This window comes from Haliotis cracherodii, unplaced genomic scaffold, assembly GCF_022045235.1.
Source record: "Haliotis cracherodii isolate W230 unplaced genomic scaffold, xgHalCrac1.p SCAF_14, whole genome shotgun sequence".
NCBI lineage: Eukaryota > Metazoa > Mollusca > Gastropoda > Lepetellida > Haliotidae > Haliotis > Haliotis cracherodii.
Genome location: NW_027266269.1, coordinates 35,324,114 through 35,385,061, shown reverse-complemented (window position 1 = coordinate 35,385,061; position 60,948 = coordinate 35,324,114). Strand labels below are relative to the sequence as shown.

Sequence of the window (60,948 nt, the reverse complement as noted above, 5' to 3'; positions counted from 1 at the left end):
GCTCCAGCATCTACAGAGTGAGTGAGCCAGTGAAAGAACCTTGTTTAACTGCATCAGCAATTTCACAGTTATTCGCGGGAATATTACACGGCTGGCGGCCACATAGTTGGAATATTTCTGAGTTAAAACAAACTGTATAAATAGTGTAATTACGACATGCTAGATAGATATAAATCTTCATATTTGAGTAAGCATCAGAGTTTGAAAAAAACTAGAAAACTAGTCAACACAAACTTGTTGATTCGAGTTTCGAAAACTGAACAAAAGAAACTAATGGAATGTTCCCATGTTAAAGTTGCATGATTAGAAAACACATTCCCACTGTTACTGTCCTGATCTGGTAAGTTGTTGTTGGTTTGCTGTTTAACGCTGCACTCAGCTATATGACAGCGGTCTGTAAAAGAATCGAGTCTGGACCAGACAATCCAGTGATTGACATCATGAGCATCGATCCACGCATGTATCAACCAAGTCAGCGAGCCTGACCACCCGATCCCGTCAGTCGCCTTTTACGACAAGCATAGTCGCCTTTTACGGCAAGTATGGGTTGCTGAAGACCTATTCTAACCCGGATCTTCACGGGTATGGTCTGGTAAGCAACGCTCTGACTGGGACAGCGGAAATGGTCTTCACAAATTGTATCGCTATTGGGAAACGAACCCAGGCCTTTGTCTGATGAAGATCCAGTGTAGAATAGGGCTTCAGCAACCCATGCTTGCCGTAAAAGGCGACTATGTTTGTCGTGATGGGCGACTAACGGGATCGGGTGGTCAGGTTGCCGACTTGGTTGATGCACATCTTCAATCACAATTGCGTGGATCGATGTTCATGATGTCAATCATTTGACTGGTCCAGACACGATTATCTACAGACCACAGTCATGCTGCAGGAATATTGCTAAGAGAATTAAACAACAACAACAAAAAGCTTTGATGAGTGTCCGCTTTAACCACTAGGCTATCCGCTGTCCCAGCCACTCACTACAAGCAGGGAACCCATGGCCTTTACCTAAAGCATATGGTATAGGCTGCCCGAAAGTCACTTTGAGGATGCAGTAATGTAGATAACAAATAAAACACAAAACAAGGACCTGTATCACAATTCTACTTTTATTGCCATACATGAAAATCCACTGGCAGTTTGACAACACCCTCCCGTCATATACATGTTTCCATACAACTAAATACAATGATTCTATCAGTCAAATGACAGTCACGCGGACATCGGCATCCACCCATATACACAAGCAAGGTTTTATCAGGAATATGCAGAGCAAATATGTAATGATTGGGTGCAGTACAGAAACCATTCATACAACCTAGGAAAATACTTTCTTCATGATTTCATGTGACTTCATATATCTTATAATGGCGGACTGTGAGGATGGTTCTCCAACACTTTCAGGAACATTAAATCAGAGTACGAAATTGAGCTCTGACGTTCAGCATAAAGCGACAATTTTTATCATGAAGGCTACACCACAGACTCATTTCAATTGCGACCCATTTTACATGATCAGATGTGAGAAATAACTTCATCGAATGAACTGATTCGTAACATATAGCATCAACATTTATTCTCTACTTTATTCCTTATAGCAGTAAATGGATATAAAATACAGACAATATCCAAGTGAACCTTTTTATCGCTACTGGCTTCTGAAAAATATAATTATTAATTTTAAGTCAGTCATAAATCCTTTACTAATCAACAACAAAATCTGGATAGTAATCGTCTCAATTATTTCTCAAAAAAGTAAAACATCGGTTTAAAACTAAAAAAGTAAGTCATACAAACATATACAGTTGTACACCAAATACCATCTTTCAACAAAGAAACAATCTCATCCACAACATAACAAGTATGTAACCATGGTAACACGGTATACACTGTAACACAGGATAGGATTTCATTGCATGTGACTAAGGGCAGTGCCATATAATTTGACTGGTTTAGAAAGTGATACATTTGATTTCAACATGCATCCTGTTTCTAGTGGGATTCACTGTTTTCTACCAAGTTATCTCCCCTAGAGAACTCTCCGCAGTATTACCAGTCCAAACACACCATAGGTTATTGGAAGTTTATGTGAACAGTTGAAAGAGTCTAGTATGAAGATATTAAGTAGTATTCTCAAGTGTTAAAATCTGCTTGTCTACCTTTCAGTCTTACACAGCCAAACCTGAGATTTTCAAGCTATTTTTTTTTTTCAGTTTGTGGATCAGTTATTTCAGTTTCCAAACCTGGGATATTATCAACCAGTGACTAAACTCATATTGTCATCCAACATAGTTGATAATTCAGGTTATTCAGATAATTCATCAGCAGTACATTTTATCAAAAAAGGTCATCTTTTCATTTTTTCGTTAACTGGAATTTGTTTTTAAAAAAAAAAGAATGCCCCTTTGAATATAAGATAGTGGGCCCTTGAACATGCTGAAATTACAGCTTGACCCTTAACTCAGACTGAGAGAAAGTGGACTACCCAAACAAAGTTCGATAAAAAACATACTACTCCACTTCTGATAGAGACATTTTGCATCTGTCCATTATACACAAACTGATCCTCATAATGTAAAATTTACAGTTAAATAGCATGACATATCTGATTATCCCTATCAAAAGTAGAGCAGTAGACTTCAAAAACAGAAGATTCCGGTCACACATTTGGCCAGTACATTTGGTAATCGGAGTCCATCCATTTATACATGTGTGAGAATATTCAGCAAGCCTACAATGCCTAAGTTGCTATGGGCTGTGCAGTGTTTAAGAGTAATACATTGAGATGGGAATCTGGTTCTCGCCACGAGGACCGATGTTGGTGACATCCGACTGCGACCTCGTCTACAGCATGCGCCGGATCATGTAGTTAAGGATACCGCCGTTGCGGAAGTACATCAACTCCACTTCGGTGTCGAAGCGAGCCTTTGCTTGGAATGATCGACTGTCACCAAGCTGTAGAAGATTGAAAATATGTCATCTACAAATATCACGTGACACAAATAGAAAGACAAGTACCGTATTTGACGTAATAAGCATGATAAGCGCCCACGGCGATGTTTGCTGATATATTGGCTAGTGAACACTCCCAGTTAGCACCCCTTCCAATTGATCAATGTTCACAAGACTTATTTATTCATGTATAATACACACTCGTGTATTATATGCCCCCTTAATTATGAGCAATTAATTTCTGGAAAATATATCCGTCGTGTATGATATGCACATACTTTTGTTTTGTATCATTTCAGGCTGTCAGCATAAACTATCTTTCAACTGGTTTTTTTTCCTCACCAAAATTATTTTCTAATAAGAGCCCCCTTTTTCCTAATTTTGAGAGCGCCCCAGGCACTTATTACATTGAATACAGTTATCATAAAACCAGTTGTAGCAATGGTTCAGTGTTGATCAAGTATTCATTTGCTGTGAACAGTCAAGGCCCATTCCATAAAGCAATCATAGCACTAATACAAGTGTAACCCATACATTGTAACACTGACTATGGCTGACAAGGCAGTTGTTTTGAAACTTGGATTTGAGCGAGTGAGTGAGTGAGTGAGTTGACTGGGTTTAAGGCAGCTTTTAACAGTATTCCAGTTATATCACTGCGTGTCAGCTTAATGTGGGAGGAAAGCCCCAAGTGATGCAGGTCTCCGACGTTTACCTCTTCAGTGAAACCCACAAGCATGGGTATGGTGCTGACAAACCTAGAAACAAAATCGGGGCAAACCAGGATTCGAACCCACAATCATAGGTTTCTGGAGTGCCCAAGGAACGCAACTCTGCACAGTGAATCGCGGTGCCTTAGACGACTGGGCCATCCGCACCCCCCTGGATTTAAGTGAGTGAATTTTACAACAACCCAGCAATATCATGGCGGGGGACATCAGAGATGGGCTTCACACATTGTACCCATGTGGGGAATCGAACCCAGGCCTTCGGCGTGGCGAGCAAACGCTTTAACCACTAGGCTATCCCACTGCCCCAAATTGGATTTGAACTTCTGTGGAATGTTCCAGAAATTTCATGGCGGGGGACATCAGAAAGTGGTTTCACACACTGTAGCCATGTGGGGAATCGAACCCGGGCCTTCGGCATGGCGAGCAAACGCTTTAACATCTAGGCAATCCCACCGCCCCAAATTGGATTTGAACTTCTGTTGAATGTTCAGCAATATCATGGCAGGGGACATCAGAAATGGGCTTCACACACTGTACCCATGTGGGGAATCAAACCCGGGCCTTCGGCGTGGCAAGCAAACGTTTTAACCACCGCCCCAAATTGGATTTGAACTTTTTTTCTGTTTTCTGTGTATTTAGTCATTGAAGACAGTTGCGTAACGGGTCTCCACATGGTTGATAAAGGTACTAGCACCTGTTTCCAAACGTCACGTTGAGTGAGTGAGTGAGTTTGGTTTAAATGCTGCTTTTAGCAATATCACAGCAGGGGACACCAGAAATGGTATTCACACATTGCACTCATGTGGGCAATCAAACTCAGGGCTCGGCGTGACGAGCAAACACTTTAACAACTAGGTTACCTGACCGCCCCCTTAAAATTGGAAGAAAAATGACAACTGACCTTGACCTCGATGACCTGGCCAGGTTGAATGTCATCAGGGAGGGTTATGCTGAAGGTCTCCTTCCCGCTGAGCTTGAGAGTGTTGGCGTTCTGTCCGTCCAGGTACTGTAGGGGGATCAGACCCATCCCCACCAGGTTGCTGCGGTGAATACGCTCGTAACTTTCCGCTATCACAGCTCGTACACCCTGAGGAAAGGAATAACAGAGTCAGTAGGGCCGGTTAATACATTGACATATAGCTCATGGAAGTCAAATGTTGTTTAATGCCGCACTCAGCAATATTCCAGCTATGTGAAGGCGGTCTGTAAATAATCGAGTCTGGACCAGACAATCCAGTGATTGACATCATGAGCATCGATCCATGCAATTGGGATACGATAACATGCATCAACCAAGTCAGCAAGCCTGACCGACCGATCCTGTTACAACAAGCATAGTCGCCCTGTACAGGGAGCATGGGTCGGAAGTCAAAAGAGCCCTACTCTGTGCATGAACTTTATATCAACCCTACTGTTGCCTCATATTGACTAGATGGCTGATAGACCATGGCACTTGTTTTACGAGAAATGATACTGTCGATGAAATATAATCTGTATATTCACAAGTGATGGGGGGATCCAGGTGGTGGATGTTCACCATATTGGGGAAATTGTTAGTTTGGCTAAGCTCAGCATTAGAAATTGGCACTAGTCCTGTAGTCCTTGCCAAACTGTAGTTAAGGTATCATAAGGACCAGAAGACATTTGCCATTTTTAAGGGTTTTGCTATATGTTATCATTACAATGCCCAGTGGCCTAAAAATGTCAGTTTCTACCATTTCTACTTTGAACAGTATTGCAGTCATATCACAGTCTGTCAGCTTGATGTGGGAGGAAAGCCTGCAGAGATGCAGGTCTAAATTGATTTTTCACTTTGGTGGAACCCGTAAGTACTGGTATGGTGCTGACAAGCCCAGAAACATAAGGGGGGTCCGAACCCATGATCACAGGTTTCTGGCACTCCTAAGGGAGGCTACTCTGCTCAGTGACCTTCAGTGCCTTAGACGGCCGAGCCATGGCGCTCCCAGCAGGTATCAACTAAATCTTGTTCAGGATTTATCTAGGATTCCAAACTGAGGGTCCATGGCTGGCAAATTTTGAAGAAAATTTCTGAATATTTTCATCGTTATTATTTTCCAAATTTCAGAGGTATGTTCAACATTGTATTCAATGAAGTAATCTAAAACTAAGTATTTAAGACTTCCTTGTTACTGGTACAGTTATCAATGAACACACGTCTCCGCAACATAACCATAACATTAGTTATGACTATAATAACATGAATTAGGAATTCTTTAATAAGTGAGTGAGTGAGTATTGTTTTACTCAGCTTTTAGCCATATTCCAGCAATATCACGGCGGGGGACACCAGACATGGGCTTCACATATTGTACCCATGTCGGGAATCGAACCAGGGTCTTCGGCGTGACAATTTTTGAATAAAGTGTGTAAACTAATGATGGACTCACAAGCATGAATGGACCCTTTGCTGCCCAGTCTCGTGAGGACCCGGACCCATAATCCTTGCCGGCCAGAATAACCAGAGTCTTGTTGTCCTTGCGGTATCTCTCTGCTGCATCAAACACATCCATCTACAACAAAATACCGTAGCAATCACAGCCAGTTGCACCAGTTAGTACGTATTTCCTGCTAAATTACCCCCTCACTGCATCACCCCTGTATATATTACCCCCTCACTGCATCACCCCTGTATATATTACCCCCTCACTGTATCACCCCTGTGTATATTACCCCCACACTGTATCACTGCATCACCCCTGTATATATTACCCCCTCACTGCATCACTCCTGTATATATTACCCCCTCACTGCATCACCCCTGTATATATTACCCCCTCACTGTATCACCCCTGTGTATATTACCCCCACACTGTATCACTGCATCACCCCTGTATATATTACCCCCTCACTGCATCACCCCTGTATATATTACACCCTCACTGCATCACTCCTGTATATATTACCCCCTCTCCCCTGTATATATTACCCCCTCACTGCATCACTGTATCACCATTGTATATATAACACCCTCACTGTATCACCCCGTATATATTACCCCCTCACTGCATCACCCCTGTATATATTACCCCCTCACTGCATCACCCCTGTATATATTACCCCCTCACTGCATCACTGTATCACCCCGGTATATATTATCCCCTCACTGCATCACCCCTGTATATATTACCCCCTCACTGTATCACTGCATCACCCCTGTATATATTACCCCCTCACTGTATCACCCCTGTATATATTACCCCCTCACTTTATCACCCCTGTATATATTACCCCCTCACTGCATCACTGTATCACCCCGGTATATATTATCCCCTCACTGCATCACCATTGTATATATAACACCCTCACTGTATCACCCCGTATATATTACCCCCTCACTGCATCACCCCTGTATATATTACCCCCTCACTGCATCACTGTATCACCCCGGTATATATTATCCCCTCACTGCATCACCATTGTATATATAACACCCTCACTGTATCACCCCGTATATATTACCCCCTCACTGCATCACCCCAGTATATATTATCCCCTCACTGCATCACCATTGTATATATAACACCCTCACTGTATCACCCCGTATATATTACCCCCTCACTGCATCACCCCAGTATATATTATCCCCTCACTGCATCACTGTATCACCATTGTATATATAACACCCTCACTGTATCACCCCGTATATATTACCCCCTCACTGCATCACCCCAGTATATATTACCCCCTCACTGCATCACCCCAGTATATATTACTCCCTCACTGCATCACCCCAGTATATATTACTCCCTCACTGCATCACCCCTGTATATATTACCCCCTCACTGTATCACTGTATCACCCTTGTATATATAACACCCTCACTGTATCACCCCTGTTTATATTACTCCCTCACTGCATCACCCCTGTATATATTACCCCCTCACTGTATCAATGTATCACCCTTGTATATATAACAGCCTCACTGTATCACCCCCGTATATATTACTCCCTCACTGTATCACCCCCGTATATATTACTCCCTCACTACATCACCCCAGTATATATTACTCCCTCACTGCATCACCCCTGTATATATCACCTTCCACTGCATGACCCCTGTGTATAATACAACCTCACTTCATCACTCCTGTATACATTACCTCCCTGTATATATTACCCCCTCACTGTATCACCCCTGTATATATTACCTCCTCACTGCATCACCCCTGTATATATTACCCCCTCACTGTATCACTGCATCACCCCTGTATATATTACCTCCTCACTATATCACCCCTGTATATATTACCCCCTCACTGTATCACTGCATCACCCCCAGCATATATTACCTCCTCACTGTATCACCCCTGTATATATTACCCCCTCACTGTATCACCTCTGTATATATTACCCCCTCACTGTATCACCTCTGTATATATTACCCCCTCACTGTATCACTGCATCACCCCTGTATATATTACCCCCTCACTGTATCACCTCTGTATATATTACCCCCTCACTGTATCACCCCTGTATATATTACCCCCTCACTGTATCACTGCATCACCCCTGTATATATTACCCCCTCACTGTATCACTGCATCACCTCTGTATATATTACCCCCTCACTGTATCACTTCTGTATATATTACCCCCTCACTGTATCACCCCTGTATATATTACCCCCTCACTGTATCACCCCTGTATATATTACCCCCTCACTGTATCACTGCATCACCCCTGTATATATTACCCCTCACTGCATCACCCCTGTATATATTACCCCCTCACTGCATCACCCCTGTATATATTACCCCCTCACTGCATCACCCCTGTATATATTACCCCCTCACTGCATCACCCCTGTATATATTACCTCCTCACTGCATCACTCCTGTATATATTACCCCCTCACTGTATCACCCCTGTATATATTACCCCCTCACTGTATCACCCCTGTATATATTACCTCCTCACTGTATCACCCCTGTATATATTACCCCCTCACTGTATCACCCCTGTATATATTACCCCCTCACTGTATCACCCCTGTATATATTACCTCCTCACTGCATCACCCCTGTATATATTACCCCTCACTGCATCACCCCTGTATATATTACCCCCTCATTGCATCACCCCTGTATATATTACCCCCTCACTGCATCACCCCTGTATATATTACCCCCTCACTGCATCACCCCTGTATATATTACCTCCTCTCCACTAGGTATATGGACAGTCCTGGGACCTGGCTTGCTAACAAACTTGTTGACCAATCGGATGTTGGCAAATGTTCCACGTGCCATAACTGAGTCATGCCCTCGTCGAGAGCCATAGGAGTTGAACTGACGTGGCACCAGGCTGGAACCAAACACACATACATAGTTTAAACTGGGATTAACATTGAATTTTTGCAGCATATTTATTCAATTTGCTTGCAGGTTTTCAATGCTGCAAGTAACACTATTCAAGCAAGGCAGCCTGTACATAATGTAGTCTGGACCAGACAAACCAGTGACTGACATTACAGTTCATTACTTTTTAATGGTAATGCTTTGTTTAAAAGTGGCATTGTTTTGTGTAAATCAAGGGCTAAAAGATTAATAACTGCATCAACAATAATTTCAAGAGTGTGAGTGAGTGAGTTGGGATTAACAGTATTCCAGTTATATCACAGTGTGTCAGCTTAAACTGGGAAGAAAGCCCAAGGTGATGCAGGTTTCAGACGTTTACCACTTCGGTGAAACCCATGAGCACGGGTATAGCGCTGACAAACCTAGAAACATAATCAGAGCAAACCGGGATTCGAACCCACAATCATAGGTTTCTGGCGTGCCCAAGAGACACAACTCTGCACAGTGAACCAAAGCACCTTTGACAACTGGAGCACCCGTGCCCCTTATTTTAAAAGTGAGTGTTGGTTGGTTGTTGGTTTGTTTCACCTATATGATGGCGGTCTGTAAATAATCGAGTCTGGACCAGACTATCCAGTGATTGACATCATGAGCATCGATCCACACAATTGGGATACGATGACATGCATCAACCAAGTCAGCGAGCCTGACCACCCGATCCCTTAAGTCGTCTCTTACGACAAGCATAGTCGCATTTTACCGCAAGCATGGGTTGCTGAAGACCTATTCTACCCCAGATCTTCATGGGTCTAAAATTGAGTGAGTGAGTTGGGTTGGGTTCAACAGAGCATTCAATGTTATTTTTCGTGAGTCAAGATGCCAAGTACATCATACATATTACACGCTAGAAGCACAGACATGGTGCTGACTAATCCAGAATCATCATCACCGGGACATGTCATTGATGACCAGGCCACTAGGAACTGTCCCCGAAGACTGGGCCACAAGGCAGTGTCACCTACGACTGGGCCACAAGGCAGTGTCATTGACGACTGGGCCACAAGGCAGTGTCACCGACAACTGGGCCACAAGGCAGTGTTACTGACGACTGGGCCACAAGGCAGCGTCACCGACAACTGGGCTACAAGGCAGTGTCATCGAGGACTGGGCCACAAGGCAGTGTCATCGACGACTGGGCCACAAGGCAGTGTCACCGACAACTGGGCCACAAGGCAATGTCATCGACGACTGGGCCACAAGGCAGTGTCACCGACAACTGGGCCACAAGGCAGTGTCATCGACAACTGGGCCACAAGGCAGTGTCATCGACAACTGGGCCACAAGGCAGTGTCACAGACGACTGGGCCACAAGGCAGTGTCACCGACAACTGGGCCACAAGGCAGTGTCACCAACAACTGGGCCACAAAAACTTCACAGACGACTGGGCTACAATGCAGTGTCACCGACAACTCGGCCACATGGCAGTGTCATCGACGAATGGGCCACAAGGCAGTGTCACCGACAACTGGGCTACAAGGCAGTGTCACCGACAACTGGGCTACAAGGCAGTGTCACCGACAACTGTGCCACAAGGCAGTGTCACCGACAACTGTGCCACAAGGCAGTGTCACCGACAACTGGGCCACAAAAACTTCACCGACGACTGGGCTACAATGCAGTGTCACAGACGACTGGGCCATGAGGCAGTGCTTACCCTCTGCTGGAGAGGTATCTGGCAGCACTGCTGTTCCTGGCGATGCTCCCAGCAGGGGAGATGTGATCTGTCGTCACCGAGTCCCCCAGGTTCAGCAGCACATGGGCGTCAGTAACTTCGGGCAGGGTGGTTGGCAGCTCCCTCGTCTGTAACAAAATACCACCTCAACAAACAGCAAACAGTGACATTTCATATAACAGTGAGTGAGTGAGTAAGTTTGGTTTTACGCCGCTTTTAGCAATATTCCAGCAATATCACGGCGGGGAACACCAATGGGCTTCACACATTGTACCCATGTCGGGATTCGATCCTGGGTCTTCGACGTGACGAGCAAACGCTTTAACCACTAGGCTACCAGACCGCCCCTCATAAAACAGAGCTTACCATGGATCAAAACTTGACTAGAGGACGGAAATATAGCATGACAAGGGGCAATGCCATGGATGTTGTGAGTGGGCTGGGGTTTATCATGCTTTGTCAGCTTGGTCAGGTATTATATGGACCAACTTACACATGATACAGATTTAACACTGCACTCAGCAATATTTCAGCCAATTGATGGCCACCTGTAAACAAACGACACCCCGCCAGTGTACAATGACGCACAATCAACAAAGTCTCAAACCCTGAGTGTGAGTATGGTCTTACGCCGCTTTTAGCAATATTCCAGCAATATCACAGCTGGGTACGCCAGAAATGGGCTTCACACATTGTACCCATGTTGGGAGTCGAACCCGGGTCTTTGGCGTGACGAGCAAATGCTTTAACCACTAGGCTACCCGACCGCCCTCTCAAACCCTGACCACCTGATTCATTTGGTCACAGCCTCTTATGACCAGCATAGTTTGTTGGCATCATGGAAAGGCAGTGAAGTAGATCTCCCTCGGCACAGTCGAGTGTGTCTCAGCTCGGTACAACTCACCATGCCGTCAAAGAATGGCGGTGACTTGATGTAGGTGGAACTGTCTTCCCATGGGAAGAGCATGGTCTCCGGAGCCTCCAGCGAGTTCCACCTTGTGTTTCCCTTCTACAATAGAACATTAGTGAGTGAGTGAGTATGGTTTTACGCCGCTTTTAGCAATATTCCAGCAATATCACGGCGGGGGACACCAGAAATGGGCTTCACACATTGTACCCATGTCGGGAATCGAACCCGGGTCTTCGGCGTGACGAGCGAACGCTTTAACCACTAGGCTGCCCGACCGCCCCAATAGAATATTAAGGGCAGGTGAAATGGGGTTTAACCTTGCATTCAACATTACTGCGCTTATATTCACGTGAGTGAATGAATATGGTTTAATGCTGACAAGCAAAAGTTTTGTGTGTATGTGTGTGCTTGTCTGTGTGAGTGCGTGTGTCTGTGTGCATGTAAGAGTGTGTGTGCATGTCTGTGAGAGAAAATACACAAGGTAACCTTAATCCCTGGATGTAAAACAATGCCTAGCAGAACAAAAAATACAATTTAAACGGTAAATAAACATGTCTGGAGATTTTTTATCTCAAATTTCGAATTTGTACTGACCAAGTTTCTCATCACTCATTCGTTTACCAGAATTCACTGAAGTGGTAGATCTATGGTGTATTTTTTTTCTGCTCTTGACATTAAAATTTTTATTTCCAAAATACTGAATCCGCTAGAGGGGGGTGTACATTATACATGGGTGCGCACTATTCTCTCTGGCTGCTTGTACTAGTCCGGACGTATACCAGTTTAATAATGCTAGCTCACTGTGACACCGTGCCGCAGTTTAACATGGATACCCCACTCAGACACAGTATACTGACTCTGAGTCTACCAGTCCTTGTTAAATTCCCTTACTGCCGAGCATCAGGCTGGGTAACAATAAATACCATCATACATATGAAACGGCCAGGGATCGAACCACCAACCTTCCACTCTCCAGGCAAACACTGTATCCGCTAGACTAGTGAGTGAGTACGGTTTGACACCCCTTTTAGCAATATTCCAGCAATATCACAGCGGGGACACCAAAGTTGGTCTTGACACACTGTACCCATGTCGGGAATCAAACCCTTGTCCTCAGCATGACGAGCACACACTTTAACCACAAGGCTACCCAACCACCCTAGTGAGTCAGTGATAGGTCTGCGGTGAAATGCTTTGTAGTGATGCGATACGACAGCACGTGTCACGTCACCTACTCTAGCCGTGTAGCCCAACAGGAGTGACTGAGTGAGTGAGTGAGTTGGATTTAACGCCGCTTTTAACATTATTCCATTTATTTCACGTCGTGTCAGCTCAATGTGGGAGGAAAGCCCGAAGTGATGCAGGTCTCAGACGTTTACCACTTCGGAGAAACCCACGAGCACGGGTATGGTGCTGACAGACCTAGAAACATAATCGGGGCGAACCGGGATTTAAACCAACAATCATAGGTTTCTGGCGTGCCCAAGGGACACAACTCTGCACAGCGAATCGTGGCACCTCAGGCGACTGGGCCACGTAGCCCAACAGGAAGGGCAATGGGGAAACACATGCTCCATGACCTTAAGTACCGTATTCGACGTAATAAGCGCCGAGGGCGCTCTCAAAATTAGAAATAGGGGGCTCTTATTAGAATGCTATTTTGGTGGAAAGAGAGAGTTGAAAGATTAATTTCATGGTTTATGCTGACACACTGAAATGTTTATATGCGACAGATAAATTTTTCCAGAATTTATTTGCCCATAATTAAGAATGCATATAACACACGAGTGCGTATTATACGCGAATAAATAAGTCTTGTGTACATTGATCAATCGGAAGGAGTGCTTATTGGGATTGTTCACTGGCCAATATATCAGCAAATATCGCCATGGGCGCTTATTACGTCGAATACGGTTAGTACTTACAGATATTCTAGAGTATACATCTTGGAACATGGCTGGTACCACGTTTTCTTTTTCAATTTCCTGTGGATAGAAAATGTTATTTCTTCAAGGACTGGTTGAAGATGGCAAACACTTTAACAACATGCAGGACAAGGAACAAAATTTACATGAAACATCTTCAGGTTGACCTTAGAAATACAAGACATAATGTTCTGATAACTGCATGGTTGTTTGTTTGTTTGTTTGTTTAAAGCCACACTCAGCAATATTCCAACTAGATTCCAGCAGTCTGTAACTAATCAAGTCTGGACAAGATAACAGTGATCAATATCATGAGCAGCCTCCCATGATGTTGGGGTACGATAACACAATCTATCAAGTCAACAAGGTTGATCACCCACGTCATGCATGGGTAGCAGGGATAAATGTAATAGAAATGAATATAGTATTTATTTCTTCTTTCAACACAAATGACAAATACTGAAACATATAACTTGAATATAACGAACAGCCACTGAGTTCCACACCAACCGCCCACCCACCCACACAATATTTTCAAAAGTCATTGCCTGAGAACCAATTCTTTTCTTTTGAAGCCTATGTGCTCCTAGTTCACCTGGATTTCTTGTCTGGTGGGCCAGATGTCACGCAGGTAGACCTCCTTGCCTTCTGGGGTTGTGCCTGGAACAAACATCACAACATGTCTCAACATCAAAATACAGAAGACTTCCTAATAGCATATCTGATATATTGTACTCTGTGGCACCCTCTCTCTCTCTTTTCCTCTCCCACTACCCCCCCCCCCCCCCTCCCTCTCCAACTCTGTCCCCTTTCTCTCTCTCTCCCTCTTCTCCCTCCTCTTTCCCACTCTCTCTCCACCTTTCTCCCTCCCGCTCTCTCTCTCCCTCCTCTCTCTCTCTCTCTCTCTCCTTCCCACTCTCTCTCCACCTTTCTCCCCCCCCTGTCTCTCTCCCTCCTCTTTCCCACTCTCTCCACCTTTCTCCCTCCCCCATCTCTCCCTCTCCCTCCCTGTTGTGTTTGTGTGTTAATAACAATTATTATTAACACAAATTCGGCCATTTTAAATTATAATTTTACAATTTATATAATTTGTTGTTGAACCAGGAATCAGTAAATAAATAATACATACAAACATGCGACAGAAGCATAGAAGAATAGAGTCCTACCGAGTGGCTGTGTCTCGAAGTCTATACACACAGTTCCCGCCAGGGCGTAGGCAATCACCAGTGGGGGAGAAGCCAGGTAGTTGGCTCTGGTGAGTGGATGTATACGCCCTTCGAAGTTCCGGTTGCCAGACAGAACCCCGCAGGTCACCAGTTCACCCTGAGGGAAGGTCATCACAGACTTACAGTCCACAGTTCCAATAAACAAGTACATTAAATGGCATAACCCTGTACTCAAATGATTAAAAAATAAACAAATAAAACCCAAAATATATAGCATGTCTTTGTTTGTTATTTATCACCGAACGCGGAAGTATTCCAGCAATGTGACAGCCGTCTGTAAATAATCGAGTAGGGACCATTCATTCTAGTGATTACATCACGAGCATCGATCTATTGGGATACAAATGCTGTGACAGAAAGCAGTCGAAAAAAAATTAAATATTTCATATTCTGAATATTGCTTTTAGCCTTTTTATTCCCATTCTGTAAATCAAAAATCAAACAGTTGTGTCGTTACCTTCTCTATCCCCTCTGCTACAGAGTCAGGGAGCGGCCCACTGTTCCCGATACACGTCATACAGCCATACCCTACAATACTGAACCTGTGAAAAATAACCGAAAAAAGCACAAATAAAAAAAGAAAGAATCCACACCCAAAGCGTCCTTCCCATTCAAAAATCATAACAGATCTGATACCATGAAGTGAAAATTGCTCTTTTCATGTCAATATTTGAGATCATAATTAATATTTTTAACTCAAAATGCTCAACTCATTAACAAGATTTAAATGTCATGACCTGGGCCCTGTTCCACAAAGCGATCGTAGCGCTAAGATGATCGTAACTCCCGTACTTTAACATAGACTTACGGCAGTCTTAGCACTAAGATCGCTTTGTGGAACAGGGCCCTGATCGGTATCACACAGGTTGATAAAAGATCTCTTTGATCTCACCTATGAATCCATACGGCCACAGTGCAGTGTATCAATGATGTTTGTTTATTTGTACAGCAGATGGCTGTAAGTTTGTTTGCTGTTTAACGCCACACTCAGCAATAAAAGATCTCTATCACCTGTGAATCCATACGGCCACAGTGCAGTGTATCAATGATGTTTGTTTATTTGTACAGCAGATGGCTGTAAGTTTGTTTGCTGTTTAACGCCACACTCAGCAATATTACAACTCTTTGACAACAGCCTGTAAATAATCGAATCTGGACCAGACAATCCAATGATTCACATTGTGAGCAACGATCCACTCTGTTGGGGAATGATCAACATTGACCTGAGTACTTCCTGGGTACCCTCCCTCTACCTTTACTTGATTAAGTGGTTAAAAATACCACTGCAATGCACAAGTTTGTTGTTTCCATGTTGTTGAACGCAAAATTCCACCTAGATGACAGCGGTCTGTAAATAATCAAGTCTGGACCAGACATTCCAGTGATATCAAAAGCATTGATCTACGCAATCGGGATCAATGACATGCATGAACCAAGTCAGTGAGCCTGACCACCTAATCCCGTTAGTCGCCTCTTACGACAAGCACAGTCGCGATTCGAACCCACAATCACAGGTTCCTGGCGTGCCCAAGGGACGCAACTCTGCACAGCGAATCGTGGTGCCTTAGACGACTGGGCCACCCGTGTCCCTGCACGTCCATGTTCTTCAGACAACTAGGCCAACCATGCCCAAGAAGGCCATGAAAACCATGGTCCAGAAGGCCATGAAAACCATGCCCAAGAAGGCCATGAAAACACTGCCCATGAAAACCATGACTGATAAAACACATTTTTCCACCCTTCATGACTGGCCTTACCCTAGTTTCTCCAGATAGGGCGTGACTCCACTCTCGCGGAGATAGTAAGTGACGACTCCGCTCCCTGGGGAGAGACTAGTCTTGATGTAGGGCTTCACTGATAGACCTGCTTCCACGGCCTTCTTGGCCAGGAGACCTGCAACAGCCGAAGCATGTGTAAAGTACAGTTTTTAACAAGAAATTAAGCCACATAATTTTCAGGGTTGTAAGATGGAGTGTAAGAACTTTCAGATATTCAGGACTTTACCTCGCCATTTTCGAGTCCAAAACTCCAAAGATTGACATGAATTTGTGGGTCCACTGCATTGATTTCCAGGAATTTCACTGATGTCAGATAATTAGGTTTATTTAATTCAAACAGCCAAACTTTTTTGTATCCTGCTGGACTTGCAATGTAAATATCCGGAACCATTTACAATTTTTATGCATGCAGAATGGCTTATTTAGTGACAGAATAAAGCCTGGATATTTCCAAAAGTGGATTTCTGCGATTCTAAAAGACAATTTGTGATTTGTGAGCGAGTGAGTATGGTCTTACGCCGCTTTTAGCAATATTTGAGCAATATCACGGCGGGGGAAATGGGCTTCAAAACATTATACCCATCGTAGACGGGTCTTCCGCGTGACGACTAGACTACCCCACCGCCCCCAAATGGTGACAAGAGGCAATAAAATGCCACTTTACTTCACTGTTCAGAACAGTTTATGATGTCATAATCATTCATCACCAAGTGGTCACAATAGGTCATCTGAGCAATAACTTTACATCACATCATTAAAGTTTCTGAGTAAGTGCTCACGATAATGGCTTTGCGATTGAGTTTTGTTTGTTGTTTAACGCCACACTCAGCAATATTCCAGCTATATGATGGCGGTCTGTAAATAATCGAGTCTGGACCAGACAATCCAGTGATTAATATCATGAGCATCGATCCAGGCAAATGGGATCGATGACATGCATCAACCAAGTCAACGAGTCTGACCAGCCGATCCCGTTAGTCGCCTTTTATGACAAGCATAGTCACCTTTTACGGCAACATGGGTTGCTGAAGACCTATTCTAACCGGAATCTTCACAGGTCGGCTTTGTGATTGAGAAAAAAACCATATAAACTCATTGTATGGGTGCCCACGTGTACCCAAGGGCATCATGGTGCCTCGTGTAGCCCGGGCATCCTCGTGCTGCGCGTACCCTGGGGTCATCATCAGGCCGCGTGTACCCCAGGGCATCATTGTGGCCACATGTTCCCTGGGTCATCATCATGCTGCATGTACCCCAGGGCATCATTGTGCCCACATGTTCCCTGGGTCATCATCATGCTGCGGTACCCCAGGGCATCATTGTGCCCACATGTTCCCTGGGTCATCATCAGGCCGCGTGTTCGCCAGGGCATCATTGTGGCCACATGTTCCCTGGGTCATCATCAGGCTGCGTGTACCCCAGGGCATCATTGTGGCCACATGTTCCCTGGGTCATCATCAGGCCGCGTGTTCGCCAGGGCATCATTGTGGCCACATGTTCCCTGGGTCATCATCAGGCCGCGTGTACCCCAGGGCATCACTGTGGCCACATGTTCCCTGGGTCATCATCAGGCTGCGTGTACCCCAGGGCATCATTGTGGCCACATGTTCCCTGGGTCATCATCAGGCTGAGTGTACCCCAGGGCATCATTGTGGCCACATGTTCCCTGGGTCATCATCAGGCCGCGTGTACCCCAGGGCATCATTGTGGCCACATGTTCCCTGGGTCATCATCAGGCCGCGTGTTCGCCAGGGCATCATTGTGGCCACATGTTCCCTGGGTCATCATCAGGCCGCGTGTACCCCAGGGCATCATTGTGGCCACATGTTCCCTGGGTCATCATCAGGCTGCGTGTACCCCAGGGCATCATTGTGGCCACATGTTCCCTGGGTCATCATCAGGCTGCGTGTACCCCAGGGCATCATTGTGGCCACATGTTCCCTGGGTCATCATCAGGCTGCGTGTACCCCAGGGCATCATTGTAGCCACAAGTTCCCTGGGTCATCATCATGCTGCATGTACCCCAGGGCATCATTGTAGCCACATGTTCCCTGGGTCATCATCATGCTGCATGTACCCCAGGGCATCATTGTAGCCACATGTTCCCAGGGTCATCATCAGGCCTCGTGTACCCCAGGGCATCATCGTGGCCACATGTTCCCTGGGTCATCATCATGCTGCATGTACCCCAGGGCATCATTGTGGCCACATGTTCCCTGGGTCATCATCAGGCCACGTGTACCCCAGGGCATCATTGTGGCCACATGTTCCCTGGGTCATCATCAGGCCGTGTGTACCCCAGGGCATCATTGTGGCCACATGTTCCCTGGGTCATCATCAGGCCACGTGTACCCCAGGGCATCATTGTGGCCACATGTTCCCTGGGTCATCATCAGGCCGCGTGTACCCCAGGGCATCATTGTGGCCACATGTTCCCTGGGTCATCATCAGGCCACGTGTACCCCAGGGCATCATTGTGGCCACATGTTCCCTGGGTCATCATCATGCCGTTGTACCCACCTGCTCCTAGCATGACGGAGGGGTTGCTGGTGTTGGTGCAGCTGGTGATGGCAGCGATGACGACAGAGCCATGGCTTATGGTGTACTCCTGGTTGTCGTAAACGACAGGCACTGTTGTTGACAGCTTGTCCTCGGGGAGGCCGAAACCCTACAATGACATAACACAGAGTGAGTGAGCGAGTGAGTTTGGTTTTACACCACTTTTAGCAATAGGCCAGCAATATCACGGCAGTGGACACCAGAAATGGGCTTCACACATTGTACTCATGTTGGGAATCGAACCCGAACGCTTTAACCACTAGGCTACCCGACCGTCCACATAACACAGAGACCTCGATAACAGAGATTTATAGAGGCCTTCTCAGAGACCAATCTGCAATATACAAACCGGTCAGTCAATTATTACACCCCTACGCCATCAGGTCATGGACAATTGCAATATACAATTAGGTCTGTCAATTATTGCACCCCAACGCCATCAGGTCATGGACAGTTGCAATATTCCAATAGGTCAGTCAATTATTGCACCCCTACCCCATCAGGTCATGGACAATTGCAATATACCAATAGGTCAGTCAATCATTACACCCCAACGCCATCAGGTCATGGACAATTGCAATATACCAATAGGTCTGTCAATTAGTGCACCCCTACCCCATCAGGTCATGGACAATTGCAATATACCAATAGGTCAGTCAATAAGTGCACCCCAACGCCATCAGGTCATGGACAATTGCAATATACCAATAGGTCAGTCAATAAGTGCACCCCAACGCCATCAGGTCATGGACATCTGCAATATACCGATAGGTCAGTCAATTATTGCACCCTACGCCATCAGGTCATGGACTATTGCAATATACCAATAGGTCAGTCAATTATTACACCCCTACAAGGGCAACACTTTTGGCCCAAGGTTACTGACCTTGAAGCCGACCTTGGTGGACAGACAGCTGAAGAAGTCGGACTTCATGTCGGAGACAGACACACGGTCATGCGGACGTTTAGGCCCTGAGCAGCATGGCACTACACTGGCAAGATCAAGTTCAACAATCTGAAAAAATACACTAGACTTCAGATTCTGTAGTTCTGGCACAGAATTCTAGAGTAAATCAATGGAGATTGGGAGCAGGCCTCATCCTGCAATATGTGTATGGAGGACTTGAATCATGAAACCTGAGATGGGGCCTTGAATCATGGAGAGTGGGATGGGGCCTTGAATCATGGAGAGTGGGACAGGGCCTTGAATCATGGAGAGTGGGACGTGGCCTTGAATCATGGAGAGTGGGACGGGGCCTTGAATCATGGAGAGAGATGGGGCCTTGAATCATCGAGAGTGAGATGGGGCCTTGAATCATGGAGAGTGAGATGGGGCCTTGAATCATGGAGAGAGAGAGATGGGGCCTTGAATCATGGAGAGTGAGATGGGGCCTTGAATCATGGAGAGTGAGATGGGGCCTTGAATCATGGAGAGTAGGATGGGGCCTTGAATCATGGAGAGAGGGACGGGACCTTGAATCATGGAGAGTGAGATGGGGCCTTGAATCATGGAGAGTGAGATGGGGCCTTGAATCAAGGAGAGTGAGATGGGGCCTTGAATCATGGAGAGAGAGACAGGGCCTTAAATCATGGAGAGTGAGATTGGGCCTTGAATCATGGAGAGTGGGATGGGGCCTTGAATCATGGAGAGAGAGAGATGGGGCCTTGAATCATGGAGAGTGGGATGGGGCTCTGAATCATGGAAAGTGGGAAGGGGCCTTGAATCATGGAGAGAGGGATGGGGCCTTGAATCATGGAGAGTGGGCCGAGGCCTTGAATCATGGAGAGTGAAACGGGGCCTTGAATCATGGACAGTGGGACAGGGCCTTGACTCATGGACAGTGAGATATGGACTTGAATCATGGAGAGTGGGATGGGGCCTTGTATCATGGACAGTGGGACAGGGCCTTGAATCATGGTCAGTGAGATATGGACTTGAATCATGGAGAGTGGGACGGGGCCTTGAATCATGGAGAGTGAGATGGGGCCTTGAATCATGGAGAGTGAGATGGGGCCTTGTATCATGGAGAGTGAGATGGGGCCTTAAATCATGGAGAGTGAGATGGGGCCTTGTATCATGGACAGTGGGACAGGGCCTTGAATCATGGAGAGTGGGACGGGGCCTTGAATCATGGAGAGTGGGACAGGGCCTTGAATCATGGAGAGTGAGATGGGGCCTTGAATCATGGAGAGTGGGATGGGGCCTTGAATCATGGAGAGTGAGACAGGGCCTTGAATCATGGAGAGTGAGATGGGGCCTTGAATCATGGAGAGTGGGACAGGGCCTTGAATCATGGAGAGTGGGACGGGGCCTTGAATCATGGAGAGTGAGAAGGGGCCTTGAATCACGGGACAGCAAGATAAGCGTGTACGATCTACCTGTGAGAAGACTGGGTCCTGAGAGGCATCGCTGAAGTCACGGAACATCTTGTTCACCTTCATATATTTCTCAATGAAATTCAGCTTCTCTTCTGCTCTCCCTGAAAAATAAACACGACAATATGTAACTGTTGGCTGGTTGGTTGGTTGGATTGTTGTTTAACGCCACACTCAGCAATATTCCAGCTTTATGACGGCGGTCTGTAAATAATCGAGTCTTGACCGACAATCCAGTGATTGACATCATGAGCATCGATCCACGCAATTGGGATACGATGACATGGATCAACCAAGTCCACAAGCCTGACCACCCGATCCAGTTAGTCGCCACTTACGACAAGCTTGGTCACCCTTTACGGCAAGCATGGGTTGCTGAAGACCTATTCTACCCCTGAATCATCACGGGTCCAATATGTAACTGTGTCCCTGAAGCAAGTGCACCAACACAGCATTACGCTGCGATCACTACACCATATTTGTCATAAATCCAGGTTTGTGTTCAAGTTTCAAAAAAACTTTATTCAGATTTGTAATATTCCTGTCAACTCATCTTTATCCGGCAGATAATACATGTAGTAACCATGGTAACAGTAATGACATGTTAAATATCAATCGAACAGAAATACATTAAGTCTCTGAAAACCAAGTCTATAATTTTCAAATGTGATCACCTTTCTATGTTAAACTTACTCAACAGACACAGACTGCGATTTAGTAAGCAAATTTAGTAAATTCTGATATGTTTTGTATGTTTGTTTGATGTTTAACGCCGCACTCAGCAATATTACAGCTATATAATACAGCGGTCTGTAAATAATCGAGCCTGGACCAGACAATCCAGTGACTGACATCATGAGCATCGAGGATACGATGACATGCATCAACCAAGTCAGATCCCGTTAGTCGCCTCTTACGACAAGCATTGTTGCCTCTTACGGCAACCATAAGCTGCTGAAGATCAATTCTAACCCGGATCAACATAGTCAATGTGATAACACTAAAATATGCTGAAAATGATGATAAAAGCCAAAATTATTTGGCACAGGCTGCAGTTGTGATAACATCTAGTACAAACCCGACCTTAGTCTCTCTTACAGACCCTGATACAAATATATCAAATACAGCCCATGCAAGGCAATAATGTTCATTGATGTTTGGCAAGTCTACATTACTTCTGAAAATGAAGAGAGTCTCTGGGCTCCTTTCCAGTATATTTTTATTAAGATAATTCAACAACTTTTTTCCGTAATGATATGTTCATTTATCATCCAAAACTGGCTCCCACAGGAGATATCGCTTGGATCTGATCAAGCGATATCTACACTGTAGATATCGCTGCAAAGAAATTACATCACAATGCTTTGCAGACCATTGTGACATCACTGGTTACCATGACGTCACAATCAAATGACATCACTAATGGCTCTGCTACTGAGGCTGTTAGCAGTACTTTTTACACTGAAGACACTGCTAATTACTGTCTACAAATTGAAAAAGTTGGAAGAATGATGTTGGATGATAAATAAAATCTCACCCGAGTTTCTTTTGATATCAAATATATCAACACTTGTTGATAAAAGTGGCAAAAATCCTCGGCAAGCCTCGGAATCTTTCCACTTTTATCAACTCGTGTTGATATATTTGATATCAAAAGACACTCGGGTGAGATTCTCTAATTCAGAGCTTGGTGTAAGTCTAACCCCACCTGTCTGTCGGAGATACACAATGCTCATCTCATCCACTGGGAAGTAGCCCACAGTGGCTCCGTACTCGGGGCACATGTTGGAGATGGTTGCTCGGTCAGCGATGGACAGATCAGTCACTCCCGGGCCAAAGAATTCCACAAACTTTCCTACAACCCCTATTTGACGTAAATGCTGAAAAGTAGGAAACATGAAATGAGAACAAGACTATGACATTTTCTTTTCCTTAAAAACATTTTCCGATTGCTTGGCATGTTAAGTGTCCGTAGAGAATACTGAAGGGTTGAGGGAGTGGTCTACACAGAGTTACTTACCTTGGTGATGGTGAGAACAACATCGGTAGAGGTGACTAGAGGGTTGAGGGAGTGGTCTACACAGAGTTACTTACCTTGGTGATGGTGAGAACAACATCGGTAGAGGTGACTAGAGGGTTGAGGGAGTGGTCTACACAGAGTTACCTACCTTGGTGATGGTGAGAACGACATCGGTAGAGGTGACTAGAGGGTTAAGGGGGTGGTCTACACAGAGTTACCTACCTTGGTGATGGTGAGAAAGACATCGGTAGAGGTGACTGGAGGGTTGAGGGAGTGGTCTACACAGAGTTACCTACCTTGGTGATGGTGAGAACGACATCGGTAGAGGTGACTAGAGGGTTGAGGGAGTGGTCTACACAGAGTTACCTACCTTGGTGATGGTGAGAACGACATCGGTAGAGGTGACTAGAGGGTTGAGGGAGTGGTCTACACAGAGTTACCTACCTTGGTGATGGTGAGAACAACATCGGTAGAGGTGACTAGAGGGTTGAGGGAGTGGTCTACACAGAGTTACCTACCTTGGTGATGGTGAGAACGACATCGGTAGAGGTGACTAGAGGGTTGAGGGAGTGGTCTACACAGAGTTACCTACCTTGGTGATGGTGAGAACGACATCGGTAGAGGTGACTAGAGGGTTGAGGGAGTGGTCTACACAGAGTTACCTACCTTGGTGATGGTGAGAACGACATCGGTAGAGGTGAGGGAGTGGTCTACACAGAGTTACCTACCTTGGTGATGGTGAGAACGACATTGGTAGAGGTGACTAGAGGGTTGAGGGAGTGGTCTACACAGAGTTACTTACCTTGGTGATGGTGAGAACGACATCGGTAGAGGTGAGGGAGTGGTCTACACAGAGTTACCTACCTTGGTGATGGTGAGAACGACATCGGTAGAGGTGACTAGAGGGTTGAGGGAGTGGTCTACACAGAGTTACTTACCTTGGTGATGGTGAGAACGACATCGGTAGAGGTGAGGGAGTGGTCTACACAGAGTTACTTACCTTGGTGATGGTGAGAACGACATCGGTAGAGGTGACTAAAGGGTTGAGGGAGTGGTCTACACAGAGTTACCTACCTTGGTGATGGTGAGAACGACATCGGTAGAGGTGACTAGAGGGTTGAGGGAGTGGTCTACACAGAGTTACCTACCTTGGTGATGGTGAGAACGACATCGGTAGAGGTGACTAGAGGGTTGAGGGAGTGGTCTACACAGAGTTACCTACCTTGGTGATGGTGAGAACGACATCCGTAGAGGTGACTAGAGGGTTGAGAGAGCCAGTAAGTTTGTATCCCACAACTTGTGGCAGCACCATGCTGATCGACTGGCCCAGCATCACAGCTTCAGCCTCAATACCGCCGACACCTACACAGACAACACTGGATCTATAAACACCAAGTTAAGTTTGGGATTTGTTAAATTATTGATGTTGCCATGTTTCAAAACATCTTAAATAAATGACATAATTCTATGTCCAGAATTTATCTAGGAATCCAAATCAAGCAGCCTTGGCAGACAAAGTTGGGAAAACGCATAATTGTGTTTCTTAAAGTCTTTAGTTTCTTATATTCAGGGGTATTTTTATATTTCAATCAAAGATAAATTTTAAAACTAAAAGGTCCTTATTTTCTAACATACAGGGGTATTTTAATCCTTATTTTCTAACATACAGGGGTATTTTGATATTTCATTCAATGCAAATATTTAAAACAAACTTGAAACCTCTTCTTGTTTATTGGTGCTGTTTTTAGTTGAATGCAAGTCACTTTTGCAAAGGGTGGTGGGGGCACCAGAAGTGGGCTTAACACATTGTTCCCATGTCGGGAATCGAACCCGGGTCTTCGGCGTGACGAGGGAACACTTTAACCACGAAGCTACCCGACCGTACCTGGTAACTTCAGACTTGGGGCTGAATATCAGCCTCTAAGTAGGTGTAAATAAATCCCTGCGTGTTAAAAAGCTGGGTAATGATCAACAACTATGATGGGTTTGTCTGTTGTTTAATGCCGCACACAGCAATATTCCAGCTATATGACGGCAGTCTGTAAGTAATTGAATCTTGACCAGACAATCCAGTGATTGATATCACGACCATCGATCCACGCAAATGGGATACGATGACAAGTCAGCGGGCCTGACCACCCAATCCCATTAGTCGCCTCTTATAAAAGACTCCCTCGCCCCTTACGACAAGCACACTCGCCCCCTACGACAAGCATGGGTTGCCGAAGACCTATTCTAACCCGCATCTTCATGGGTAAAACAACTATAATTAATTCTGCAGTATCTCCTCAATAATGGACAGGTGCACGTCCTGAGCCTTGGCAAAAGGATGCAGCATTCAATCAAGGTCAGATGATCTCTAATTTGACTTTGGAGCGGTCGGGTAGCCTAGTGGTTAAAGCGTTGGCTCGTCACGCCGAAGACCCGGGTTCGATTCCCGAAATGGGTACAATGTGTGAAGCCCATTTCTGGGTGTCCCCCGCCGTGATATTGCTGGAATATTGCTAAAAGCGGCGTAAAACCATACTCACTAATTTGACTTTCTGTATTTTACTCATTGCAACTTTTACACGGTTTAACTCAATCTTCCAGCAATATCAGGGCAGGGTACACCAGAAATGGGCTTCACACATTATACCCATGTTGGGAATCGAACCCAGGTCTTCGGGGTGACGAGCGAACGCTTTAACCACAAGGCTACCCGACCGCCCCTAAACTTTAAGAAAAAGGTGTCTCACCCCATCCAACTACTCCCAGGCCATTGATCATGGTCGTGTGCGAGTCTGTGCCAACAACACTATCCGGGTAGAGAACTCCGTCTGGATTGAACACCACTCGTGCCAAGTACTCCAGGTTGACCTGATGCACGATGCCCGAGCCGGGGGGCACAATCAACATGTTCTTCAGCGCCTTGGCACCCCACTGCAGTCAGGGAGAAAGTGAGTGAGTGAGTGAATAGCGAGAGAGTTCGAGATGGGTGGGTGTGGTGGGTGAGTGAGTGAGTGAGTGAGTGAGTAGCGAGATAGCGAATGAGTGCGAGATGGGTGGATGTGGTGAGTGAGTGAGTGAGTGAGTGAGTAGCGAGATAGCGAATGAGTGCGAGATGGGTGGATGTGGTGAGTGAGTGAGTGAGTGAGTAGCGAGATAGCGAATGAGTGCGAGATGGGTGGATGTGGTGAGTGAGTGAGTGAGTGAGTAGCGAGATTGCGAATAAGTGCGAGATGGGTGGATGTGGTGAGTGAGTGAGTGAGTGAGTGAGTGAGTAGCGAGATAGCGAATGAGTGCGAGATGGGTGGATGTGGTGGGTGAGTGAGTGAGTGAGTGAGTAGCGAGATAGCGAATGAGTGCGTGATGGGTGGATGTGGTGAGTGAGTGAGTGAGTGAGTAGCGAGATAGCGAATGAGTGCGAGATGGGTGGATGTGGTGAGTGAGTGAGTGAGTGAGTAGCGAGATGATAGCGAATGAGTGCGAGATGGGTGGATGTGGTGGGTGAGTGAGTGAGTGAGTGAGTGAGTGAATAGCGAGAGAGTTCGAGATGGGTGGGTGTGGTGGGTGAGTGAGTGAGTGAGTGAGTAGCGAGATAGCGAATGAGTGCGAGATGGGTGGATGTGGTGAGTGAGTGAGTGAGTAGCGAGATAGCGAATGAGTGCGAGATGGGTGGATGTGGTGAGTGAGTGAGTGAGTGTGTGAGTGAGTGAGTGACAGCGAGGAGACAATGTGAGAGCAAATGAGTGTAGTGTTAGTCAGTTGTGAGTGAGTGAGTGACAGCGAGGAGACAATGTGAGAGCAAGTGAGTGTAGCGTTAGTCAGTTGTGAGTGAGTGAGTGACAGCGAGGAGACAATGTGAGAGCAAATGAGTGTAGCGTTAGTCAGTTGTGAGTGAGTGAGTGACAGCGAGGAGACAATGTGAGAGCAAATGAGTGTAGCGTTAGTCAGTTGTGAGTGAGTGAGTGAGTGAGTGAGTGAGTGAGTGTGTGAGTGAGTGAGTGAGTGACAGTGAGGAGACAATGTGAGAGAAAGTGAGTGTAGCGTTAGTCAGTTGTGAGTGAGTGAGTGAGTGAGTAACAGCGAGGAGACAATGTGAGAGCAAGTGAGTGTAGTGTTAGTCAGTTGTGAGTGAGTGAGTAACAACGAGGAGACAATGTGAGAGCAAGTGAGTGTAGTGTTAGTCAGTTGTGAGTGAGTGAGTGAGTGAGTGACAGCGAGGAGACAATGTGAGAGCAAGTGAGTGTGGTGTTAGTCAGTTGTGAGTGAGTGAGTGACAGCGAGGAGACAATGTGAGAGCAAGTGAGTGTAGTGTTAGTCAGTTGTGAGTGAGTGAGTAACAGCGAGGAGACAATGTGAGAGCAAGTGAGTGTAGTGTTAGTCAGTTGTGAGTGAGTGAGTGAGTGAGTGAGTGAGAGTGACAGCGAGGAGACAATGTGAGAGCAAGTGAGTGTAGTGTTAGTCAGTTGTGAGTGAGTGAGTGACAGCGAGGAGACAATGTGAGAGCAAGTGGGTGTAGTGTTAGTTAGTTGTGAGTGAGTGAGTGACAGCGAGGAGACAATGTGAGAGCAAGTGGGTGTAGTGTTAGTCAGTTGTGAGTGAGTGAGTGACAGCGAGGAGACAATGTGAGAGCAAGTGGGTGTAGTGTTAGTCAGTTGTGAGTGAGTGAGTGACAGCGAGGAGACAATGTGAGAGCAAGTGGGTGTAGTGTTAGTCAGTTGTGAGTGAGTGAGTGACAGCGAGGAGACAATGTGAGAGCAAGTGGGTGTAGTGTTAGTCAGTTGTGAGTGAGTGAGTGAGTGAGTGACAGCGAGGAGACAATGTGAGAGCAAGTGAGTGTAGTGTTAGTCAGTTGTGAGTGAGTGAGTGACAGCGAGGAGACAATGTGAGAGCAAGTGGGTGTAGTGTTAGTCAGTTGTGAGTGAGTGAGTGACAGCCAGGAGACAATGTGAGAGCAAGTGGGTGTAGTGTTAGTTAGTTGTGAGTGAGTGAGTGACAGCGAGGAGACAATGTGAGAGCAAGTGGGTGTAGTGTTAGTCAGTTGTGAGTGAGTGAGTGACAGCGAGGAGACAATGTGAGAGCAAGTGGGTGTAGTGTTAGTCAGTTGTGAGTGAGTGAGTGACAGCGAGGAGACAATGTGAGAGCAAGTGGGTGTAGTGTTAGTCAGTTGTGAGTGAGTGAGTGACAGCCAGGAGACAATGTGAGAGCAAGTGGGTGTAGTGTTAGTCAGTTGTGAGTGAGTGAGTGAGTGAGTGACAGCGAGGAGACAACGTGAGAGCAAGTGGGTGTAGTGTTAGTCAGTTGTGAGTGAGTGAGTGAGTGACAGCGAGGAGACAATGTGAGAGCAAGTGGGTGTAGTGTTAGTCAGTTGTGAGTGAGTGAGTGACAGCGAGGAGACAATGTGAGAGCAAGTGGGTGTAGTGTTAGTCAGTTGTGAGTGAGTGAGTGACAGCGAGGAGACAATGTGAGAGCAAGTGGGTGTAGTGTTAGTCAGTTGTGAGTGAGTGAGTGACAGCGAGGAGACAATGTGAGAGCAAGTGGGTGTAGTGTTAGTCAGTTGTGAGTGAGTGAGTGAGTGACAGCGAGGAGACAATGTGAGAGCAAGTGGGTGTAGTGTTAGTCAGTTGTGAGTGAGTGAGTGCATGAGTGAGTGAGTATGGTTTTACACCGCTTTTAGCAATATTCCAGCAATATCACGGCGGGGGACACCAGAAATGGGCTTCACACATTGTACCCATGTCGGGAATCGAACCCGGGTCTTCGGCGTGACAAGCGAACGCTTTAACCACTAGGCTACCCGACCGCCCCGTGAGAGTGCGTGACAGCGAGGAGACAACATGAGAGCAAGTGAGTGTAGTGTTAGTCAGTTGTGAGTGAGTGAGTGAGTGAGTGAGTGAGTGAGTGACAGCGAGGAGACAATGTGAGAGCAAGTGAGTGTGGTGTTAGTCAGTTGTGAGTGAGTGAGTGAGTGAGGAGAAAGTGCGAGAGTTAGAGAAAGTTAGTGAGTGAGATAGCAAATGAGTTAGATGGTAAGTATTATAGTGATAGGTGAGGTGAAATGGGGTTTAATGTCGCATCCAAGATGATGCACTTATATAGCAACATTAAGATAGTGAGATAGCGAATGAGACAGCAAGTGAGTGAGTGAGTCAGTCAGTCAGTCAGTCAGTCAGTCAGTCAGTCAGTCAGTCAGTCAGTCAGTCAGTCAGTCAGTCAGTCAGTCAGTCAGGTAGATGGATAAGTCCCACGCTGCTTTCAGCAATATTCCAGCCATATCACTTCAGGGGGACACCAAAGATATGCTTTATATGTTGCCCTTATGTGGGGAATTGAACCAGGTCATTTTTCATAATCTGATCTACTGTCATGATACGCTGCACATCTATTACGCCAAGTACCGTCATTCTCTCTGTCAAAGTTTCTGTCATCAGTTCAGAAGTGCTTACCTTCAGGAAGAGAAATCTTTCTTTATTTCTCTCAAATTCAAGTTTTTCATTTTCCTCCAGAGCATCAGCACTGAAACAATATTTGGTTGTCTTGACAACATATCACTACTCTCGTAGCAATCACAACGAGCTAAGGTCAACCTCTTACAACACTGTAACCATGGTAACAAATACAATTTACATAAAATGTGGGCCCACAAAAATCACACAAACATGTCAAACAGGCCTTCCACGTGTTATCAAAAAACACCAAGAAACACTCAACACAAACTGAAGGAAGGTCCCAGAAGCCATTTGTGGAGAAATTTAGTTTGAGAAGGTTTATCACTGTCGACAATTGCTGAGGAATCTTTGAGGGAAGTGACTGTACATCATGTCATACAGTTATGCAATCAACATAATCAATCAATTTTGAAGAGGACATTGCCAGACATGAGAACAGCAAAAGTGATCTTTGGACGAACATCGCCAATGTAGGTTGTATTTTTTTTTAAATTTCAAAAACAAGGATTAAAATAAGTACATTTTACATCATTCTGAAAGTGAAAATCCCGGAATTCCGGGAATCTGAGGAAATTCTCATATCTTCATTGATTAATAAAAAATGAATTTGTCCAAATGCTGCCATGAACAGCTGTAAAAATGCTGCATTTAGCACTTTTTCAAATTATTTAATACAAATTGGATGTCAAAAAACTGTTTCATAATTTATATCTTATAATATATGTGTATTACAACAAACAAATAAAAAAAAACAGATGGCACTACAGTGTTTTCAGGTTAGTAGATGTGGGAAAATATGTATAAGAAAAAAAGCAAATTATAAGAGTGCAACATAATGCAACAAAACTTGAATAAAAGAAGCAAATTTTGGAAAACTGTGTGTGTGAGGGGGGGGGGGGGGGGGTTGGTGGTGTGTGTTTAACTTTTAAAAGTATTTTAGTTATGTTACAGATAACAAGTAAAATTAAGAAGTCCCAATTAAGGTGAAATGGTGTTTAATGTTAAACAAGATTATATAGCGATTTGTGTGTTTGGCTGCTTGTACACATAGCTGGAAGCCAATAGGGTCATGAAGCCAGTAAACAGGATGAGTGGTTATTGTTTGATGAGTCTATACTAGGCGGGTGGGATGAAATAGCCTTGATCTCTGTTGATTGATGGCTTGTGGCGGCGAATGTGCCATCAATCAACAGAGATCAAGGCTATTTCATCCCACCCGTCTACTATGAACTCATCAAACAATAACCACTCATCCTGTTTATTGGCTTCATGACCTTATTGGCTTCCAGCTATGTGTTTTTCTTCCATCGTGTTGTGACAGCACCATCCCTTTGTTGTCACACCTACCTATGTTATCAGACTCATGTATACTATTGTTGTCACTGTTAATCCTCTACTGTTAATCCTCCACCTACTATATATATTCTGCACTATGTCCCCCATTCAGCTCCCTTAGTTCTCCTCCCCAACCCCATTGGCATCTATTTCCAAATCTCATAATTCCAAAATTCTATATAAGCAACCCCTAAAGCCCCCTCTTGGATTGCACACACCACTTTCGCCCCTTTCGGAAACACATTAAATGGCCTGGCCGGGCCCGTGTGCGAAATACGCATCAGTCGGAAAGCGAATGTTAAATCTCCAAAGTAAGTAAGTAAGTAAGTAAGTACCCCCATTCAGTCTTGCTTGACAATGGTATAAGGATCTATACCGAAACGTCGCTTTTCACAGTATTAAAGAAGTTGTTATCCATAAAAATTGTGTCTATCTTGTCTTCTGTCAACTTCTAAGTAATGCCTATCAAACAATGCTTGTACTAGGTCGGACTTATGCCGATTTTATAGTGCTTGCCCTCTGAGATACGATGCCACAGTTTAACATGAATACCCCACTCAGACACAGTATACTGACTCCAAGCCGACCAGTCCTTGTTTTAGCCCCTGAATGCCAGGCAGGGTAACAAAAGTACTATCTTTTAACGTCTTTTGGTATGATGCCGACCTTCTACTCTCTGGGCAGACGCTCTACCACTAGGCCATGGAGGCGGTCCCCAATTCAGAGTCAGAACTTGAAACAAGCCCAGACACCCCAGGAAATCTTACAGTCTTGTAATAAAGGAATTCCAAGGATGAGAAATATCAGGATGTTGCCAATCGTCTTGTAAATAAGTAAAAGTAAATTTCTACCACTGCAAGAGTGACAGAGTCTTAACCAATCTCATTAAAATCAGATCTAAGTTCTTGCTACCGCCGAACAAAGATCTGCAGACATCAGCATTACTGTTCATGTCAGAACGATCTTTCTTCCGACCAATCAAAACATCGCTTACCAGATTTGGAAGTGTCAGTTGGAATCTGTTTTCTAATCGTTCAACCTAGTAAATGGTTACACAGGGTATTCAGAAATCATTGTCTCTCACTTTAATGGGATAACATTTCAAAAGGAAGAGATTTTCCATAGCCTGTAAGAAGTACAGGCATACAATCTGTCATCTACTAGACATTCCAGAATTTGTTTTGTTCTGTTTTCAAATTTTGAATCACGAACTTTGTCCAAATAAGTCTTCAAAGCTCAGTCTGGAATGGAAGTCAAAAGTTTGAAACTAGTGAGTGAGTGAGTGAGTTGGGTTTAACGCCGCTTTTAACAGTATTCTAGTTATATCACGGCGTGTCAGCTTAATGTGGGAGGAAAGCCTAAAGTGATGCAGGTCTCAGACGTTTACCACCGGTGAAATCCACAAGCACGAGTATGGTGCTGACAAAGCTAGAAACACAATCGGGGCGAACCGGGATTCAAACCCACAATCATAGGTTTCTGGTGTGTTGACTTTTTTTTAGTCATTTCTTTCAGAGGTCGGTCAAAGTTTGTGAAAGGTTGATCTGACGCGACCTAAAATGGGATGTCCTTAGATCTATGGGTAGCGTTAACAAGCATGAAGATTTGATTCTAATGAGATTGAGTTTTAACCAACAAAAAAACAGCACTCAGCAATATTTCAAACATACGACGACACCTGTAAATAATCAAGCTAGGAATATGAGAATCCAGTGAATGATACAATGACCACCACTGTGAAGTACAGACGTCGGGGAAACCTACAAGGATGATATGCGGACACACAAAGGATCCTTGAGGAAGGTTGGTGGGATGGATCTTGGATTGAAACATGCGACAAAAAAAAGCAAAAAAAAGCAGATAATAGTCTTTGTGATTTGAAGCAAACGTTACTGAGAAACACACCAAATTTTCCCTCATTTGAACAATCAGATACTTTCTTCGTTTTCTAGAGGCTGAGAAAAACTTACTTTTCTCCAAAGACTTTTACCTGTCCTCACAATTCTCCCATATATAGCGCTATATAAATTCATTATTTTTTATTATTACACTCACAAAACTATAAAGTTAAGAGTGCATGAAAAATAGGATTAGAATATACTGTGCAGAAATTCATGCAGTAATAAAATCTACAGCTACAATTAACCAAAAACCTACATAGCCAAAGAAATACAATAACAATAGGAGAGTGGGGGAAAATACAAAAAAATTATGCAAATTAGCTCAAAAATGTATAATTAAACCAACCCGCCGGTTTTGTGGCCGTGAAATGGACATAGAGAATCTAAAACAGGGATCCCTGAAGAGGAGCATACTCTGCAAGAGGTTGACCTTGACCCTGGGTTTGAACTTTGAACTGGTGTGACCCCGCCTCCGGGGTTAGGTGAATATTGCAGACCACTGAAAATAAACGCTACTGCTCAAGAAAATTAAAACTATTACTTTTCATAAATTCTTTAAACTGTTTCCAGATAAATGAAATTGGTGAGTGAATGTGTAGTGAATGAGTGATAGAATTTCATTTAACACCGTTTTGAACAGTATTCCAGTTATATCACGGCATGTCAGCTTAATGTTGGGGAGGAAAGCATGAAGTGATGCAGGTCTAAGACATTTATCACTTTGAAAAATTCCACAAGAACGGGTATGTTGCTGATAAACCGAGAAACATCACTGGGGCGAACCAGGAATCGGTCCACGGCCATAGGTTTCTGTGGCGCCTTAGATGACGTGCCTGGTGAATGTTTTAAGATGGAGTAATATTCGGGCCATATCGACTATATCGTAATATCATAATATCCTGACTGTCTGGCAGATAATTTTAAGACAACTCACATATTCCGGTTTATCATAACTACTTGTAGATTCTCAAGTAACTGTTAGCATTATTTTACCTAATCAATTTTCTGATGTTTCACTGATTTTTCAATATCAATATTGTCTGAAGATTGGCAGGTAACATTTATGGCTCACCTGCCCGACTGCCTTGTTGGGTTTTAAAATTATTTCGTACACTGGTCTGGGCCCCATAACACAAAGCGGCATAGCGCTAAGACGATTTTAACTCCCATATATTAACACAGACTTACGACAGTGGTAGCGCTAAGATGGCTTTGAGGAATGGGCCCCAAGACTATACAAACCAGTGGCTGATAGAATGAGCAATTTTTCAAACATTGTCACGCACTGTGACCATCAGACGGGTCACAAATTGTGAACACCCAATCAGCATTTTAACTTTCGTATCTCCCACACCTAAAAAAAAGATTAACGATTTTGTCGTAATTCCCTCACCTAAACACAAGTTTACAATAGTCATAATTCCCACACCGCAATATAGCTTTACGATAGTCGTAACTCCCACACCTCAATATAGCTTTACAATAGTCGTAACTCCCACAGCTCAATATGGCTTTACGATAGTCGTAACTCCCACACCTCAATATGGCTTTACGATAGTCGTAACTCCCACACCTCAATATGGCTTTACGATAGTCGTAACTCCCACACCTCAATATGGCTTTACCATAGTCGTAACTCCCACACCTCAACATGGCTTTATAACAGCGTTAGAAATTGGCACTAGTCCTGTAGTCCTTACCAAACTGTCCAATAGTAAAGGTATCCTAAGGACTAGTGGAAATTGGCCCATTTTAAGGGTTTTGCTTTATGTTATCCTTAAGAGGACTAGTGGACAAAAACTGTTAGTTTCTAACCCTGTTTATGATAGTCGTAACTCCAACACCTCAATGTAGCTTTACGATAGTCGTAACTCCCACACCTCAATGTAGCTTTACGATAGTCGTAACTCCCACACCTCAATATAGCTTTATGATAGTCGTAACTCCCACTCCTCAATATGGCTTTACGATAGTCGTTACTCCCACACCTCAATATGGCTTTACGATAGTCGTAACTCCCACACCTCAATATGGCGTTACGATAGTCGTAACTCCCACACCTCAATAAGGCTTTACCATAGTCGTAACTCCCACACCTCAACATGGCTTTATGACAGCGTTAGAAATTGGCACTAGTCCTGTAGTCCTTACCAAACTGTCCAATAGTAATTATTTATTTGATAGTTATTATTGATTTAAAATATAAGAATATTTATTTAAAATAAGAATTGGTTCTCAGGCAATGTTTTTTGAAAATATAGTGTGGGGGGACGGTCTCAAAAACTAGTATTTGCTTGTTCAAACTAGTATGCAACCAAATAAACAGTTGCGAAACCAATAACTTCTTTGAGAAGCATTTAGAAGCTGGAGTACTAAGTAAGGATAAGATATATGGATGAACGTCTTTATTACAATTAGGAGTGACGTTTCGGTGTACACATGGTGTAGGTTCTAACACCGTTAACAAGCAAGTGATAGATTTGCTTGATATCGGTGTTAGAATCTATACCGAAACGTCACTCCTAATTGTAATATAGAAGTTGTTCATGCATATATCTTATCCTTACTTAGTTGTGTAACCAAATAAACAATTGTGACAGGCCCTCCTGAATTCCATGATGACTAAAATACTGAAAAACAGCATTTGACTTCCGTTGGTCTTGGAATATGTAAGGATTATTTTTGTTTTGATTTTAAAATGGAAATAAAAACCAATCATGCGTCGAACTTCATGATTATGTAGGCGGTGCCTGAGAACCAGGACTATTATTTTTTTTAGCCTAACAAAGACTCATAGCATCTAAAGCAAAACCAAAAATCACATAACGTTTCATTGAATCTGAATCTTGTTTGGGTTTATCACTTCTCATCAATTTACAGACAGAATATTCCTGTTCAACTTTTGAATAGTGAAATATGACTACAATACTGTCATAATCTCTCAAAATATTTCACACAAAAAGAGTTATCACCGTCTGATTAAAAAATACAGTCAACCTTTGGGGCTATGTCAATGAAACTATGACATCTTCCTGAGGCAAGGGAGTTAACTGACTGTTCGTAAACATCCGTTTCGTAAACAACATGGATTTCAATGTGAAAATTTTGGTCAACTGAGCGTTGACAGATATTTTGCAAATCTTTTCCTGTTTTTAATCAAGATTGTCTTGACTGGGCGTCGCGATTTGGTTTGAAGCAAATGCAAGTGATAAGGAGAGATTGATTCTGATTGGTCAATAGGAGGGGCATAGAGGGGACATAACTCATAATAGCCACTGGTGGTGCTACTTTGTGAGCCCAGAAGTTCCAGCCCAGTTCGGCAAGGGTGGAAACTGGACTTTTGAGAGTCATTTTACTCCCTTGCCTCAGGAAGATGAAACTAAGATCACAAAGGTGTAGATGCTAAATACAAGACAGCGACATCAGCAACTACATCCACCTCACCTCCTGGCCACATCCACTTGCACAGAGTGATCTATCACAAGGTCGGCTGGGCAGACTGGGTTGATTTTCTCTGGATCTCCGTCAAGACGTTTCATGGCGTCTCTCATGGTGGCAAAGTCTACAACTGCAGGAACACCCCTAGAACACACAGAGAGACACCGAAATGTCAAAGAAATACCCGGAAACTCCCTGAAAAAATAGCGAAAAATCACAGAAACTCATGGAAACATGGCAGGACACGGGTGTCCCAGTCGTCGAAAGTGCCGCAATTCACTGTGCAGAGTTGCGTCCCTTGGGCACACCGGAAACCTATGATTGTGGGTTTGAATGCCGATTCACCCCATTATGTTTCTATATTTGTCAGCACCATACCGTTGCTTGTGGGTTTGACTGAAATGGTTAACATCTGAGACCTGCACCATTTCTGGCTTTCCTCCCACATTAAGCTAACATGCCGTGATATAACTGGAATACTGTCAAAAGCGGCGTTAAACCCAACTTACTCACTAATGGAAACGTAAACACACTGAAATATTACAGGAACATTGAACATTGATCACAGAAACACACTATGGGCCCAAAGGGCCTAACTGACATAAAATCCTGCAGGATGACCCTGACGGGTCTGAAGGGATCTCCCATGGTAAATACTCAAATAAAATCCTGGAGGATGACCTGGCAGGTCTGAAGGGGAAATCCCGTGGTAAATACTCACGTAAAATCCTGCAGGATGACCCTGGGGGGTCTGAAGGGGAAATCCCGTGGTAAATACTCACGTAAAATCCTGCAGGATGACCCTGGGGGGTCTGAAGGGGAAATCTCGTGGTAATTACTCACGTAAAATCCTGCAGGATGACCCTGGGGGGTCTGAAGGGGAAATCCCGTGGTAAATACTCACGTAAAATCCTGCAGGATGACCCTGGCGGGTCTGAAGGGGATATCCCGTGGTAAATACTCACGTAAAATCCTGCAGGATGACCCTGGCAGGCCTGAAGGGAATCTCCCGTGGTAAATACTCACGTAAAATCCTGCAGGATGACCCTGGGGGGCCTGAAGGGGAAATCCCGTGGTAAATACTCACGTAAAATCCTGCAGGATGACCCTGGCGGGCCTGAAGGGGATCTCCACACTGTTAGCCTGCTGCTTCTCCCAGTCCAAGATGTTCTCCACATCCTTCTTGAGGACCTGGAACTCATCACAGTTCCTCACGGCCGACTCCAGCAGGACTCTCACAGAGTAGGGAAGCTTGTCTGCAACAATGCATCACAGCGGTGGCACTCATCATTCACATTACCACTAGTCTAAATTCTAAAAAGTCTCTTAGGATCAGTCCATAACAGTCCATAAATTACCATTATTGTTTGGTTGTTTGTTGTTTAAGGCGCACTCAGCAATACTACAGCTATATGATGGCGGTCTGTAAATAATCGAGTCTGGACCGGACAATCCAGTGATTGATATCAAGAGCATCGATCCACGCAATTGGGATCGATGACATGCATCAACCAAGTCAGCGAGTCTGACCACCCGATTCCGTTAGTCGCCTTTTACGACAAGCATAGTCACCTTTTACGGCAAGCATGGGTTGCTGAAGACCTATTCTACCCCGGAATCTTCATGGGTCGAAACGAAATTGGAAATAAATAATTCTCACTTTATGGTGTTTAAATGTTGAAACAACCACATAAACCATGCACACTATGCTCGCATATAACCATAAAAGCAAGAGATTGAAATTTAGAAGAAGAAAAAGAAAAAGTTGTCAGGTTGTATTAATTTTTAGGGGATATGGTCATGCATTTTTTGGTCGCAGAATTGTGTTTTTTTACTGCAGAATTTTGATGATCATGATAATACTGCAGAATTCATCAGGAACTAAACTATCCTCACCATATCGACTGTCATTGAGACCTGGTAGGCTGTAATACTTGTAGTCCTTCCCATCGATTGTGACGTCCTTAAGCAGTCCGCTGTACGGGTTGCTCCCTGCTGCAAATACAAACACTCTGTTACCATGGTAACACAAAATGCATCACAACAAAGGCCCAGGTTGAGAGTCTACATGCTCAAGTCTACATGCTCAAGTCTCCACACAAGTCCAATGTCTGCTTTGAGCCACTGCCAGAACTCCAGTTGGCATGGTCCAGCTGCATATCTGTGTAAAATACACAACATAAAATCTAGGACCAAATTACTACTGAGTGAGTGAGTTGGGTTCAACGCCGCTTATAACAGTATTCCAGTTATATCGCGGCGTGTCAGCTTAATGTGGAAGGAAAGCCCAAAGTGATGCAGGTCTCAGACGTTTACCACTTCGGTGAAACCCATGAGCACGGGTATGGTGCTGACAAACCTAGAAACATAATCGGGGCGAACCGGGATTCGAACCCACAATCATAGGTTTCTGGCGTGCCAAAGGGACGCAACTCTGCACAGCGCCTTAGACAACTGGGCCACCCGTGCCTACTGAGTGACTTAAGTAACAAATATAATAAAATTAAATAAGAATAAAACAATGAGTCATCAGAAGATGACAAATCAGCCAGCCCCAACAAATTCAAAAGTGCAAATAATCTGATCATGCTTGTTGTTACAAGAGTGAGTGAGTATGGTTTTACGTCTTTTTAGCAATATTCCAGCAATATCACGGCGGGGACACCAGAAATGGGCTTCACACATTGTACCTATGTCCCAGGTCTTCGGCGTGACGAGCGAACGCTTTAACCACTGGGCTACCCGACCGCCCCCATCTTGATGAGAGTATTCCTATCTTATCTGTACAAAGAGTAGTAACTGAGCTGAGCTATCAAAACAATACCATGGAACAGAGCTATAGATAAGCTGTTGGTTATTATGGTATTTAACTTAACACCTGTTTCGTTCATAACAATCCATGTAAATCATTTAGAACTAGTTGAGAAAGGAGAGAATTAAATTCTCGCATCAATTCACTTTGTAGTTTACACTTAATCATGTTAATGTCTTGACAGCCAAGGAAAATTAGTGAGTGAGTTGGGATTAACGCCACTTTTAACAGTATTCCAGTTATATCACAGAGTGTCAGCTTAATGTGGTAGGAAAGCCCAAAGTGATGCAGGACGTTTACCACTACGGTGAAACCCACAAGCATGGGTATGGTGCTGATAAATCTAGAAAACATAATCTGGGCGAACCGGGATTCAAACCCACAATCATAGGTTTCTGGTATGCCCAAGGGCCGCAACTCTGCACATTTAAAACTATGTGAATACTAGTATACCCATTTGTGTCTGCTTGCGACACCTCTCCCGGAAGCCTTTCCTTGTTTACAAATCCTAGCAGTGTAAGAAAAGTGTATTGTTTTAATCACCAACAAGCGACTGTTTAAGATACATAGACTAGACACAATGGGCTTTTTAATTGGCATCTATCAGTATGTTTGTTGCAGTCGGGAAGTGAATTTGGCAATCGGCTGATACACAATGATTTTATTTAACAGTTGTAAAATATGTAATTGTTTTTCTAATGGTTGTAATATACACATTAATTTTATTTCAATAGCATATTTATAGTTTTTTGTTGAGAATTTGATATGATAGGATTTGATTTGTGTGCATATTTCAGATGATTTAATGATTTAATTATACGTAAATACGCAGCTTATCTCGCGCTCTGATGGAATATAATACCTTGTATGTGTGTGTGAGTGTGTTTGCGCGGGCATGTGTCGAGGGAGGTGGGGGTCTGTTGAAGTTACTCAAAAAGAAACACCCATTCCTTTATAGTAAATGCATGTCTGCTATCCTTGTAATTGAAGAATATTTACAAATTTTACGGGCCCGGCAAGGGTCAGGGACTTACATGACTAATATAACAGGTCATCAGGGTAGAGCAACTTGTAGCACTTTCGAAAATCCCTGGTACATGGCCTAGTTTTGGGAGCAGGTGATCTGTACCCAGACTTTTATGATAATATTGTGTCAATGTTAAACATGCTTCTCATGCTCAGAGTTAAATCTCTTGAATATTCTTCAGCATGTTAAATGTAATTCTGTGATAATGTACTGGGGTCTGTTACACAAAGTTATCATAGCACTAAGGTTATCTTAAGTCCCATACTTTAACATAGACTTACGACTGTAGTAGCGCTACAATTGCCATGTGGAACAGTTAGTTGGTTGGTTGGCTGGTTTGTTGTTTTACGTCGCACTCAGCAATGTTCCAGCTATGATGGCGGTCTGTAAATAACCGAGTCTGGACCGGACAATCCAGTGATTGATATCAAGAGCATCGATCCACGCAATAGGGATCGATGGCATGCTTGAACCAAGTCAGCGAGCCTGACCACCCGATCCCGTTAGTCGCCTCTACGACAAGCACAGTCGCCTTTTACAGCAAGCATGGGTTGCTGAAGACCTATACTACCCCAGATCTTCACGGGCACCCTAGTTAATGTACTGTCTTCTGTAACATGGATGTTTGTAAAGACACTGAATATTCTCGTCACAATGTGGCACAAACAGTGCCAGGAAGACACCAACACACACTCAGTCACTCACATGCTCCAGATACCCACTATCTTATCTCCTCACCTCATGTAACTTCCAGCCTAAATCACTGCAATCATTGGTACTCTCTTCAAGGATCTTGGGCCCCATTTTGACAAAATTTATGGACCACTTTTTGCAAGTATGGACCATAAATGTCACTCCATTGACAATTGCAAAGGGACATAAATCCATCATAACTTAAGAATGACTGCAGCTGAACATAACATTGTTCTGTTTATAATCATAATCTTGAATTTCAGACAATAACATGTTAAGGCATTGTGTAACCAGTTCAAATTATATGTCACTTAAATGTTTGGGAGGAATTACGGAAAACAAACGATTTGGTACATTTTCAAAGGGAGTTAAGTGACTTTATAAAAGTCCCATTTCCACACTTGCCAAACTAGGCTGGAATTATGGAATTACATTGTAGCTGGACTGGACTTGACTTGCGGCTGTCCATGCATAGTCCAATCAAAATCGCCAAACAAAATCAACATTCAGTTCATAAACAACGTGTACAGTCAACTGGACGTCAACAGATATTTTCCATATTATTTCATGTTCTTAATCGAGGTGCTCAAGTGATTTGATGTGCCTCGCGAGGTAAGACCTATTGTATAACAATAAACATGATAAAGATCTTGATTATCGATCAGGTCATCTTGACTGTGCGCCCCCATTGTGTTTGAGTGAGTGAGTGAGTGAGTGAGTTGGGTTTAACGCCGCTTTTAACAGTATTCCAGTTACATCGTGGCGTGTCAGCTTAATTCGGGAGGAAAGCCCAAAGTGATGCAGGTCTCAGACGTTTATCACATCGATGAGACCCACGAGCACGTGAATGGGGCTGACAAACGTAGAAAAATAATCGGGGCGAACCAGGATTCGATTCCACAATTATAGGTTTCTGGCGTGCCCAAGGGACGCAACTCTGCACAGTAAATCGCGGCGCCTCAGACAACTGGGCCACCCGTGCCCCCTCCATTGTGTTTGAAGCAAATGCAAGTGATATGTGAGGTGAACAAATGGAAAACTGAAACTTCAATTCTTGCTGTTGTTGTTGTTGAGGCTCTGAACGGTTGCAAGTTATGTCAGTGCAGGACGGGCAGCGGTTGTGAGTCTTATATTAACATTGACCATCTACATGTAGTCTTTGAATGACATTTAGAAGTGACACACATAAGGGAGAGAATTTATGGATGTCAACTTCTTTGTTTATGAGAAACACAACTTTTCGGAGTATATACATGATATACACGATATACCATGATATACACGATATCCCATGACATACACGATATACCATGACATACACGATATCCCATGACATACACGATATACCATGATATACCATGATATAAACGATATACCATGATATACACGATATACCATGACATACACGATATACCATGACATACACGATATACCATGACATACACGATATACCATGATATACAGGGATGAGAATGGATATTTTCCTTTTCAGCTGAAACATCTTTGCAAAGGGGCGTGGTCGATATTTTGGGGGCATTTACGGGGGAAGCCAGCAGATTTTAACAAATTTGTGGTCACTAAAATTCACGGAAATTTGCGGATCCGCAGAAGATTCTCATGCCTGTACATACTTATAACATGATGAAGGAGTAAGAATATACCCTGAAACAATGTGTACCTCATAATAAAGATATTGACATCCATAAATTCTCTTCCTTCAACTGAAAGTTGATCCTGTAGTTTCAACCTTCAACATGTTTGAGTTGTTGAAAACATTATGACACTTACACAGCATGAGGGATGCTGCTTACCTAAAGATATCTAACCTTGAATAAGGACACCCACGGACAGTGAATACAAACATCATTGTTTACACAGAGTTTACACAGTGTATATCAACATTCCGAAACCAGCAATGACCAGTGTACAGGTGTAACTCTCCCAACTACTGTTTGTTTGTTTGTTGTTTAACGCCGCACTCAGCAATATGCAAGCTACATGACGGTGGTCTGTAAATGATCAAATCTGGACCTAAAAACCCAGTCATTGACATCATGAGCATTGATCCACACAATTGGGATACGATGACAGGCATCAATCAAACCTGACCACTTGTCCTAAACTTGTTATAATCAACTTATATCATAAGTGATGATAAGTGACCTCCATTCTCGTCACTGGTGTTGTTTGTGTTGACCTGTGCCTAGGGTGCCATCAGTGATGCACCCAACACTGCCCGCCCAGGGGACTTTGACCCCACCGATAACGACAATGACGACCCTGTCCTGTAGATAACACCCTGGGAACACAGGCAGCATGTCCACATGGTCCTTCTCACAGGATATTCAACTTTTGTGTGTGTGCTGTGTTCCTGTGTGTTGTGTTCCTGTGTGTTGTGTTGATGTGTGTTGTGTTCCTGTGTGTTGTGTTGATGTATGTTGTGTTCATGTGTGTTGTGTTCATGTGTGTTGTGTTCATGTGTGTTGTGTTCATGTATGTTGTGTTCATGTGTGTTGTGTTCATGTGTGTTGTGTTCATGTGTGTTTTGTTCATGTATGTTGTGTTGATGTATGTTGTGTTGATGTGTGTGTTGTGTTCATGTGTATGTTGTGTTGATGTGTGTTGTGTTGATGTGTGTTGTGTTCCTGTGTGTTGTGTTCATGTGTGTTGTGTTCATGTGTGCTGTGTTGATGTGCGATGTGTTCATGTGCGTTGTGTTGATGTGTGTTGTGTTGATGTGTGCTGTGTTGATGTATGCTGTGTTCATGTGTGTTGTGTTCATGTATGTTGTGTTCATGTGCATTGTGTTCATGTGTGCTGTGTTGATGTGCGATGTGTTCATGTGTGTTGTGTTGATGTATGCTGTGTTGATGTATGCTGTGTTCATGTGTGTTGTGTTCCTATGTGTTGTGTTCATGTGGGTTCTGTTCCTGTGTGCTGTGTTCCTGTGTGTTGTGTTCCTGTGTGTTGTGTTCCTGTGTGCTGTGTTCCTGTGTGCTGTGTTCCTGTGTGCTGTGTTGATGTGTGTTGTGTTCCTGTGTGTTGTGTTGATGTGCATTGTGTTCATGTGTGTTGTGTTCCTGTGTGTTGTGTTCATGTGTGTTGTGTTCATGTGCATTGTGTTCATGTGTGCTGTGTTGATGTGCGATGTGTTCATGTGTGTTGTGTTGATGTATGCTGTGTTCATGTGTGTTGTGTTCCTGTGTGTTGTGTTCCTGAGTGCTGTGTTCATGTGTGCTGTGTTCATGTGTGCTGTGTTCATGTGTGCTGTGTTCCTGTGTGCTGTGTTGATGTGTGTTGTGTTCCAGTGTGCTGTGTTCATGTGTGCTGTGTTCCTGTGTGTTGTGTTCCTGTGTGCTGTGTTCATGTGTGTTGTGTTCATGTGGGTTGTGTTCCTCTGTGCTGTGTTCCTCTGTGCTGTGTTCATGTATGTTGTGTTCCAGTGTGTTGTGTTCCTGTGTGCTGTGTTGATGTGTGTTGTGTTCCTGTGTGCTGTGTTGATGTATGTTGTGTTGATGTGTGTTGTGTTGATGTGTGTTGTGTTCATGTGTGTTGTGTTGATGTGTGTTGTGTTGATGTATGTTGTGTTGATGTGTGTTGTGTTCATGTGTGGTGTGTTCATGTGTGGTGTGTTCATGTGTTGTGTTGATGTATGCTTTGTTCATTTGTGTTGTGTTCGTGTGTGTTGTGTTCGTGTGTTGTGTTCATGTGTGTTGTGTTCATGTGTTCATGTGTGTTGTGTTCATGTGTTCATGTGTGTTGTGTTCGTGTGTGTTGTGTTCATGTGTGTTGTGTTCATGTATGGTGTGTTCATGTGTGTTGTGTTCATCTGTAGTGTTGATGTATGCTGTGTTCATGTGTGTGTTGTGTTGATGTGCATTGTGTTCATGTGTGTGTTGTGTTGATGTGTGCTGTGTTCCTGTGTGCTGTGTTGATGTATGCTGTGTTCCTGTGTGTTGTGTTCATGTATGTTGTGTTCCAGTGTGTGGTGTGTTCATGTGTGTTGTGTTGATGTATGCTGTGTTCCTGTGTGTTGTGTTCATGTGCATTGTGTTCCTGTGTTCCTGTGTGTTGTGTTCCCGTGCGCTGTGTTGATGTGTGCTGTGTTCATGTGTGTTGTGTTCCTATGTGTTGTGTTCATGTGGGTTGTGTTCCTGTGTGCTGTGTTCATGTATGTTGTGTTCATGTGTGTTGTGTTCCTGTGTGTTGTGTTCATGTGTGTTGTGTTCCTGTGTGCTGTGTTGATGTGTGTTGTGTTCATGTGTGCTGTGTTGATGTATGTTGTGTTCATGTGTGTTGTGTTCATGTGTGTTGTGTTCATGTGTGGTGTGTTCATGTGTGGTGTGTTCATGTGTGTTGTGTTGATGTATGCTTTGTTCATGTGTGTTGTGTTCGTGTTTTGTTCATGTATGCTGTGTTCATGTGTGTTGTGTTCATGTGTGTTGTGTTCATGTATGTTGTGTTCATGTGTGTTGTGTTCATGTGTAGTGTTGATGTATGCTGTGTTCATGTGTGTGTTGTGTTCATGTGCATTGTGTTGATGTGTGTGTTGTGTTCATGTGTGTTGTGTTCCTGTGTGCTGTGTTGATGTATGCTGTGTTCCTGTGTGTTGTGTTGATGTATGTTGTGTTCCAGTGTGTGTTGTGTTGATGTGTGTTGTGTTGATGTATGCTGTGTTCATGTGTGTTGTGTTCATGTGCATTGTGTTCATGTGCATTGTGTTCATGTGTGTGTTGTGTTCATGTGTGTTGTGTTCATGTGTGCTGTGTCCCTGTGTGCTGTGTTGATGTATGCTGTGTTCCTGTGTGTTGTGTTGATGTATGTTGTGTTCCAGTGTGTTGTGTTGATGTATGTTGTGTTGATGTGTGTTGTGTTAATGTGTGTTGTGTTCATGTGTTGTGTTGATGTATGCTGTGTTCCTGTGTGTTGTGTTCATGTGCATTGTGTTCATGTGCATTGTGTTAATGTGTGTGTTGTGTTAATGTGTGTTGTGTTCATGTGTGTTGTGTTCATGTGTGCTGTGTTCCTGTGTGCTGTGTTGATGTATGCTGTGTTCCTGTGTGTTGTGTTGATGTATGTTGTGTTCCAGTGTGTGTTGTGTTGATGTGTGTTGTGTTGATGTATGTTGTGTTGATGTATGTTGTGTTGATGTATGTTGTGTTGATGTGTGTTGTGTTCATGTGTGTTGTGTTCATGTGCATTGTGTTCATGTGTGTTGTGTTCCTGTGTGCTGTGTTGATGTATGCTGTGTTCATGTGTGTTGTGTTCATGTGTGTTGTGTTCCAGTGTGTGTTGTGTTCCTGTGTGCTGTGTTGATGTGTGTTGTGTTCCTGTGTGCAGTGTTCATGTGTGTTGTGTTCATGTGTGTTGTGTTCATGTATGTTGTGTTGATGTGTGTTGTGTTGATGTATGTTGTGTTCATGTGTGCTGTGTTCATGTGTGTTGTGTTCATGTGTTGTGTTCATGAGCATTGCGTTCATGTGTGTGTTGTGTTCATGTGTGTTATGTTCATGTGTGTTGTGTGTCCTTGTGCATGTTGTGTATGTAGTGTATGCATGTTGTGTATGTAGTGCGTGCATGCTGTACATGCACGTATATCAACACATTAAAGTACTTATTTCAGCTTCTTCACACAAGTTCTTTCGAAATAAAAATAAAAATAAATACCTATGTACACTGATGTGAGTCATTTATTTAGATGAAAGTTATTCTGCACTGAAGTTAAAACTGCAGCTGGCGTTCTTGAATCGCTGACATGGAAATAATATATATAACATTTCATATGGAATAAGCATGATAAGAGGGTCTATATTACCAGCTGGCGACAAAATAAACACAAATATTTTTATGTTTAACTTATTTCTTTTCCAGCTGCTTTACAGTAGGGACAGGATGCCCGAAAAATACAAAAATAAAATGTGTGTGGCCTAATGCTCAAATTTTGAAATGCCTTTCCCATTAACAGCTGAAATAGGTTAATGGTGCCTGTAAGATACACTTTGAAATCATATCTTTTAGCAATACATTGTGACAATGTTCTTTGCATAAAAAAGTGCTGGGACGAGTCCAAATTTACTACCTGGGCAGCGGTAGAAATTAACAGTTTCAGTCCACTAGTCCTTGTAATGGTTGCTGTCACTCCAGCCTGATAACCATGATAACGTTGTAAGAATCTATGTTGAAAATCACTATATGCCCAAAACAGAAGCTGTTATCAATAAAGTCGTACATTTTCTCACAACTGTTATATATCATGATTATCACTCACCCACTTTAAAGTCTAGCCTGCTTATTTTAAAATGTAATAAAATGGTTCCAGTATCTTTATTGGTATTCCTTTGTTGACGCTACTGTGTGGTTGAATAGAATGAACGAATGGTTGGATTCAGCTCACTACATCTTGTCAATCGGACTATCACTCATGTCTGTTGTGTAAGCTGCAGCGAGCAGTAACCAGGTAACATTATTGTTGCAGTCACATGAAATGAACCAAAAAACTACTCCCACACCATTCATGACTATTCAATGATCATGAGCTGCGATGGCAACAGATGTTCAAAATATGCCGGCCTGATCCTTGAATCTCCGAGTTGCTTGATGTCAAATACGCCATGAATCCACCAACATTCCAGCGGTAGAAATTGGCCCTAGTCCTGTAGTCCTTGCCAAACTGCCCAATAATTAAGGTATCATAAGGACTAGTAGAAATTTGCCATTTTAAGGGTTTTGTTATCATTATACATGTTATAAGGACTAGTGGACTAAAACTGTCAGCAGAGCTCCAGATAAGCTTTTGGTGTTGTGGGTATTTTACCCATGCATTTTAAAATCATTGGGCATCAGTAATTCTATCTGGGTATTCAAAATTTTGTTACCCACTAGTTTTTACACATGTGGGTATTTAAGTTATATATTTAAAAACACTATTCATCTAGGCCCTGCAAACTGGTGTCATGTGGGTTCGAGAGCTTTATAGGACTCAAAAATACCACGAAAGTTCCACAAGAAAGTGTGATGGCAAATAATCATGATGTAATTGTCATCGTGGAGTTTGGCAAGGTTGACGGAACGCCCGTTTATAATTTCAAATAAGTTGTTGATTTGCTAATCGAATACGCAGGGTTACTTAACACTATTTTGATGACACGCAAAAGTTTTATTTTTGTAGCGTATCAGTAATGTTCGTTGCGTATTTGATACGCTTGGATTTTATTTTACTGCGTATTTCTGCATTTTTTTATGCGTATTTCACGCAGATACGCAGCTTATCTGGAGCTCTGGTATCTGTGTGTGGGACCAAACTTAGGACTTAGCAGCGCTTTAAACACAAGACCGTCCCCCCTTCCCCCTTTATTATAATAAACAAGAAATGGAAATGACTTGAACAGCCCTAATGGTGAATTAGTCATATTGCAATCAACACGATCAATGGATCTGACTCGTGACAGCCCCAATGTAAAATTAAACCTAATTATTGCTATCAACACGATCAATGAAAATGACTAGTGGCAGCCCTAATGGTGAATTAGTCTTAAGTATGCAATAGATCAATGTTTGGTTGGTTGTTTGTTAGTTGTTTAAAAGCCGCATTCAGCATTGCTCAGCAATATTCCAGCTATATGACGGCGGTCTGTAAGTAATCGAGTCTGGACAAGACCATCCAGTGATTGACATCATGAGCGTTGATCCATGCAATTGGGATACGATGACATGAATCAACCAAGTCAGCGAGCCAGACAACACTATCCCATTAGTCGCCAAGCATGGGTTGCTGGAGACCTATTCTCTATCAGGATTTTCATGGGACCAATAGATCAATGATTAATTAAGTATTCCAAGTGACATATGTTGTGTTTACCATTTGAAGACAAACATACTATGTAGAAAAATGAGCTATCTGTAGAATTGTCAGTGTGAGCAGTGATTTAAATATGAAGGTAGAGACAAATGGCTTTAGGTCACTTTCGTGATATCAACTTTTCATAAGCATTATTTAGTTTGGTTCTTTTACCATGTTTACCAAATTTGAACAAAATATTTAGGCCATTTGGATTACAAGTAGTAAATGTCCTAGAAAAACGACTGATCAGAAACAATCTTCACAGGAGATAACCGCCCTTTGCCATAACATACATGTAACAATATTTTAAATTTGTCTATTTTAAGACTTATCAACTCCAACATGTCCAATGCACTAGTCCTCACAGTAAGTTCTGCTTGAACGACACAAAACTGTTTACTATTCTGTCAGTTTTATTCAGTTCCAATTTGTTGAAAATTGAAGTATTCATAACTGGTTCAGAATAATAATCCCCAATGCTACAAATCAATGAGGACTACCTACATTTGATTTTACTTGTACTTGACAGTGGACTAACATGAATTTTAAAAGTTGTGATAAACAGTGTTTTAAAAATAAACTGTGCCATGTTCCCATGTGCAATATTTCGGCAATATTTCAGCAATACTGCAACAATGCTGACAAAAGGTAATGACCAGTATAATCATGATAATAACAGTATTGCAATTGTGTTATTTTGAATAAAATTGTAAAAAATGCAATATTATCGCAGAAGAGGTTGCAAATATGGTTATTGTAATCAACAAAACCTAACAATATTGCATAAGGATTGATTTCCAAGATTTATCAGTTTTAACAAAATACTTTACAAAATATTACTTAACACCCTAGGCCTAGATCATAATCATGATTATAATCATGATTACAATAATGATAATAAAAATAATACGCCAAGCAAATGGTTGAAATAACACAACATTCTCAACATTTACTCCATTGTTGAACAAAGTATAAACGATATATACACATGAGTTGAATATCATGCACACTCCCTCTGTACTATAAATGTCCCAAGACCTAACCATGCTAACACAGTAGTAACAGTGAGAAAGTGGACTAACATTTTAGTCAGTCACAGTATGTTACAATTAATACCACGACGAATCAATAGTAGAAAATAGGTCGACATAGAACTCTCTTTCTCATTTCAAAATATGCATCAAAATCCATTCAAAGAATTTGAGAATGTCATCTTTCATGGAAATGTATTTATAAGGCAAGATTCGACCACCCTTGCAGGTCCTTCAACAAACATCGCCTGCTAGCGCTATCATCGGCCAATGTCCTAGACTGCCACTGATGCTGTTGGCGTGAGACATTGTGTTAATTAAGTGATGACAGTCTCTACATTTATTCTCTAAAGATATTTACAACGGGGATTGCGTCTCAATGCAAATTTGAAAACATGTTAAGTTTAAAAGACAGGACAATTACAAGTTGGAAGAAACGCGAGAGCCGAGGCACACTTTCTTACCTGTCGCCGCCATCTTGTCTGCTGTAAAGTCACGTGAGCAAGTGTGCGATTGTATATTCGTAGAAACTAACTATTTATTACCAGAATAAAAATCAATAAAGTATTAAATGATGGTTACATGCGTAATTAATTTTGGAAAAGCTATGGAAATGCTTTAAGAAAGCAGCAGCACAAATCACCATCATACACATTGTTAAATTTGGAGAATAAAATTTGGAGATATTAGCTCTCATGAATATATTTTTCAACGAAAGTATAATATTGGTGGATTGTCTTGTGTACTTGACAGGGACATACACGTTACCGATACACGTTTGATGCAGTATACAACTAAACAAACGTACGACGTCACCAGTTGTTTCCATACCGTATTTCCTACGAGACTCTTGGGCCGCTGTCAATTTCTCGCAAGCCGTTTACCAGGCAGACTAACATATGTAGTCTCAGAAATAAAATTATCTTATTTGCAAATATATATATAAAAGCATAGTAAAGTTCTAACTCTCAGGCACAATATAGTAATAATTAAATAAGTGGAGTAAGATTGAACACAGTTTTAATTGGTTAGCGCTTTCATCTCGTACCACGTACGAGTATCATGTATATATATAAAAAAAATATAAAATCCAAAAGGAGCCCAGAAAAATGTTAATTTTTAAGCAGAGGCAATGTAGATATGCTAAACCATTCTAGCCTGAGTTGAATATATTTTTTTATTTGTTCTTTAGGGTCTGGGAGTCAGACTATGACAACTCGCTATACCTTGCCGAATTCCAAATTCTAGTCATACTAAGAGTACACTATTAATAATCCAGCGTACATATTACCGACAAAATTAGGGAAGTAATTATCTGAATGTCGCTATGGTTGAGGTGTACGTTTACGATACTGTGCCGATGCGTTTCTACTCAACGCAACATCCAATCACAAAATAATTGCCACTCATGCATTAACACGTGGAAGCCAAATCAAAGATCAAAGTCAAACCGAATTTGTAACATGAAAGCGTTTTAGCAAATCCTGATACGGATGGGAGACACAACCCTGCACAGAAAAACTGATTAACGATTGTCTCTGGCGATCATAATAAACTTCCCGGGGGGGGGGGGGGGGGGGGGGAGAGAGTATGCACATACAAATTGGATTTGACCAAAAAACAACAACTTGAAAACGTTCTCAAAACGCTACGAGACTGAAAACAGTCGCTGAAACACTGCACACTTAAGGTTCAAAACACAACTATGATACCTGTATCAAATACATCACCATCGAATAACATTTCTTGTTTGTTTCATTTGTAGCCACCATCAAATATGGATGTCTATTTTCTTTTGCCGGCCGTTTGTATCTCTATTCCTTATAGAGAACATTTACCATAGGAAAACTCACGAGGGTAATGACCCCTTGAGCATAAATGAATCTAGAAATAATCGAAGTTTAATCCATATCTTCGTGCACTGAAGTGACTTCAGAATACAATGCCTGGTGATCCGATTTGCATATTCATCAGATCCGTATATCGCATGATAACACTATCCATTGTGTGATAAACTGCGATTACGTCATGTGGTGTAAGTTATCAACATTGGGATGAATGTGGGCGATTTGCAACAATTTCATGAGAATCCACTTTAACGTGCCAGCATAAACCGAGCTTTTACTGCCATCCCCTCCTTGCCCTCGCCTACCCTGAGTTGCCTACAGTCAACCTAGTATATCTGCTACAGGCCAGCGATATAGTCCACTAAACGAAATTTGTATTTGTTAATCATCCATTTCACTTGAAAATAGTCTACAAAACTTAACTTGGGAAAATATAACAAGAGATGTAAAACTATTTGTATTTATTAGGGCTGGGACGAATCCACATTTACTACCTGGGTACTCAACCCCCTATTACCCGACCCTACCCGCGGGTACCCAATGTAAGTCTCAAGATCTGGGAACACAATGTCTAATTGGGAATAGTTAAACTGTAGCCCTGGCAAAAACCGCTTAGATACATACGTGAAACCAGAGTGAGTGAGTGAGTGAGTTGGGTTTAACGCCGCTTTTAACAGTATTCCAGTTATATCACGGCGTGTCAGCTTAATGTGGGAGGAAAGCCCGAAGTGATGCAGGTCTCAGACGTTTACCACTTCGGTGAAACCCACGAGCACGGGTATGGTGCTGACAAACCTAGAAACATAATTGGGGCGAACTGGGATTCGAACCCACAATCATAGGTTTCTGGCGTGCCTAAGGGACGCAACTCTGCACAGCGAATCGCGGCGCCTTAGACGACTGGGCCACCCGTGCCCCCTACGTGAAACCAGAGACCATATAATAGATATATGATCTCATGAAACGATCAAATCATGCTACACTGAAGTTGACTGAAGCTTTATCTTTATTCAAACACATATAAGTCAAAAGGAATGTGTGCATCATCATAAAGAAATGGGAACATTAGCATCTTGTAGTGTAACCACTGAACTATAGTGAGTTTTTGTCATTAAACAATATATCACGTGACTAACCACGGCTCCGGGGAGTCCTGTGGGTGCCCGGGTCCTATTCAGGACCCACCCGACCCGAGTACCCGAGTTACCCGTCCCAGCCCAAGTATTTATCATCCCAAACTGGCCTCCACGGTAGATTTCGCTTGGGTGAGATTTGGCGATATCTCTTAGCGACAGAGTTTGTTTGTTGTTTAACGCCGCACTCAGCAATATTCCAGCCATATGACAGCGGTCTCTAAATAATCGAGTCTGGACCAGACAATCCGGTGATTCACATCATGAGCATCGATCTACGCAGTTGTGATACGAGGACATGTATCAACCAAGCCAGCGAGCCTGACCACGCGATCCCGTTAGTGGCCTCTTACGACAAGCATAGTCGCCTTTTACGGCAAGCATGGGTTGCTGAAGACCAACTCTACCCCGGATCTTCACGGGTCCCTTGGGATAGAGATAGCGCGACAAGGAAATGCTTAAACGGGTTCCGCTGTTGGTACGCGACGCAAGCTTAGCGCGATTAAGCCCTACTAGTTTAAATATACAGGTACCCAGTCTACACATTGATTGGCAGACCACTGTGACGTCATTGTTACCATGACGTCACGATCAAATGACGTCACTATTCCCTCTGACACTAAAGCTGGTAAGCGGTAATATTTACACTCAAGACACTGACTTGTTTAAAAACTGAAAAGAATGGCAATATGATTTATGGGTGATAAATAGAATCTCACCCTCGTGTCTTCCATGTTCAAATAAAAGTAGAAATTTCATCGTTAAGATATGTATAACTTTTATAGCTCGTCTAGATATATATGTGTCTAACTAGAAATGAACTGTTCCGGCCTTCATACAAGACGAAAGTAAATATCTTAGATTGTTTATATTTCTCCGTTTCTATTGACCATGTGTCCGGCAATCTCATTAAAATCAGACCTAAGATCTGATTTTATATAGATTGTGTGTCCGGTAACATGTATGTTGAGAAAATGGTGATCTCTTGAAAGCAACTCCGATTGCGTGGGACGTTGCTCATAATATCAACCACTAGTTTGTCTACACCACTAGACTCGAATATATTACCATCAGCCGTGGCGTGTACAGACTAACATGGCTCAGGGGCAGAGTGTGTGGAACTGAATGTACTAATATAAACGACGTACATTTAGCGAATTTACCATAACAAGATCTCTGGTGCTAGGCGAGAGGCACGGGTGGGCCAGTCGTCTAAGGCGCCGCGGTTCGCTGTGCAGAGTTGCATCCCACTTATGATTGTGGGTTCGAATCCCGGTTCGCCCCGGTTATGTTTCTAGGTTTGTCAGCACTATACACGTGTGTTTCTCCGAAGTGGTAAACGTCTGAGACCTGCATCACTTCGGGCTTTCCTCTCACATTAAGCTGACACGCCGTGATATAACTGGAATACTACAAAGGGGCGGTGAGGAATCCTAGTGGTTAAAGCGTTCGCTCGTCACGCCGAAGACCCGGGTTCGATTCCCGACATGGGTACTATGTGTGAAGCCCATTTCTGCTGGCCCCCGCCGTGATATTGCTAGAATATTGCTAAACGCGGCGTAAAGCCACTCAGGTTACAAAGACAAATGATTTGCGAAATACGTTTTTGTAAAATTTTATTCATAATATTTGTATTAGGTTTCTAAAACGTTTCTAAAATGAATATTTGACTTATGTGTAACTGAATAGAAATTGCACGCAGTTCTATTGTTTTAAACATTTGTTAAGAACATGTCATATTTGGTCTGCTTTTTAAAAATTACCGATATGTTGTTAGTTGTTCAGTTTTTGTTTTATTTAAACCCGGAAATACATGACATTTGTCAGAGAGTTAACGGTAATAATGAGCGGCCGGAGGACGGTGCCTACGTGCCGGGTCATCACAAGCGGAATGCGGTTTGACCCAGTTCCCTCCTGACCAGGCCACTGCGCTCATTTACCGTTGAAAGACATCGTTTGTCAAATTGAGTATGTAAGGGAGGTAATAGCATAATAGTTCAAACATGCTGCAAGAGTGAGTGACTGAGTTGGGTTTAACGCCGCGTTTAACAGTATTCCAGTTATATCACGGCGTGTCAGCTTAATGTGGGAGGAAAGCCCGAAGTGATGCAGGTCTCAGACGTTTACCACTTCGGTGAAACCCGCGAGCACGGGTATGGTGCTGACAAACCTAGAAACATAATCGGGGCAAACCGGGATTCGAACCCACGATCATAGGTTTCTGGCGTGTCCAAGAGACGCAACTCTGCACAGCGAATCGCAGCGCCTTAGACGACTGGGCCACCCGTGCCCCCACATGCTGCAAGTAGTAAAACACGGACTGAATTGAAATTAATATAGTTCATATTGTTTCAAAAATGTCTGTGTTCATGAAACATTTTGGGAAAATTATTTCAATGTTTATTTATTTGTTTGTTGTTTAACTCAGCAATATTCCAGCTTAATGACGGCGATCTGTAAATAATCGAGTCTGGACCAGACAATCCAGTGATTCACATCATGAGAATCGATCCACGCAATTGGGATGCGATGACAAGCATCAACCATGTCATCGAGCCTGACCACCCGATTCCGTTAGTCGCCTCGACAAGCATATGCATAGTCGCCTTTTATGGCAAGCATGGGTTACTGAAGACCTGTTCTACCCCGGATCTTCACGGGTATATACTCAACAACTAAAGTTCCTGTGATACCAATATTTTAGTGTATTTTTCAAACAAGTAAAGTTTGGTTTTCAATATTGTAGTAACATGTATGGAATCAAGTCACAAAAACGTTACTGCTACAGAAAAGCATGCATTCCATGCAAAATTTTATGCAAGCCCCGTGCATTTCATTGCCCAAGAATGGGTATAATAACATGTGCGTTGACGGGATTCCATATGCATTGTCTAGCATCGTGCTGACAACAACCACTCAGTAAATCAACAAGATTACGCAATTATTCAACATTACGAAATGCCACGCCTGTCCGAAAATGAGCGTCTGCGAGCCATTGGTATGCTTGAAGCAGGATCGAGTCAACGTGATGTTGCAAGACAATTTAACGTCCACAGAAACACCATTTGGTGTTTATGGCAACGTTGGCAACATACGAATGCAGTCAGAGACCATCCTCGGAGTGGTAGGCCACTCGTAACCAATAATCGACAAGACAACTGGATTCGAACAACACACCTACGAAATCGATTCCAGCCAGCAACAGTGACTGCAAGAAGCATGCCTGGCCTTCGACGAATATCTTCACAAACCATACGTCGTCGCCTCAGATGTGCAGGGATTGTCGCCAGAAGACCCGCCAGACGTCCCATTTTGACAGGAAACCACCTCCAAGCACGTCTACAGTGGTGCAGACAGCGTCTACGCTGGACGGCCATGCAGTGGGGACAAGTTCTATTCACTGACGAGTCTCGTTTTCACCTCAGCCACATCGATGGACGGATTCGAGTGTACCGACGTCGAGGTGAACGGTACGTCAATCATTGTGTCATGGAAGAAGATCTGTTCGGGGGCGGCAGCGTTATGGTATAGGGTGGGAATACAGCAAGACAGAAGACCCGTTTGATAGTGGTAGAGAGAAATCTCAATGGACAGCGCTACAGCGACGAGATCATCGGCCCTGTTGTTCTACCGTTTTTGCGTTGTCATGGCCCAGGCATTACCTTTCAACATGACAACGTCCGGCTTCATATTGCTCGACTTGTTCAGGATTCTCTTCAACAAAACAACGTGAATGTCATCCCCTGGCCGGCTCGCTCCCCTGATCTCTCACCAATCGAGCACATGTGGGATGAGATGGATCGGCGCCTTCGACGTCAACCACGTGTTCCACAGACACACCAGGAACTTCGCAACATGCTCCAGCAGATATGGATAGATATCCCACAGTACTTTGTGCGACGCCTGGTCCATTCCATGAGACGGAGATGTGTTGCTTGCATCGCAGCCAGAGGTGGACACACAAGCTATTGATTTGTAAATTGACATTTGGCACGTTCATGTTTTTCTTCTGAAATCACGCATTTTCTGAAGTCAGTATAGCAAATTAAACCATTTGAACACTTACAGGAGTCTTTTATCTGTTGCAAACCGAAATTGTTTCAGATTTGTTAAAAAACATAACTTTGTTTTGAATCATATTAAATGTCACAGAAACTTTTGTTCTTCAGCATATTTTATTGTAAATGTTATGTGTTGATGAAAAATATGTTTCTTGTTAGACCTGCGCCCGATTCCACAAAGCGAACTTAGTGCTGAGTTGATCGTAACTCCTATACTTCAACATAGACTTAAGACAGTCGTAGATCTAAGATCGATTTGTGAACTCTCAGTGCAGATTGCTGAAAATCTATTCTCTACCCGCATCTTCACGGGTCGGGAGGCTACATGGAGGGTAATTGTATAGTCTCCCTGCCAAAAGTGTGCGCGCCGAGGTTCAGGTTATTTAAGAACTGAACGTCAGTTTGGATGGGTCCATTGAAGTGTGAACGATTTAAAAATCGCTGGTTAAACTGTGTGAACCGAGCTTGCGAGGAGGTTCACACGAAAGTTTAACTAGAGTTTTGTGTTAATTTTCAGCGTCAGGGTGTGTTATATTTGGAGTTTGGGATCCGGCGCGTGTGCTGTAATACTTTGCTTAGCTGGTGTTTCTTGTCACCTGAGATGGACCTACTGTATGACCTGATCCTAACTTCATTTCTGTGCCCCGTCACTCCTCATGTGCCGCCGCTTCTCGGCCTAGAATGCACGGAGAAGGTCGGCCAACTCAGAAACCGAATTAGTAGATTTCTGATTCCGTCTACGGATATTTTCTCGTCTCCGATGACCAATCGGTAAAACAGGAAGGCAAGTTTTGGTTTTTAAAAAAAAAATATGTTTATATTTTATGGTTTCTCAAAATCCTAGATTTTTTGCCCGATACGATAGTGAATCGGGTTTTTGTTTGGGATTGATCAGGAGCAGTCGCGTTTGCTCTGTGTCAGCGGCCACATCTGAGCAGGGTACTATACATTGTTTTCATTGTTGCTAGATTCTTGTCATTTCCGAAAACAATTAGGCATTAAAGTCAATTTCGCTCAATTAATCAATATCGTTCACCTCAGTAATTTTACAGAATTAATTTTCTTTACTTGCGTTAATAGTATTGAAAGATGGCCATTCCATATCCAAATCACCGCAAGGACAATCCATTTTAATTGTTTCATGTAGCAGCTAGACGACATCAAACACCAGAACCAAAGCATATTTATTTACTTTTTAGTCAGATGAAATGTTACAAGACCAGGCAAACATACTAAATTAATTATATTACTGATAAATGCATGGATTAAAAAGAAAATAGAAAAACGAGTTGATCGTAAACACCGATCGAGAATTCGGGGAAACCCCGGAAAGTAGTTCCGGCAAAAGTTCACACGATCAATTTCACAAAAAACTGTTCACATCGTGTGCACTTTTTTTTGTCGGTTCACGGGTGTGTGAACTCCAAATATCAGATCACGTGACTACCCCTTCAGCCAATCAGCATGAAAGAAACAGTAAACTTCAAAGTATGAAATTATAACTGTTTAGGACAAACATATATTGAAGTCAATTCTTATAAATAAATACGTCAACAATAAGAAGTTCACAGACTGCTTATTTAATCAATAACACCCAAAAAATGCTGACAATAATGCGAAATAACTGACATCGTTTAACGCAAAAATGCAACACAATCACCACCAATTTCATTTTCTGCCAATCAGTAAACAAAAGTCCGTTATTGGGCGTGGCCTAAAATGGTTAGCCAATCAAATGGCGCCCAGTCTCACCATTTTATTTATGTTTAACCAGAGACCATAACATCTATTTTAACTGTTTTATCTGGTAGAACTTGATTTCGTCATTAAATTGCTACAAAAATGGCCGATATCACACAAACTTGTAACCCTTTCGCTGATATGACAACATGATTTCCTTGTTGGGAAATTAAATTTGTAGTGTGTACACCGTCATATAGCAGAATTCTTTCTGAGTGCGGCCTTAAGCAACAAACAAGCAAATAAACAAACATGCCCGTCACGATAACATTCAGGTGTTGTATGTCTGTGGGAGACGTCATGGCCGGTGTAGTTGCTGACCTGGCGGCGGCAGATATCACGTGCCACCATGGAGATGTCCTCCCCAGACGGAAACGAGGCTGAGTGTGACGTGGTCTCGGACAAGCGCGAGTCGAGGAACGTGATCACCTCCAGGAAGTGGTCTACGTTAGGGCATGTAATGGTATAAGACGGTCACTGAAGACAAGCAGGCCCAGCGAACGCGGGCATGTACAAAGTAGCATCGCAGAAATATTTGACGTTGTAATAATACTTCTTGTCGTGGTTATGAGGTAAAGGGACGTACGTACATTTCTCTCCCTTTCAAATCGCTGGGCATCTCTATAAGGAAATGCCACCATACATTTCACCACGACTTGAGAGGTTACCAAAATTGAAAGACTGAATTTGAATTTGTTCAATTTGTGTTTTACCCAATTTATTGCCGATACATTCTAAAATCAATGTGATAAATATATATTATTAGCCTAGCCTGTTTCCGTATCGTATATATCATAATTATGTTAGGAATAAAAACAATTGACTTATGCCAGCCTTGGTAATTAGGAATAAACTAGGAATACAAATTGTATAATGCGGCCTCAATGGACTAATTTGCATGTTACTTGATTCGACCTTTCTTTCTCTTTATTTTTAATAAACAAAAGCGTTCAGTGAGGACAGACCCGTGAAGAGCCGGGGTAGAATAGGTCTTCAGCAACCCATGCTTGCCGTAAAAGACACTATGCTTGTCGTTAGGCAACAAACGAACGAACAAATAAACTAACAGTGAGGTCAATGATAATGGAAGTCTTTCAGTGCGATTTGCACATTGTTTTGCATAATAATTAAGACATCCCACTACAATGGCAACAAAGGGATGCGATGTCTGCAAGTGGAACCGTACAAGGCTGAAACACACAAAGAATAAAGGGTGAGGTGAGGTGAAAATATGTTTAACGTCGCGTCCAAGAGTATTGCACTTATATAGCGACGTTTATGCGTGTGTGTGGCTACTTGTACTAGTCCGGACTGATGCCGATTTATAGTGCTAGCTCACTGAGATACCATGCCGCAGTTTAACATGGATACCCCACTCAGACACAGTATACTAACTCCGAGCCGACCAGTCCTAATTTTAGCCCCTTAATGCCGAGCACCAGACAGGGTAACAACAAGTACAATCTTTTAACGTCTTTTTGTATGACACGGCCGGGGATCGAACCCCGGAACTTCCGCTCTCCGGGCGGACGCTCAACCACAAGACCACGAAGGCGGTCTCAAAGAATAAATACACAAGAGACTTCTCGATAACGTGTTTTGTTTTTTGTTTACTTTGTGATTAAGGTCAGCACAGGGCGTTTTTAAAACCCATATTCATGCAGCGCATCACAGCATGCAGCAGTTCTAATTGTCTTTTTTAAAGGTATAACAGTTTTATTGGATTTTACATTTTATGTTGAACTAATCAGGGTCCAATCCCAGCTACAGTCGCTCTGTTGAACGGGATCAAGGGTTGTTTTTCAAAAATACACGGTTGTTTGTTATTCCGACACGACCGCCTCCGTGGTCTAGTGGTAGAGCGCCATACCAAAATACGTTAAAAGATGGTACTTGTTGTTACCCAGCCTGGTCTTCCTCGTTTAACGCCGCACTCAGCAATATTCCAGCTATATGACGTCGGTCTGCATAAATAATCGAGTCTGGACCAGACAATCCAGTCATTGTGATCATGAGCATCGATCCACGCAATTTGGATACGATGACATGCATCAACCAAGTCAGCCAGCCTGATCACCCAAACCCGTTAGTCGCCTCTTCCGAAAAGCATACTCGCCTGTTACAGCAAAAC

At 43.2% G+C, this 60,948-nt stretch overlaps 2 protein-coding genes across 2 annotated transcripts; one reads left to right on the top strand and one right to left on the bottom strand.

Annotated features, from left to right (window-relative positions):
• Window positions 1-1,095: 1,095 nt before the first annotated feature.
• Window positions 1,096-50,513, bottom strand: LOC139461215 (cytoplasmic aconitate hydratase-like). Its single transcript, XM_071242822.1, has 23 exons — window positions 50,501-50,513; window positions 38,530-38,628; window positions 37,721-37,889; window positions 36,640-36,777; window positions 33,542-33,694; window positions 29,957-30,026; window positions 26,264-26,447; window positions 24,748-24,887; window positions 23,214-23,385; window positions 21,509-21,609; window positions 20,016-20,144; window positions 19,091-19,238; window positions 16,550-16,685; window positions 15,250-15,334; window positions 14,733-14,889; window positions 14,162-14,226; window positions 13,567-13,626; window positions 11,636-11,740; window positions 10,714-10,859; window positions 8,858-9,005; window positions 6,089-6,211; window positions 4,582-4,767; window positions 1,096-2,955 (listed from the first exon to the last, which is right to left on the bottom strand). The coding sequence occupies exons 1-23, from the start codon at window positions 50,511-50,513 to the stop codon at window positions 2,845-2,847; spliced, it is 2,838 nt and encodes a 945-aa protein (XP_071098923.1). The 3' UTR covers window positions 1,096-2,844.
• Window positions 44,332-46,481, top strand: LOC139461276 (keratin-associated protein 10-8-like; the record flags this gene model as incomplete). The annotated part of the gene is made up of 2 exons (XM_071242908.1): window positions 44,332-44,667; window positions 46,452-46,481. Coding segments are annotated over 2 exons (366 nt in total), but the record flags the coding sequence as incomplete, so codon positions are not given.
• Window positions 50,514-60,948: the final 10,435 nt, after the last annotated feature.

Excerpts from the sequence above, each read along its gene's own strand:
- LOC139461215 (XM_071242822.1), bottom strand. Across the intron at positions 19,239-20,015 it reads CCACCAAGGTCGGCTTCAAG|GGTTTCGGCCTCCCCGAGGA; the intron begins GTCAGTAACCTT and ends ATGTCATTGTAG. Across the intron at positions 14,890-15,249 it reads TAGCAGAGGGGATAGAGAAG|GGTGAACTGGTGACCTGCGG; the intron begins GTAACGACACAA and ends ACCTTCCCTCAG.